Source organism: Colias philodice, chromosome 11 (assembly GCF_061535455.1).
Source record: "Colias philodice isolate Cphi_HAF_F1 chromosome 11, ilColPhil1 Martin Lab GWU primary, whole genome shotgun sequence".
Classification (NCBI taxonomy): Eukaryota; Metazoa; Arthropoda; class Insecta; order Lepidoptera; family Pieridae; genus Colias; species Colias philodice.
Genome location: NC_143096.1, coordinates 11,041,650 through 11,113,738, shown reverse-complemented (window position 1 = coordinate 11,113,738; position 72,089 = coordinate 11,041,650). Strand labels below are relative to the sequence as shown.

The window sequence follows — 72,089 nt, the reverse complement described above, 5'->3', positions numbered from 1 at the left end:
ATAATATTATAAGTAAGTATATATTGTGTGATATATTACAAATGGTTGTATCATATAAACGGCTCGACACATTTTCAAAAAATTTCTTGTAATTGTCTGATAATAACAGAAGAGAATCGATTAAAACAAAACGATTGGTAACACTAATATATTAGTATATATTATTTATTTAGTTTATAGTAGTTGTCCGAATTATAATACTTGTCATGTCAAGAAATTAATAATTCCAACTTAGAACGAACTTCATTTAGTTTAGACGTAAAATACCAAAACTGAAACTCATACAAAGTAAAGGTTCATTCAGGGGCACTTCTATACATATTAAACTGTAAAATTTAATAATCTGACCTTGTGTGGTTTGCCTCTGAGGTGTTTGTATGGGATGGCTTGAATCATAAACGTTGGAGAAATAGAATTTAATATTGTCGTCCATCTTAATGTTATAAGTACGAAATTCTGTCTGTTTGTCCGTTTCACTTAGAAATTGATTAAATTTATACTGTAAACAACATCTAAAGAATTGAAATGAGGATGAATGTTTTATTCAAAGTTATTTTAATAAAATTTTGTAGTAAACAATGATATTTTAAATTGCTACGAATAAATAAATACTTTTTATAGAATCTAAGAATCAAAACAAAAATAAAAGGAGTTTGACGAAATTGTAAAAGAATAGATTTAAAACATAAAAATATTTTCTAGGTAGCGATCAAACAATAATAGATGTATTATTTAAATTTAATCACCATGGAAACTTCTCTAGATGAATAATACATTATTTTCATTTTCACAGATAAGAAACTAACAATCTCATAATTCATTTTGTTTTCGTTCAGTAAACAAGAGCACTTAGAACAATATTATGATTTAATGATGGTTATAAATCTTCTTTTAAGAATTTAGCTTTTTCCATAAACTCCTGGTTACGTCGAAAAACCATCATGATAAAAAAAACTTTTTAAAACTCTTATTTCAGAGTATTTTCCCCGGATTAATTAGCTTTGGAGAACATTATTTCCAGTAAATACTAATTAAATAATTAATTAAAACTTTATTACAAAATGATTACGTTTCTCTATTGGACACTGCCTACATGTTTCATCCTAAATTTTAATAAAAAATCAAACTTTCAACATCAAAAGCTGTACGTATTTTTTATTTTTCATTTATAAAATACTGTTTCAATATTATCATAGCTGATATTTTCATCTATTCTAAAAATATTCCACATGATAGAAAGAATCGAAGCAAACCACCGAAAGAATTAAATAAAGTTTTTTTATATGGTTTTTTTTTTACAAACAAATGGGTTTTTCATATGTTTGAAAATTGTACCATGTAATATACAATGTATTTCTTCATTTATTATTTAAACGATCAATCAATATTTTTATGCCACCAAAATGAAATACATGTCATGTTATTCGTACCAATCAATCATTGGAATCCATATTGGGCTTTATCGAAACCGAGGTCTTGAACGAAGATATTAAAGTAGATACCTATACTAGTAGTACCTTATATTTTAGTGATATCTTTTAGATTAATAGCTGACCTTGCAAATTCTGCCAGGACACTCTTACGACTTAGGGGTTTAAACATTTGCTTACAACCAATTCTCAATCCTATTTAATACCTATATACGATTTATTCGTAAAAAATTGCTCAAGCTTTTTATATCTTTTACATGAGTAATAATGCCTCATTGAAAATGTGAAATAAAAATATATATTTCGGATGTCGCAACACCCGATAATTTTCTAAGTTAAACGAAATTAAGACCCAAACAAAACAAGAATTATTTATCGTTTTGTAAACCTTAGAAAAAAACCCTCCTTTCTTACTACAAAAAAGTAATCAATAAAAAAACTTAAGTATGAAGTCGAGTCAAAGCTACAAGCAATCATATCACCACAGCTTATGAGTTATGAAACAGTGAGAATCCTGTCGTGCCTCCTTTTTTCATTTCGCATGAATCTTTCATCTGGTATGGTTTAACAAGCTCTAGGTATCAGAGCGGTGTTAAAATGCTGCTGTTCTTATTTGAATACAAATTTTTGTATAGTAAAACATGTATATATGTAAAGTATTATATAAAAAGAGTATTATTTACACCTTACGTCTTGTATTTATCGGCTTTATTACCTATAGGAAAATTCGATGTAAGTAGAGCAGATGAAAATCGTTTAATAGAGTTGTTAATATTTTTAGGAACTTTATTCATTGTTTAGCTATATTTAGGTAGATGGCCAACTACGTATACAGACGAGGTAAGTTAATAAGTTTAATTTTCCTGATATCCGATCTTATTCTTAAACACTATTAAATAGTATACAAAATTTAATTTGGCTCAAAATTTAATTTGAGTATATTTATTGAATATAGCGCCTTATAAAACATAATGAAAACGTCTACCACTACTCATTCTCCACAATATTCAAGAATTCACTAACAAATTATTTACATTATTGCATAAATCTTGTTAAATTAAATAGTAATCTGCAGCTAAGACTCCTCGCATTTTTCCACAGTATTTACCATTTGATAAAAAGCGCCATTTTAGTTACCCCAACCAAACCAGGGCGGGGAAAACTAAAACGCCCTTATCTTGAGCGGTCGAAGTCTAAGCACTCCACCTTACATTTATTCGCACACCAATTTGCGTAATGGTTCTATGAATATTTACTTTTTTGTGAAATCGTGACTCGCAAGTTTAAAAAGAGACGTTTTTAAGATATTTCTTAAAAATACTGACGCGTAGAATTGGTATGAAATTATTAGAGATGAAGGTGGGCGGAAAAACGAGGAAAAAATATTTGGAATATTTGGCTCTTTGAGAGCGATAAAATTGTTAAATCAATTAAATATTTTTTGTGAGTGCGGGGGGGCCATATTTTTTTTTTAAATTTTGACTATTAAAATTAAAGTTTAACTATCTGTGTATATTTTGGAAAACTTTGAGAATGTTTTATATTTGAAAAGCTACAAAGAATCTAAAATGTGTATTCCCTATTTTTGTTTTCAATCAATTTAACAAATTGCAGTAGTATTCCGTAACAGAAAAAAGCAATAACATAATCTAGGATCAAAAACATAAACCACCATTTAGCGCATAAAAAACGCAAAGTGCTCATAAACATCCCATTCTAGCGCAGTTACGTTAAAAAATCCTGAAAATACCTCTACAATAAACTTCGCCCTGCACTAAACCATAGTATACAGAATACGGACAGTACGGAAACCACGAACAAAACGTTTGAAACAGCTCACTCACAACCACGCGCATCTACTGTCTGCAACTTTGGTCTGCAGTAAACAACAGTAAATATAATACGTACAGTACGGTAAACTACTAACAAAACGTTCAATCACGCATCAGTAAAAATTACAGCAAAAAGCTAAGTTAAAGATGTACATAGTAGCAATCTATCGCAAGATAGAATACGCAGTAAGGCAACGTTTTCAATAAATTGTATATCGAAAAAGTTGCCTTACTGTGTATTCTATTTACTATGCAGCAAGCTTTAAACGCTTTTCCCAAACCACAGATACTTGAAAACTGAACAATTTAACCTGAGCGGCCTGACCCCAGTGTTCGGGAAAAAGATAAATTCACACTCAAATTGAGCTGATGTTGTCACGTTCGGAACTTTGACTGCGGCTGACCTTTGGTACCGTTTGGTATTTTTTTGTTGTTTTGTAAGCTATTGAATTTTTTTGCGATAAAAATAGGTATCTGCGGAAGAATGAATTGTGGTTTAAATTAAAAGGAAACAATGTTTTAATAATTATAAAAAGCTTATACAATTTGCGATTATGTATATTTTTATAATTACGGTTATCACTATCTCAACTAAGATGAATATACAACTACATCTCTCTAACTTACGATTAAGAGCATTTTGTAGTAAACTTATCAAGTTAGAAAATTAATTGTTAATACCTACATTAATAATCATAAGGGATAAATAATAAAAAAAAATACTAAAAAAATTTCACAGTACATAAATTTTGCAAAAGCTTAATCTAAAACCAATCAAAAACCGCTACGACCATCAGGTCTATAAATTGTACAAATTTAACCTCTTTTTCCTTCGAATTTTCGCATTTCCATTCACTTCCTTTATTTCACAAGAACCAGTGATCCGATTTTCATCAAACATAACTGAGACTGACTCTGATTAAAGCTTCTGATAAAAAAGAAACAATTTCTCTTCAAAGCTAAGGTGCAACAAAAAGACTTTAACCTTTTCACAAAAGGAAATAAAATTGTGTGTTATTTCTTACATATTTGAGCATTTATATAATACTAGCTATGCCCCGCGGTTTTACCCGCATTGCTCCGCTCCAACTATCCGGGCTATCCAGGCTATCCAACACTGAAATATTTTTTTCAAATTGGACCAGTAGTTCCTGAGATTAGCGCGTACAAACAAACTCTTCAGCTTTATAATATTTATATAAGATAGAATGATAAGCAAATTTCGGTTAATAATAGCTCTCCTTATCGAATTTTGGGCAAGATGACTAATCTCGTTTGAGTTTAGCAAACTGCGTATAAGAGATACTACTACTTTTACTGAACAAGAATTTTATCTATACTTATAAGGGACAAACCATTGCTAGAAAAAACATAATGACATAATGGTTTGTATGAAAAAAATATATAAGTACCTATTGTATCTAAGTATAACATAATATTTTTGTGAAGGAATACAATTATTACTGGTCTCCAAACTCAAAAGTTTAATCAACGACGTTTAGTTTCTATATTATTTAAATAAATAAATATAATAAAAATCTAATATTACGCAAAGTAATACTACAAAATCCGGCCAAGTGCGAGTCGGACTCGCGCTCGAAGGGTTCCGTACTATGGGGACCCCTCTCCATATTTTACTTTTAATACATAATTTGTGAAAATTTCAGCTTTCTAGCTATCACGGTTTATGAGATACAACCTGGAGACAGACAGACAGACAACGAAGTCTCAGTAATAGGGTCCCGTTTTACCCTTCGGGTACGGAACCCTAAGCATCAGTTGAAAAAGACGTCATTATCATATTATTTAAAGACGTTTAACAAAAGACATTGATCCTCTTTACGAAAATGTTAATCAGTCATTAGTTTCTCAAAGAACATTATTCCAAATAATTCATTCCGTAATTACGATCTAATTAATTATTCTCTTTTCGTCTAAGATCAAGATGTCATTCGTTAATTTAAGACGGAAGCCTTGGAGATTAATATTCCAAGAATTTTCTTAGATTACCTTTGTTTTAGTTAAGTAATACTTATTTATCCAATGACATTGATTAAATAATTAATTAATACTGAACTGAGACAATACAACAACTCAGAAATATAGAAATGGGTGTTAATCTATACTTTTAATATTATAAAGCTGAACAGGAGCGCCGAGCGGAGCAATGCGGGTGAAACCGCGGGGCACAGCTAGTATTAGATATTTTATTTCATATAATATACGCTGCAACAAAGAGTTTGTTTGTTTGAACGCGCTAATCTCAGGAACTACTGGTCCGATTGGAAAAAGTATTTCGTTGTTAGATTGCCCATTTATCGAGTAAGGCTGTATATCACCACGCTAAGACCAACAGGAGCGGAGTAAAGAGGTATTAGATATTTTGATTCGTGATAAAAGAAACTATGATTAAATCATGCTAAGTCGTATTTGATAATCTTTAAACTTAGCTACAATATCAAGGATATATTCAATTGAACCCTAATGAATCAAATATTAAACAGAACACTTAATATCATCCCTATTTTAGGTACATACCCATACGAATTATTACAAGATGAAAATCGTAATTTACAACAAAGCCGGTTCACTGAGCCGCATTGAATATGACCCACATTCATGTGTACCGACCTCTATCGGCTTGTACATAACTTCTCAACCTTTAATCGTGTTTATTTGTGTCCTGCTACATGAATTCTGAATTGCTTTTAAAGTTAATTCATTAATAATAAAAATTACAACACCTAGAGCTCCTATTACAAGCCAAAGTAAGCAATTCTTCAGGGACCATTTTAGGCATATTTCTAGTATACTGATCTAACTAAATACTTATTTTTAAATTAAAATACTTAGATACTTTTCACAGAAAACAATTGTAGAAATCAATTTATAGTTTATATCATTTCCTTGGCCATGGCGCCATTAAGTTACATACTTAGTCTAATATCTAAATACCTACAGAAAGCCTAAACCAACATTAGCTGGAACAAACAGAGCCTGTAATTGGTTTGATAATTGGCTAAGTGTTGTGTCCTTGTGACAGCATAGTTGAGATAACGCAAACTTATAAGTTATAGTCATTTATAGCTGAACATGATTAAAATACATTGTAGTGGAAAGCGAAATAAAGTCTTTTATAACATTGGAATTTGGACTAAAGCAAGATTGCCCATGAATCCGACCATAACAAGCCTATATTCAGTGATATACAAGGTAACGTCTAAATTATATCAATTATCAAAACGTAGTTAAGCAATTTATGAAAAACATTATAAAATGAAGCGTTGAATCCGTTGACTCTAAATCTACTTGAATCCAACATTAAAATATACTCGATAAACATTTACACAGAAATTATTACTTAAAAAATACATAAGATAACAATTCCTTAAACATAGAAATCATAACAACACTTTACATATTTTCTCCTTCGCAAAGAACATGTTTCAACAGTCCATTACGCTCTCAACTGAAATCATTAATCGTCTTGCCCTCTTCACAATGGGCAGCGCTGGCCCAACAAATGCTCGTCGATGTTTGCCGCCATTACGGCGATTATGAATAAACATCTACAATGACGGCTGATCATGATTATCTTAATTGCCTCTATTCGCCCAACGCTGCCCATTGTGAAGAGGGCCCATCTTCCGATTCACAAATGATAAATGTATTTATAGATGATGGTTTAATTTCCTCTCATAACATCTTGAAGACAACAGGGCGATTGGATACATAGGACCTACACTCGACTTTATTGTTAGGGAAAACAATGAAATTCTGAGAAATTTTCCCTAATGTTAGATTAAATTGTAAGGATAGATTTCTCGATATGATGGTTTGCAAATCAAGGATAAAAGACATACTCAGGCATTCAAATCAATATTTTCTGTATTTAATGAAACATAAATCATATTATAACTAATTAGTAAATTATTAATGATACAAATGGACTTTAGAAAATCCTATAAAAATAATATTATGTTGATTATTTTTCCGACCCAAATATCGACCAATAGAATTGCACCATTCGACGTCACGTGGTACAACCTACATGGTATTATACTGATAATTTTTTGAAAATTTCTCTGGTCGTTGACGTCAAACTGACAGGTTCAATTCAATTGTGAAATTATTGGCCGACATTTGGGACGGAAAAATAATCTCCCGAATACCACACGAGCTACAAAATTATCTGGCATTTCCCTCAAGGTTCCCTGCAAACAAATAAAGTCGTCAAGTTTTTCAGGAAAAATCACTCGCGCTTCGCGCTCGTGATTTTTTAACCTTGACTAAAAACTTGACTCCTTCATTTGTTTGCAACGAACATATCGGAAAATACCCGATAATTTTGAAGCTCTTGTGGTATTATAAGTGAATAACAACCTGAAGTGAACGCAGCATGCTATAATATGATACTAAGTATTCATTAAAATTGTTGCTAACGAAAAAAAAAATCACATTTTCACAAATGAACCTAGTACCTACCTACCTATGTGTAAACACAGATTGCTTAAAACACATAAAACCTTTGATACACATAATACGTAAATTAATCACTTTGTTTTTAAAACATAAATGTCCAATGCAGATAACATATGAATATGTATCTTCACAAATATTATACTTGAACATTAAATTTATACGCAAATGCGGTCGGAGCTATTATTCTGTATTCAAATATTTGTATAATCCCTTTATTTTGTAACGTAAATACATAAATAATATAATACGTTATAATAATTTTGAGATTAAACAGAATGGGTTACATTAAAATTTGTTTAATCATTAACACGATAGAGTATATACTCGCTGCAAAGTGTGCGAAACGTCGTAATAATATAATGAATAAATCACGTTTAAAAATCCTTAAAAAAAACTTTAATTTCTAAACGATTTACGAAACGTTATGTTATGAAATATCCAATTAATTAAAAAATGTATTAATCGCATTCCATAGATCACATTATATTTAGAAGACATGGAAGACAGCGCTTTATTGACCAGCTAAATAATTAATACAGTATATTTTAATTGAAAATCTCGAAGCATTCATCTATCTTCATAAATAAAAACAAAATAATACGTATGAAGGTAATAAAACTTATAAAACCAAAACAACTTACATGCATCTTTCCTATCAAAACACCCACGTGATATCCGTACCAAAAATACTTTGATACACTTTTGTATAAGAAGGTTACAGGAGATGTTTCAAAATAGTTAGAGTTTAAATCTTTTCATCTCGAAACATCATTTTTCATACAAGATGTTGGCAGTTATAAATCCTTGAGCTTACTCAAGATTCGCTAAGTTTATTCTGTTTAAGGTTTAAGTTTGATATTCATATCTAAGTACTATCCTGACTAAAAATATAATTAATACTAGATTTCCGCCCGCGGCTTCGCCCGTGTTTTCAAGGGAAAACCCGCATAGTTCCCGTTCCCGTGGGATTTCCGGGATAAAACCTATCTTATGTGTTAATCCAAGTTACCCTCTATATGTGTGCTAAATTTCATTGTAATCGGTTCTGTAGTTTTTACGTGAAAGAGTAACAAACATCCATACATCCATACATCCATACTTACAAACTTTCGCCTTTATAATAGTATTAAGATTAAGATTGTAAATGCGAAATTAATTGACTGACCGGTTGGCTTGGTTGGTAGACCTGCCTTCCAGTTCCAAGCCAGAGGTCGTGGGTTTGATTCCCACCCGGGGCAAATATTTGTGTGATGAACCTAGATGTTTGCTCTGTATCTGGGTGTTGATTATCTATAGTCATATAAGTCATCATTTAAAATTATATATGTATATTTATCAGCCATCTGGTTTCCATAACACAAGCGAAAGCTTAGTATGGGATCAGAACATGCCGTGTGTGAAAATTGTCCTGAAATATTAATATTAAAAAAAAATAGATATGTTTGTTTGTCTTTCTTTCATGTAGCAACGAGAGTATAATATAGAAATACGTTGGAAAATCCAAAAGTGCACGCCTCATAATTTTTTTTAATAAATATTTATTAATTATTATTTTTGTTTATTTAATAACAATTAAACCACATCGAATCAGACCCTGAAAAATGAAAGGGTTCTATTCCTGAGCATACTCAAGCGTAAGAGAAAAAAAAAGACTCGATTAGTAAAGTATTTCGGTCGCTATCGTGTTAACAAGAAAAAGGATCCGCACATACAGACACACGGACGTCCAAGACAGAACTTTTTTAAACTGTTTTTTAACTAGTTTAAATAACAAAAATGACATCAGAAATATCATGAACGTTAAAAATAGTGTTTTTTCTTAATATGTGTGTGTATGTATTATCTTACAAGTGCAATGTATGATACATAAAGACATTTTAAGTTTGAAAAATCAGATGTTTTGCGCGAAGTGACAGTAGTACCCACCTCAACGCTTCGCTTATGAGGCGTGCAATATAGTAAGGTTTCTAATATAGTAATTCAGTGATTCTGTTTTGTACCTACCTTATATACTTAAACTGGATGGAATCCTGAAGTTAAATCGTTTGTTATTAATGTTTGAAGTGAAAATAGATAAAGATTATGCTTATTTTATAAGCTTAGTATAGGCCCATTAATGTCCCTGTTCATTTATTTTTATTTTCATTTATTAGGTTGTTTATAATTCAAATAAATAACTCATGTATAACAGGCCTAACAAACCAATTTTTCAATGCAACAGACGCTTGAAAATTCAATTTTGAAATGGGTTTTGTCTAGATTCTATTTACATTTAAACGTTGAAAATAATCCTCTTTAAAAGCTAAATTTTCCAAAGAAAATAACGCTTTCCCGAGACATAAACACGTATTTTTATTCGGATTTATTCAAATAGAATTTCAAACACTTTTAAATAAAACATTTTTTAAATCAGTCAAAAGATATAAAACTAAAATAAAACTACTAAGAGTACATTTTTATTCGCATGGAATTTTTCTTGGTTATGTAGAATTTTATTTCTGTTTCTAATGTTTCATTATCTACTTCATTTTTAATGAATTGAAGCCGATTCTATATTATTTCTCATATTATTTATTTACGCTTTGTTTTATTATAATATGGTTATTTAAGTTATTGGCACAATTGGCACAATTGACTGTTATTTCGCGGGTTCAATTCCTAGTGATAAACGACACACATTTTATTTTGAAGTTAATAAATTTACAATAACAATTAATATATCAGTCATCTAAAACTTGAATAAGCACAGAATATTTGAATTCGAATATGTTTCATCCTAGCAATATATTGCATTCGTATTTGACTTAGATATACTGGTTTGTACTTTGTAGTTTATCAATACATCGAGAAACTCAAAGTTTCATTCAACAATGAATGTAAAGTAACTATTAATAACAATAATATAAATCCATCCGCACATTTTAACTATACATAAGTTGTTTTCTACAAATGAAACGTAACAAAATGATAGAATGAATTACAATAATTAATTTATTTAATTGTGTATTGTGAATTGAAAACAAAGCATTTTCCAAAGTCCAAAACCATATAAGCTGCAGTAAACCATACGACACATAATATTATCATTCGGTCGGTCACATGAATCGAAAACAAGGAAGGGTCCAAAGTCCAACCAAATAAGCTGGTCTATTTACAACAGTTTAACATTTAACAGTAGGTAAATCATACAAAATATATCTTTTGGTAGGTAGGTTATGTAATTCAAAAGCAAACCAGGGTCCAAAGTCCAAACCCAATAAACTGGTCAGCAAATACCAATATAGAACATCAACAAGACCCTCTGTAAAAGGATCGACTTAGTTCAAGAGCTTGGAAACGCAATAATAATGTTATTGGTGTCTGGTGAACTTTATCTTAGGCTGAACGATTAGAAAGAATAGTGATTCCTGCTTCTTATAAAGCTGAAGAGTTTGTTTGTTTGAACGCACTAATCTCAGGAACTACTAATCCGATTTGAAAAATTCTTGCGGTGTTAGATAGCCCATTTATCGAGGAAGGTTATTAGGCATAAATCATCACGGTAAGACTAACAGGAGCGGAACAATGCGGGTGAAACCGCGCGGCATAGCTAGTAAACCATAAAACTGTATTATAAAAATGCATCGTAATTTCAAATCTACATAATATATCTTGACTTAACTTCTCTGCAAATAAACTGCTCTTATTGTGGCAATTGTTTATCTTTTTTTTGCCAAAATTTAGAAATTGCACACAAACTTTAAACTCAGGCGAAGCCTGTTTATTTAAAAAAAACATAAAATAAACGTAGATTATAAATTTAATATTGAACAGAAAATTCCTACAAATTCGTGAAACCTGTCTTTTAAAATAAAAAACTACGACTAGCAAATCCTCTTGCAATAGATATATGAATAACCACTTGATCTCAGGTAGGTATTACCTATTCAGCCAAACTATAGTTATTCGAGAATGGCTTGGAACCACAATGGATCGAGTTAGAAGCAATCAATGCCATATAGTTACGTATGCAAACCGTCTTGAGGCAAGGCTATCAATATTTATGGACGTTGGATGGGCGGTAAAATATTGCGTGGGGATTTTCCTTTGTAGGATTCGTGGTATTTTTCTTATTTAAAATAGGGAGCAGGTTTCTTTCTGTACTTGAAAACGACGGTCAAAGGTCTATATTAAACAAGTACAGATGTCATAATAGGTTCTTATAATACCTACTTTAAAACTACAGAAAAAAAAAGACGTGTGGCACTCGGGGACTGCCGCGGTAAAGCTATTGCATAGCATGCCTTCAAGCCACACCTCCGAGCCCGTCGGAGTGGGGAGCGTGAGGTTTTTTCGTTACTGAATTTCTCGATTCGGTCCCCGCGCTCAAGGCCCGCGATAGAAGCTATGCAATAGCTTAAAAACTGAACGTGATAAATTCATATGTAATGAATTTGATACAAAATAAAATACTTAAAAATTAAACACCTTATTAAATAATTCAAATCAAATATGTTCGATTCTTTAGACTCAGACTTCGTAAAGTTAACGGAAATTTAAGTCTGAACCTTTGAACTCCTCATAATGCTTATAATTGCTTCGATAGCTCTTTATAAATACTCTCAGAAAGTGCTAAACCCCAGCGGCGAAGCCTCTGCAAAACCGGCTAAGCCTTTCTGTATTAACAAACAACGAGTTTACAAAAGTTCGCTTTTAGCACTAGAACTAATTACTAGCTTCTAGAAGTTTCTTAATCGGCTAGACTAATTCCGGAATGCATTTTTAAATGTTAATTTGGTCATTTTGTTGGATAATTGTTTCATTATAATACACAAACACCTATTTGAATTGTAAGTTTCGTTTTGAAAACGTACATATTTTTTAAATGTTTATCAGGATTTAAAATTGTAATTATAATTACATCAAGTACCTACCTATAATTAATGACACAATACGGTGAACAAAAATACAGTACAACATGGAATAAAACTGTATATTTTTCATCTATACTAATATTATAAAGCTGAAGAGTTTGTTTGTTTGTTTGAACGCGCTAATCTCAGGAACCACTGGTCTGATTTGAAAAATTCTTTCAGTGTTAGATAGCCCATTTATCGATTATCATTACGATAAGCCAAACAGAAACCGCGAAGCGCAGTACTTGATACAGACATGAAATATAGCGAAAAAAATGTAAGTAACTATGATACGGGCATCGTAATGTTTTTCAATGTTATGTTTTACTATATTTCATAAGAAACGATATATAAGGACACTACAGTTATTTTCAAAATACAGTGACCCTCTCAAGTTAGTTTTAGTTTGTCCTTCGTTATCTCGTACGTATGGTCAAGTTATTTGAAAAGAAATATATCAAAACAGTATCCCTTTTGATACTAGAGAACGTTTGAAGGACTATAGTAAAGATTGGAAATTCAAGTATGATTATATTAACAAGATACAGTCCGGATAAGAATTCATAGTAAACGATACTAAATATAATATATATCTGTGCTAAGTTATATCCAAATTCTATAGGTAAGCTGTTTTTGTGTGAGATTTTTTAACATTTAACAGACATCCCTTTTTACGTTAGCTTTATTTTTTTGTATAATTTACGTATAATAATATATACTCGTCAATAGAATATAGAATTATACTTTCTTAAAAATATAATTACACCCAAAACACGTAACATTTTAACTATTCGTCATCTGTTGATATACCAACTAAAAGTTACCATACACTGTCAGTTAGATTGAACTTTCTCATTAACCTGAACATTTAGAGTTTAGATCCAAGGATTAATCCTATACAACTGATATGCGGAAAAGCTATCAGTACAAATAGGAGTACAGGATTAACAGAGAAAATTACAGGATTTTAGAGCGCTTGTAACTGATCCTATTCTGTAAGCGAAATAATTTATATCTAAATAGATAAATTTTTTCGTTACTATTTATTCCAATAATAATTCAGTTGATAGGAAATATACTTATAAAAGGGAAAAAATAGTTGAAGTTCTAATTTAAATTAACCAAATAGGTATCTATAAGTCATCAAAGTTATCATAAATAAAAAAAACAACTAAGAATGAACACTTAATTGATTTCAAAATGAACAGACAATCAGCTTAATAAGAACTAATTTATTAAGGGCTGATTTTTCAATCCTTGGTTAAATCTTATTCGTCGAATAATGTATAAAACTACCATTTTAAAAACGTATTCTAATTGTCCGTATTTGACAGTTTACGTGACATTTTAATACTATCGTGTAATATTTTATTGGACGGATAAGTTTTATCCAAGCATTGAAAAATCGGCCCTAATATAATCAATAACACGCAAATTAGAATAATAAATAATAATAACAGGAATGTATTTATGAAATTGGACTCATTTATTTTGTGACGTCATTCTAATTAGTCGCCAAATCCGTTGGGAGCGTAATTGCTGTTTTGTTCAAATACAAATTGTGTACAAATGTATGATTTTATTTTATCCTTAATTAAACAATAATTTATAGCACCGTTTGTGAATTATGTTTACCGCATTCACTGATAGCGATATAATTTAAGAATTGTTTACAAGTATTTGTTGAATATAAAAATTAAAAATGTTTTATATGTAGTTAACACTTACTTTTATTTAGGCCTATCGAATAAACATAAAAATCGGTCAAGCCGTTTCAGAGTAGTTTAATTAACAATTCTGTATTATGAAGATGAGTCCAAGATTACTTGATTAATTGATACTAAAAAGCAAAATCTTTTACAAAGAAAACTAGGAATAAATAACATGTCTCTAACTCACACTTCAGTTAACTTCATAAAAGGAAAAAGGAACAACGTAATGAATATTTTAATCACAGAATTTCACAAGTCTAGCTAACATAGTTGTAAAAATTGTACAAGAATTTTTAAAATAAATGGCTCATAATTCATCACGAAAATCTTATTATTTCTACCGAATATTTCATCCCGTACACGACGAAAACATTTTATGTAAGCGTATTTTATTTGTCTCCTTTATTAGACACGAAAAAATGCCTGAATCCATGTTATACGCTACCAAAAGGTTCAAAGAAACTACATATGGTGGCAATCTTTTTTATTTTCGTATATTGTATGTGCTGAATTCCGTAGGGATTTATGTAGAATAGAATTTAGGAATTTGTCGTCTATATAATTCTAATAATGAAATATGATATGAAAAATATAATATGATAGAAAAAATGCATATTTTAAAAGTAATAAGTACCTATATCATACTTTCATTCTTGTTCGTTACAATAAAGGTAATTTGTTACAATAATTGTTATTATAATTTTAATTGACATTATCCGTTTTTAGACAAGAGTAGATAATTTTTGAAACAAAAAAAATCGCAGTCGGATGAAACCCATTAGAAAAGGAGGGGAATATGATAAAAATGTAAGGAAAAATAAATTACGGTCAATCCGAGTTCGGGAAGCGGGAGGGGGGAGCTTTTAAGAGAAAAAAATGGTTTCTCTCGATTTCCGACAAAACTACAAGTCCTATAGAAAAAAGTTCAATGGCAAAGTTATAGGTAATTAAAAGTTCTACAACTTTTGTATTCACAATTTTTTCACATAACCTAAAAATTTAGGTGAAAAATTCAAAAAACCAAGTTTTTGGTCTTTTATTTCTATCTACTTCAAAATTTATTTTTTTTCTACGAAATTTGGTGGAAACTTACTTTATTATGTCCCAAATACACTGTAATTTATTTGATTGAAAATATTTATTTTTTCGCCGTATTTTGAATTAATACCAAAAAAACAACCTAATTTTCAATCGAAAAGTCACCCGTCAAAATATCAGCTTTTTTCAAAAACTTGGGGTGCCTTTTATTCATTGAAATCTCTACTTTCATATGGTGTAAAAAAAAAATAAACACCACCATAGTAAATGTTCTCAGGAAATGCATACAAACAGTGTGATAATGAGCTTTTACTAAATCAGGCACACTTCTTGAACTCTATAATATCTTCTCTTGTATCGGCTTTTCGGTAATATTTCAAAAGAAAAATAATTATCTGTTCTAAGTTTAATATTTTACAGCATATTCAAAAGCAAAATGATGTCGATAAAAACATTTCAGGTAGTTCGAGAAGTGTGCCTGATTTAGTAAAAGCTCATTATCACACTGTTTGTATGCATTTCCTGAGAACATTTACTATGGTGGTGTTTATTTTTTTTTTACACCATATGAAAGTAGAGATTTCAATGAATAAAAGGCACCCCAAGTTTTTGAAAAAAGCTGATATTTTGACGGGTGACTTTTCGATTGAAAATTAGGTTGTTTTTTTGGTATTAATTCAAAATACGGCGAAAAAATAAATATTTTCAATCAAATAAATTACAGTGTATTTGGGACATAATAAAGTAAGTTTCCACCAAATTTCGTAGAAAAAAAATAAATTTTGAAGTAGATAGAAATAAAAGACCAAAAACTTGGTTTTTTGAATTTTTCACCTAAATTTTTAGGTTATGTGAAAAAATTGTGAATACAAAAGTTGTAGAACTTTTAATTACCTACAACTTTGCCATTGATCTTTTTTCTATAGGACTTGTAGTTTTGTCGGAAATCGAGAGAAACCATTTTTTTCTCTTAAAAGCTCCCCCCTCCCGCTTCCCGAACTCGGATTGACCGTAATTTATTTTTGCTTACATTTTTATCATATTCCCCTCCTTTTCTAATGGGTTTCATCCGACTGCGATTTTTTTTATCTTTTCATTATTTTCAAAGGCTTCTACCCCAGTCTATTTACAAATAGATTCACGGCTAATTAAATATTATGTTTTATAAACATTAATTTATAGTCATAACATACATTGGTATTTGGTATTCTATAAGAGAAGATTTAATTGCGAGCATGGCCCAATACATAAAACATGCGAAACAAAAATAGCCTTTTCAAAGAGAAAGGCGAAAAGCAGTCTAAATCGATCCTCACAGTTTTAGCTGAAAACTTTAGTACGAACTAATTCGGTCGACGAGCGCTCTGCAACTTGTATTCAATTAAAGTTCAAGGATTAACAGGGCTTAGGGAAAAACCCAATGGCTGAGAATCCTATGGGATACAAGTGAAGTTAGCGAGTGTTGAAAACACGCTTGTAAAAACTTCAGTTTAAACTGTGTTTGAGCAATTTTTAGAACAAGGCCATTTAGTGATGCGATTAAAAGTTTCAGGTAGGGGTCAAATGCATTGTCACGGATAAATTTTACATAATTACTACCACTTACGGCATGACTGAACTCTATGGAGTGTAGTTGGTAGTCCACTGTGACACACAGTTTAAAAAAGTTAGTATCCATTTTGTGTATCGAGATTATATTATTGTTATCCAGGAAAAACTTACATCGCGATTTTTAAGACCAATTAGTAATAACCATCATTTACAAAAATCGGTTGGTACTGTTTTTTCTGAGTGACGAATTTTATACAATTCCAGGGTTTTATTAAGCATCAAAATATACAAAATCTATTTGTTTAAACTTTAAACTAGGCCATAATTTTATTTGTTAACCATTGTTGATTATTTTAAACCAAACGTGATTTGCATATATTTCAAATTTTATTAATAAACTAGCTTTCCGCCTACTTTGTCTAAAACATAATAAATTATATACTAAAACCTTCCTCTTGAATCACTGCGACTTTGTTTTATACTATGCAGTGATTATAACAAACTATAAAATTTATTATGAAGACAGAGCTTTCCATCGGTTGGTTTGTGATTGTGTCGGTTGGTTCTAAAAAAATTACTCTATTGCGATCTTCAAACGTTGTTTTCGTATTACATCGCATTTTTATATTTATTTACGTATATTTGTTAAATGCATTTAATTGTAGTTAGGGCCTGTTTCACAATCATTAAGTAAAGCTTTGAGTAGTTACTTAACGAGTTAACTACTTGGAAGTTAAATCCTTTCGTTAACTTTTTTGCGTTTCACAATCATCCAATCGGTAAATTAAAGTAAAGAGTAACTAATTAATACTTACTCAAGAGTTTGCTGGCAACATTAGGGTTTAACGTTTCGTTTCAAAGCATGCATAATTTAAGTGATTTTTTTTAAAGTGTAATAAACACAGAATAATCATTAGAAATATTTTTCGTTCAATAACCAAGTATGTAAAGGTACATTGATGTAAAAAATAGTACATTGTAATGTAATGTGACTTATTTTTTAAACGATGTTTTTAAAATCTATGTTTCTGTCAAAGAGTAAAGTAATACATACGGGTTTCTGTAATAACGGAACGCAAGTCGCAACGAATTGTCAGTGTCAGTTTTAAATGCTCAACGATTTTGTTTGTCTTTGTTGGTTTCGTGCCAAAAATCTGAAAAATATTCTGTTAAAATGTCTTTAAAACGGGAAAGAGGTAGTAATTTTACGCGTGAAGAAACTGACACGTTAATTCAACTTGTACTTAAATATAAAAACGTGCTGGAAAACAAAAAAAGTGATGCCGTTACATGGGCGGAAAAAGAACAATGTTGGCAAAAAATAGAAACAAATTTTAACAGTATAAGTAGTGTACGATTTCGTAGTGCAAAAGCACTAAAAATCAAATACGACGGAATCAAGAGGGATACGAGAAAGAAATCCGCGGCGATCCGGGCAGAAACGTATCGTACGGGAGGCGGTCCAAGTACCGCTCCAATATTGACACCGAGCGAAGAAAAAGTAAAGGACATGATTTTACTTTCAGTGGTTCGAATGGACAGTGTATTTGACACAAATTATTTTTTTTTTTAAACACCGAATGTTCTTTCTACCACATTCCTGGTTCTTATGTGGGATTGATTGTACAGTTGCTCTGCAGGTGTTCTTGGATTTGAGAGGGGTGTTAGAAGATATGAATTATTTTCGTATCCATTATCACCGAGCACTACACAAGAACCAAATTCTCTATTCATCAATTGTTGCTTTATAAATGAATTATTGAATATAGTTTGATCATGGGTTGCTCCGGGCCATCTAGCTACAATGTCAATTATTTTCAATTTTGCAGTTACCAGAGCTTGAACATTAAAAGAAAAAAATGACTTTCTGTTTCTAAAATTTTCTGCATTTTCTCCACCTAAAAATAAAAATATATATATATTAAATTACATCAATTTCAATCTGTACCTACTTATTTAATATGAATTTTGAGTGTTATAGGTATGACCCATACAGAACAGATTTTAATTTGGTAGGTAGGTACAGTAATTTGAACTATAACTAAATACAAAAATTGATTCTTACCTGGAGATTTAATAGGTATGTGTGTACAATCAATAGCGGCTATTACTTTGGGAAATCTTGCGATATCATAAAACTCTTGCTGCAGGTGATTCGTATTTGTAGGAAATTTTATAAATTGTAATCGTAGTCGCGCAATCGCATATGAAACTAACTTAACAATGCGACTAGCAGAAGCCTTGCTTACACCAGTGAAGTCACCTACTACGGTAAGGAAACTTCCTGTTGCATAATATCTCAATGTTAATAAAAGACGATCCATAGGCGTAATTGCATAATTCCTGGAACAAGGACACAATACATTAGACAAGGTAGGTGCATAACACAGGCAAAGCACTGAAGTTTAGATGTATAAATAAATATTGATAGATAAAAACTTACCTCGACGTAGGGGCAGTTATTTTGTCATGTATTAGAGAAAAAACATAATTCACAGCTACTTTAGAGAGTCGAAATCTTATCTTGAAATCAGTATCGTCATATTTTTCCATATTATTTGAACGATTTCGAAATAATGGTTCCCTACGCGGTCCCGTCACCCGATCAAAAAATTCATCGAATTCGTCTTCAATAATATCAAAAATATCCATTTTAAAACGAAAATAAATTGATAGGCACCACTTTAATTTCGAAACGCATTTGACATTTGTCGAATTTACTTGTCCAGTAAACGGCTACTTGTCAGTCCATCCGATGATTAATTTACTGATCACATAAAGTGATGATTAACCTTACTGTGGGATTGTGAAACGCAATTAAGTTGTTTACTGAGCAGTTATGTTCGAAGTAGCTTACTTAGAACTTTACTTAGCGATTGTGAAACAGGCCCTTAATGTCATATTAAGTAGAAGCAATGAATAGTCGATGAATAGTTATGGGCGAGTGTTGGCCACGGATAGAAAACACAAAAACAAAATATGTCATAAGAATGCTGTAAACCATGACATAAATAATCGTTTTTTTTTTAATTTTTTTAGCTTTTATAACCTGTAAACCTCAAGAGAATAACAAATACCTATCACTACAAATGAAATTCGTAGACTGACGAAAATAGAGGACTGACGAATTTCATCTCTTTAGCCGTAATTGTTATTCCCACCACGAAGTTGTTGACAAAAATTCCGTACGTTTCAGCAAAAGGCGATTGAGCCAGCAAATCCAAATTAATGTCACTCATAACAGCCTGTGGTTACGAGCTAAACGTTATTAACTTTTTGCACTCCATGTCACGGTTTACGAGATTTTTGATTAAGCTTGCCCATCGTTGTGGTCGTCTTGATGGCGGTTTATAATAAAGTGTAGATTAAATTGCGTAGACCGGACGAATTATGGTATGTGTTATTAGATTATGTTTCTTATTTTTCGACGAAAATGGAATGTCGCTTGAATCACAGGACAGTTCTTTGGTATGATGACTATGATATCTTATGAATTATTGAAATGTAGAGTAAAATTGTTTCTAATAGAGCAACTGCAAAGTTGCTTGACAGCTCTACTCTGTAGAAACTGCTTTTCGAACCCACTGTTCGATCGAATAGCACTTTGTAAAGAAGTGGTTGGTTTTTGTGGTTTTAAATCTTTTGGCAGTCACATTTACAGCTTTTGACTAATAATATTTAAAAACTCGTAAATTTAATTATTATTTGTATGTCCAAACCGATATCGTTTAACCTCGACTACTCTTGCGTTTTTGCGGTAATTACTTACGAATGCTTATTAATCCCACATTCATTCAGAAGCAGTTCATTACAGAAAAGATAATGGTTGTAAAAGAAACGTCTGGAAAATCCAAAAGTGGTTTTCATAATACTCAATTCGTTTGTTATAATTTTTCTTACTTCTTATACGTTATGCGAAAATGACAATCCTTTGGTTAATAGTTAATACCACGTTAATACTAATTATAGTATTTGCTAGACTTCCACGTGCGGCTTCGCTCACTTTATCTAAAACCTAATCTAATATGTATCTAATATCTAATATCTTCTAATATATATTATAAAGGCGAAAGTTTGTAAGGATGTATGGATGTATGGATGTATGATTTCATTGTAATCGGTTTAGTAGTCTTTCACGTAAAAACTACTAAACCGATTACAATGGAATTTAGCACACATATAGAGGGTAACTTGGATTAACACATAGGATAGTTTTTATCCCGTAAATCCCACGGGAACGGGAACTATGCGGGTTTTCCTTTGCAAACGCGGGCGAAGCCGCGGGCGGAAATCTAGTAAATTATATACTAAACCCTTCCTCACTCTATCTATTAAAAAAATCAGTTGCGTAGTTTTAAAGATTTAAGCATACATAGGGACATTCCTATGTATGCTGACAGAGAAAGCGACTTTGATTTATACTATGTAGTGATTGTATTCTTATACTAGCGGTCCGCCCCGGCTTCGCCCGTGGTACATGTTTACGTTTTCTCTACATAAGAACCATTCTCGTACTTCAAGGAATATAATAAAAAATGAATTATCGAAATCGGTTCAGCCGTTCTCGAGTTATGCGCTTACCAACACATTTTGCGATTCATTTTTATATATATTCTTATATTCGATTTATCTAATTCGTCTAGAATATAATGTTGTATGTAAATTGATCTGAGGACAAAGTACATATTTTTAGCATTTACTACATTGGATTAAAGAAATTCTTTCACAAATGAACCACAAGAAAAGATCGGCAATTCCCTTGTGTAACATAAATCAGGCATGTATCTTCGCTTTTTCCTAAAGTTAGCAGTGATCGATTGACTTTTTGCTCTTTCTTTTTTTACACTCCAAGCTCCACACATATATACATATTACATCAATAAAGAGGTATATAGATAGAAGGTAAAAAGGTAAATCTATACTATAACTAGCGGTCCGCCCCGGCTTCGCCCGTGGTACATATGAAAAATAGATGTTAGCCGATTCTCAGACTTACCCGATATGCACAGAAAATTTCATGAGAATCGGTCCACCCGTTTCGGAGGAGTATGCAGACTAACATTGTGACACGAGAATTTTATATATAAAGATACCTATTATAAAGCTGAAGAGTTTGTTTGTTTGTTTGAACGCGCTTATCTCAGGAACTACTGGTCCGATTTGAAAAATTCTTTCGGTTTTAGATAGCCCATTTATTGAGGAAGGCTATAGGCTATATCATCACGCTATGACTAACAGGAGCGGAGCACTACGGGTAAAACCGCGGGACACAGCTAGTACCAAATAGGTATTACATTTAAAGGTAACTAATTAAAATTTTCAAATATGTAATCCTTATCATTTAAATGTCAAAACATAATCCATACTAATATTATAAATGCGAAAGTAACTCTGTCTGTCTGTCTGTTACTCACGCTTAAACTACTGAACCAATTTGCATGGAATTTGGTATGGAGATATTTTGATACCCGAGAAAGGACATAGGCTACCTTTTATTGCGAAATATTATGTACCACGGGCGAAGCCGGGGCGGACCACTAGTATGAAATAAATTGAAATCCTGCCACCTCCATTACTTTATGAGTTAATCATTAATGTTTATAATTTCATAATTAAAATGCCTAACAATATTGTTCTCTAAAATTGTTGTTCATAAAAAGTAATTTTCCCAAGATATCGTTAAGTTTCCGTTCCTTAGAGACGTCTTTACATAATTAATTATTAATTAACTCCTTTACTGTGTTTACATCAAAAAGTTTCTCAGAAGATGTTTAAATTTCTCATATTTTCTTCAATCTTGTTATGAAGTTTTTTTTCTCTAAGATTTAAATGAATTAGGGCTGATTTTTCAATCCTTGGTTAATACTTATTCGGCGAATAACGTATTAAACTACCATTTCAAAAATGTATTCTTTGTCCGTCTTTGACAGATTGAGTTTGAGTTTGAGTTTGAACCATGGATTGAAAAATCGGCCCTTAGCTAATTAAGTAGATAGTTTTGTTGACTTTTAATTTAATGCTTTTGATGATAATTTTGCAACACTTTGTATTAAATAACGTTAGCTCATGAAAATCTCTGTACAGAAAAATCGGATGTAAAAAAAAGGATCCATACATAAAAAAATAAAAAAATCGGATATTTCCTTATATATGACTAGGCGATTAACACATCTCTTTTCTTTCACTCAAATTTTTTTTCAAATCATCTCCAACCTCTTTTGAGCTGTCAAATAAGCTTAAGGCGAAGCGTGTCGTTTTTATTTCATACAATTGTATTTTAGTTTCGATATTATATTATGCAATACAATAAAGTTAATAGAGATGATAGACAAACAAAACAGATGAAAAATACTTTACGATTAGATCTGTATGAAATTTGATACAAATGTAGAGTTGTTTGTTTGAGCGCGCTAATCTCAGGAACTACTGGTCCGATTTGAAAAATTATCTCTATGTTAGATTATAGATAGAGATAGACTCTCCATTTATCGAAGAAGGCTATATTATAAGCTATATAATATCATCACGCTGACCAACAGGAGCGGAGCGATGCGGGTTAAACTGCGGGGCACAGCTAGTATAAAATAAAACAACGTGCTTATGTATTAATTCGTTTATTTTTCTCATTTTAACGTATTTTTTATATAATTACTTATTTAAGAACACAATTTATAAATTTCTATTAGTCGCCTGTTTTAACATTTGTTTGTTTGTATAAATTAATTATATTTACATTATTATGCATAAGATATTTCGAGTAATAATCCAATTTGTGATATTTAAGTGTCTTTTTAATTATTACATTTAATTTATTTTTTAATACATACCTAGAATACTTAATATATAAGATAAAATAGAGTATAGTAAATAAAAAAACAACAATTACGTAATAAAACTAGACTGGACACAACATTACAACATTTTTTAATAAAAGTAGAGTAAAGACAAATATACGCAAATCAACAATTTTAAATACATAATAAAATAAATAATAATAGGACACATCAAAGAGAAATCACAGAAAATTTATAACCTTATTATCTATACAAAATATACAGTTCAATAACTTTATAAATAATTCAATTGAAGTTACACCACAAGTATAGACAAATGACAAAACGCTATACAACATAATATATCTTGCAGAAAATTAGTCAAATTATTTAAAACAGAATTGAATATAAAATATCCTTTTCTGAATATCATGAGAAAAAAATAATTATCATTGGTTTTTGTATCGTTAAAAAAACGTATAACTTATTTAATACATTAAATATTCTATTCTAAACGCGTTTTTAACATTTGTCTAGGCCAGCAGTTATACACATATAATACTAAAAACAATGAACAAAACATTTGTAACAAAAACAATTGAAGTCGGTTTGTCTCCGCAGGGGCCCTACAAACCACAACCCTCTTGAATATCCATTCACTTCCATTCTTTTAACTACTAAAGCCCTTAGGGCTTAGGAAATTAACGTACAATTGAGCTTAGAATAAAACTAAAAAGAATATAAAGAAGAAAACTTGTCCTATTTCATGATGTCATTGTTTCTTGTTATTTTATTTCTGATGCTATAGATTGGGCACTGTTTTGAAAATGTTGGTAGAAATTAATGAAAATATATCAGTTTTTGTCTCTGTTTGTATGTTAAGAATATTTAATATAGTAAAATTTGTGTATTATAATGTGAGTAAAAAGAAGGGTTTAAGAAAAAAATCTTACGTTAATCTTCTAAGACCTTACAAAAATATTTTAGTCTTATAAACACCATAATAATATAAATTAATAAACAAATAAATTACATTAACCTTAAGATCCGAGCCAAAATTAATAAAATCAGTCTTCACGGATAAAAAATGGATGGAAAATCTTAATATTAAAATAATGTGCACTGAATAGATCTATCTAAAGTGCATCACGCTAAATTTACAATTTTTTATAAAACATTTATATATTTTTATTAATTTATGGGTTCATGGTATACCCCTTCCATTTTATAAGTTTTCGTATTTTAATCGACGAAGATTGGAAATAGTTTTTACGTTCTTACAACAAAATGTAGTGGCTGGCTACTTCGACGTCAAGAAGCATTTTCAAATAAATAAGGATGCAGGAAAATAGATTCCTTTGCTTTGATTTTGATGCTAAACCTTATAGTTTTGAATAATTACATTAGGATTTGATTTAAAAAAACTATGATTTTTGGTTTTAGAGAATAGCAACAGTTGATTAATGAAATTGAGTTGATTTTAAGTTAATTATCCTGTAATTACTAAATTGCGATAATGTGAAGACCCATCGCTCGTGTGTTCCACCGGGAATTGAACCTAGACCCTTCGCTTCTATACTCATTTCTCAAGCATTAACCACTGTACCGTTGAGATTGCCATATTCATAGATGATTTTCCAGTTATTTCTATTTTTATAATTAATTTATAGGGCTTCTCATTCTTCCAGCCCTCTCGAAACTTAGAAATCTATAGGAAATTAATTCGAATTTTCCTCTTACACGACCATTTTCTCGATATAATGAATTTCTTATACATACTCAATTTGTTAATTGAATTAAAATAGATGAATTATTTACACTAAATGAAGTCTACTATGTAGAACAAATACATCATTTTTTATTTATATTTTAATGTGACATCTTATTATATTTTATTTAAAGTATCGTTGTTTTCACAGGAAATATTTCCCCTGAATTTCTGTGCAATACGGTTAAATATTAATATGTAATGACATTCAAATGTATTCTAAAATCGACATCTATTCCAAATTTGATGTCAATGGTTCGCGATTGCTTATAACAAAATATACTATACACTTTCTAATAAGATTTTTTCCTATCATATTGTGTTTAGAATTGAGCTTTTTCATAGTTTTATACACTTAAAGTTATAATAATTTACATAATTATTTTATTACCAAATTTTCATAATATTTTTGATTAGATATATTATTTCCTATGTTAATTAGTATTGAATTATATTTTTATGGGATGATACCTAATAATGTTTTATAACATAATTATTTTTATTTTATTCTAAATATTAAATGTAACGAGGAGCCTATGCTGACAGGATTTCTTAAATTTACACGAATAGAAAGCGAATATTTTTTTTTTAATATTGACACAATATATACTTTACGTAACTAATAATTGATTACAAAATATTTACATATTAATAAAATATTAAAAATTTACTAAAGTAATAAAATAATTATTATTCTATTTTCATAATAATTGTTATAAATGCTTATTAAATTGTTCGTAATTTTGCGAAAATATCAAGAAATATTTTGGCACATTATTTACATACAATTGGCAATTTTTGCTTGTGAAATAAAAATACAAATACACATGTATTATTTATGTAGAATACAATTAATCATAAGATTTATAATTGCGAAAATTGTCGAAATTAACTTTTTCTTTGGTATATCTTACCTACATTATAAATTACTCTTATTTACATACATATCGATTGCAAAATGATAATCTTATAATTCAATAAATATACATTTCAAATTATTGTAATCAAATACAGTACTGATAAACATTAATTTTAAACAATAAATAACATTACATTGATTATAGAAATCGTAAAATATCACTTAACAACCCAAAAAACAACCTTAACAAGATAATTAAATCTTTACACGACATCAATGAACCTACAAGTGCAACACTACAACGTCTAATCCGCGAGATAGAAAGTTTAATCCTCGGGATAGAAAGTCTCATCCTCGGGATAGAAAGTATCATCCTCGATTTAGAAAGTCTCATCCTCAGTATAGAAAGTATAATCTTCGTGATAGGTGAACGCACACTACTCACTACGCGATAACCGAGTAACCTAACGCACACTACAACTAACGTCCACTCGTAGCGGCGTGTGCGCTTAGATCGCGGGGAGGAGGGGGCTCGGAGACCGCGGACGGCGCACGTTGCCGTTCCACTCCATCATATCCTCGTCTCCCTGTACACGCGCACTCGAGATACTCTCAGCATCACACTCCTCAACTTCCCAACTCTGAGATCGAGATATCATTTACGATACGAGGATATTTCCACTAGGCTGGATTAAGGATCAATAAGGATGGTTCGGATTGGTAGGAAATGATTGGTTTTGTGAACAATTGACAACTATCCTGGTTCTCGGTAGTTAGAACTTTTTGAATGATACATTAATCAGATATCAAAAAATGAATTTTTTACAGTAAACATGGAAACCTTCGAAGACATTAATTTACCTATTTAATAAGTATATCCCTTCTTTGCATTATATTATGTGTAAAAGTAAATTAATAGGACCAAAAGGTCTGTTTCGAATGTCATTTAAAAAAGATTTCAAACAAGTAAAAGACTCAATAAAGCAAGGAAAGGACGTTTGTAAAGAAATATAAATACATGCAGCACAGAAGGCGTAAGCATTTCAGCATAGGACAAGGCGACACGAAGGAATACCTATCAGACATAATTTATAATATCTTATAAAATAGTTTACCAATAAGAGATTACAAGGAACACGTTACACAACACAGAAAAGTTTAAACCCTAAGCACTTGAGGAAGCTGAGGAGTGATGCCAACATTGAAAAAATCATAACTTCTTGCAACCTGAACAATAAATAGAAAACGAATACGTATATTGCACGAGGAAACATAAGTGGTTAAAAGTAGGACTATGAAAGGAGGGCCAAAGTCTACAGGGTGATAAGCAAACCCTGGTAATCTAATACTACAATGTTCAAAGGATGAAAAGACAGCAGAATTGATTTGTCCGTGAGGCCAGTAAGCACGATCTTGAAATACCATAGCCGATATACCTTGATTAATTTGGTAACCCACAATCCTGCCTCGCATATCAATCAATTTCAGCTGCCCTTTGTCAATGATCCCGCAAGGATTATACGCTTCATTTATCAAAAACTACCTAGGGTATCTTTGGACAACATGATACATTTTAAAATGGTTGATTATTTATCGATGAACGCTTGATACTACATCTGCTTTATTTTTACCACATCTTGACGGAATTCCTAAAAGTAACAAACCAGTCTTTAGAAATTTCGTTCAGATGAAATAAAAATATAAAGAACACAAACTCTACGATGGATTGATGGCGAACTCAATGATGAAAAATTTAAAGATATAACCCTTGGAATTATGGAAGCTTATCGAATTATTTATCTAAATTCTCTAGAATCTTTTATTTATACATATAAAGTCTTGTGGTATGCAAACGAAGACGACACTAGATAAGGTCTTTGTCAGATTATCTACATATTCTTCAATGTGGTCTGAAAATGTTTTCTTATTGCACGCCTCATAAGCGAAGCGTTGAGGTGGGTACTACTGTCACTTCGCGCAAAACATCTGATTTTTCAAACTTAAAATGTCTTTATGTATCATACATTGCACTTGTAAGATAATACATACACACACATATTAAGAAAAAACACTATTTTTAACGTTCATGATATTTTTGATGTCATTTTTGTTATTTAAACTAGTTAAAAAACAGTTTAAAAAAGTTCTGTCTTGGACGTCCGTGTGTCTGTATGTGCGGATCCTTTTTCTTGTTAACACGATAGCGACCGAAATACTTTACTAATCGAGTCTTTTTTTTTCTCTTACGCTTGAGTATGCTCAGGAATAGAACCCTTTCATTTTTCAGGGTCTGATTCGATGTGGTTTAATTGTTATTAAATAAACAAAAATAATAATTAATAAATATTTATTAAAAAAAAATTATGAGGCGTGCACTTTTGGATTTTCCAAATTATCTTAAAATTTATCTTGTTCCAGTACATTTGCTTTGAGAATCCATCATCTTATTGAAATCTACGTTACGTGGCTTTCACACGCACATCCAGTTTACAATCCCATCAAAACGCTTCACAAATTCCTCAAGTTATCTACAGGGTGGATGCAGGATGGTGCAAAAAACCACGTATGAGGTGAACACTTACATATAAGAGGTAATTACCATCATCGTGTGTGGGTGCGGTGCGGGGGGCGCGGGGGGCGCCAGCGGGGGCGGTGGCGCGGGGGGCGGCTCGGGGGACGCGGCCGCTGGTGAGAATGACGATGGAGCGAGCGGGGATTGTGCTGAAATAAGTGTTATGTTAACGTAATTGTATTACGCGCGAAATGAGGAAGCTTTGACTAGGAGAACTGTTTATATTTCCTTGGTTCGTCTTTTAGTCGTCATCTTACACCGAAACCGAAGAGCAGCGCTGTTACTTAGCTTATATTACCTACAACATTTGCAGGTTTTCATATTAAGTACGTTGATTTGGAAAATATAACATGGAACATGGACATTGATTTTCCATTGTAACAAATATGTTTAAAATGTATTTACACGAAAATGTAAGTAATAAAAATTAATAGAATAGTGTCAAAACATACATTGTTCCTAATTCCGTAAGATGGCTCAGATGAAGCCTATAATCATCCTATTTCTATGCTTTAATCCTGGTCAAACTCATTCAAGTTTGAGCCAGATTTATTATATCGCTTAGCATCAAGTCATATATCTATCTTCGGAATAAATCAAATAAAAGTGGATAAATGAAAACGTTATCGATAAAAAACACATCATATTACATTATATGTCATCAAATATACAAATACTTCATTAAATTATTATGAATCGGATACATTGAAGTGATGTAGTACTGACCGCACTCAAATTTATAAATCAAAAAGTACCTTTATGACCCTCGTAATTGTCCAAACGTTTAAATATCTGAAATTTTTATAAAGAGAAATATAGAACAAACCGTTCGTTGATTCCTGTAGAAAAAATATAAAAATAATATGAATTTTGTTGTGAATCGTGAAAATGTTTTACACTTGACACGGCTTAACCTTGATAATTGCGTGTGCCCTTAACCGTGCGAATGTTTGTAATTTGTATAACTCATTTAATTTTTAACCGACTTCAAAAAAAAGAGGAGGTTATCAATTCGGCCGGTATGTTTTTTTTTTATGTATGTACACCGATTACTCCGTGGTTTCTGAACCGATTTACGTGATTCTTTCTTTGTTCGATGCGGGATGGTGTCGAATTGGTCCCATAAAAATTTTATTCGGATAGGCCCAGTAGTTTTTATTTTATGAGCATTTTTGTCTGTATTTGTAAATGTTGCAAGTGCAAGTTTGAAGTCGGTTGTTTTTAACGCAGTTATTGACTTGTATGTTATACATTTAATTTAAAATATAATGAATATGGCTTTGTCTTAAAAATAAATGCTAAACGACTCTTTTAATCATGCCACGCTTGCGAAATTTCATAGCACATCATAAAAATAGAACATTATTTTAAAATACAAAATTTTCATTTCTAACGAAACTAATCTGAATGTTTTCGTTTTTTCTGTTAGTATTTTATTCAATAAAATCGGTCAGTATGAGATACAAAAATAAAATTTTGACACCATAATATACAGTTATAATATAGTCTATGATTTGAGTAATTATAAAGTTTGATTATTTGAGTATTAAATATAATAAAGTGAATTTATAGAAGTTTAAATACATCTTTTTCTATATCTTTGCAAAGTTAAATCGAGTCGCCTTTAATTCGACACTAATTGTTATAGGTACTATATAATATTATGTCTTCAAAACAACCACAGCATCACAGTTGACTTAACAATCGAATTTAGATTTGCCTCGCTGACTCTAGTTTGGTAACAAAATGACCTTTGGTAAACCGCAAACCGCAATTGATACAGTGCTATAAACTCTAATTGTGCTTTTATTATAACTTATATAACTAGGTATAATTTTCTGTTTAATAAATTCGGGAAAACACGACAGTCAATCCCTAAATTGTACACCTGCCGAACCTGGTATTGATCAGTATGTAGATTATAATGTTAAAATCTGAAAGGAAACCTTTGTAACTACAATAGTAATGAAAGGGTTAATAATAATAATGATGATGATGATGGTGATTATAATAATGTTGTTGTTGATTATAAAAATGTACTAGTTCAGAGAGCGTACTACAGTATTCAGGAATATATGGACGATAAAAACCCATGGAGGGTTGTCGCGAAAAAACCACAGGACAGTTCTTTGGCATGTTATTATAATATATGATGTTACATATGTATTTTGTAAAATTGTAAAACTGACATGATTTAAAAGAGCAACTATGGAGTTTCTTGCCGGATCTTCTGATACTGCTTTCCGAATCGGTGGTAAATTTTAAAATATGTAATGACGTTTCAAAAGTGCTTCTATAAGAAGTCTAATTGAATAAATAAATGTTTGAGTTTGAGTTTGAGTTGACGATGCTGTTAAAGATAATTACTATGACATTAAAGATACTGCTCGTGACTTTAATGTTATTAATAACTAGCGGTCCGCCCCGGCTTCGCCCGTGGTACATATATACGTTTTCTCTACATAAGAACCATCCTCGTACTTCAAGGAATATAATAAAAAAATAATTATCGAAATCGGTTCAGCCGTTCTAGAGTTATGCGCTTACCAACACATTTTGGGATTCATTTTTATATTATAGATGATGATGTTCATTATTATTCTACGATAAGTCTTTTAAACAACTGCAAGTGCAATTAATTTAGATAAAAAATAAAAATATGGTTTAGCTCTTGACAGCAGTAGTGAGCACAGGAACAAAAAACAACATACCTCAAATAATACAACACAGGCAGATAGTATTAACGATGACAATGTTCTATATAAAGTTTAGCATTAATTAACAATCTTAAACGCTATTTATTACGACAAAGAAGTTAATGATAATGTTCTAAGTCTCAGCAGCAGCAGTGAGCGCAAGAACAAACTTACTACAAATAACACAACACTAGCAGATGGTATTAGTGATTATTTCAGGACAATTTTCACACACGGCACGATCTGATCCCATACTAAGCTTTCGCTTGTGTTATGGAAACCAGATGGCTGATAAACATACATATATAATTTTAAATAAATACTTATATAGATAATTAACCCGTCCCAAGTCCCGGGTGAGAATCGAACCCACGACCTCTGACTTTGAAGGCAGGGCTACTACCAACCAAGCCAAACGGTCAGTCAAATTATGATGTTATACGTAAAGTTTTACCATTAACAATAAGCGTGATGAATTTCGATAAAACAGAAAATGATAATGTTCTAAGTCTTACCAGCAGCAGTGAGCGCAAGAACAAACTGGCTCCAATGAACACAGCATCCACAACACAGCTGTAGAGCGGCGCGGCGCAGCGCTCGGTGCAGAGCCATGAACAGGAGCGGGTTCACCGCCGCGTGCACGTACGAAATGTGAAGCGTGATTTGGAAGTAGAGCTAGAGAAGATAATTGATTTATATGTGGTGTAAAAGGTAGTGGTATCTCAGAGGTTATATCTTCCAAGGTTTATGCACTGCCAGAAATCGCATATGATATTCAAGATTTTTATACCTGTGCCTGTTGCAAATAAACTTTTTGCAACCCCTACTCAACGTATTAATTATTACTTATTGTACGATAAAGGTAAATATTATGTCGAGGAAACTGGTATGTCCAGTGACCATAACGTTGAAAGATCATTATAGCTCGCCGAAGCATCGTAGCAGTAATTTTTATAAACTGAAAAAAGGCTTTTACCACTCCAGCATTTTTAGAATTATGAATTCACAGGCTCGTGAGAGAACGAACGATTTATAGTTTATTAAAGGTCACGATAGCTAATATTAGCTTTTAGCCTTTCATACACTACGCTTATTATGCTACGAGCTATAAAAATGTTCTACAGGTGCTACGGTGCTACGCACGCACGTAGCGTAGCGTGATGTGAATTTTATCGATGTTTTTAAGTATTTCTATTTTTCTGTATATAAAACGCACAGAAATATTTCTTTAGATGGAATAATTATTACATTTAAAAATCAAAATAGTCGTTTTTAACAAAAAATCTAGTTATATATTATACTGCAGTTTAAAAAAAAACTGAAATAACACATGACAAAATATTATTAGAAAAGTATAAACGAAATTTTCTATACTCTACATATTGTATCTGACTCTTTGACTAATAAAACTAAGTCAACATTTAAAGTAAAAAAAAATACAATTCATATTTTGCTTCTCAGTGACCTACCTCATACGCCACATGTGACGTCAGAGCCGGGTGATGCAGCAGCGTGATAATAAACAGCGGTCCCCAGAACAGCACATACGCGGCCGTGATAACCAGGAACATTCGCACTCGGCGCACCCCCTCCCTCTCCACCCGGGCGAGGTACCCCCGCAGGCGTCGACCACCACCCAGAGGCAGGTTCGCACTCCGACACTGCCCGTCAGCTAGCGTACCATCTACTGTCTATAAATTGTGTGAAGTTAATGTGGATGTTTTGGTGGTTAAGGATTTTCGAGAGGTGGGGCTAAATTGAAGTCAAAGATAGTATAAAATTTGATTAATTTAGAAAAATCTATTTATTTTTGTATGGAAAAAGAAATATCCAATAATCATTTTAAAAATATTTAAAAATAGATTAAATTTTGTGACTAAGAAAAAGTTTAGAAAATTATAACTATAATACCAAATAGCGCTAGAAGTACAAACAAAAATTTTGCTTTAGATTCATTCATAACATTGATTTATTAATTTTCATCCAATTTATCACATTATTTATATAAATTATTTAGTAAAGAAGGTTATCAAAGGGCGTGGAATCCGTGTATCTGAAACGACTACATCCTACAGCGGTGCATCAAATAATACGCTACGAAATATCGGGGCATGCTGTGCATGCAATAGTCACCCTTGGTCCAACGCTGTTAGGTAGAGAATCCATCCGGCGGTTGTCTCCAGCCATGCTGACTAGCGTGGTCACTAGACCAGCTACGCGAACTGCCTCTACGTTAGCCTGCATGCGATAAGATTTAAATTTTATCCAACGCAACTCGCCCCAGCAGCACCCAATAAAGCATTCCCGGCTGGAGCTCATACCATATTCACAAAATTTAAATCTTATAGTACAACCAGTTTATGTGTTTTGTGGAGGTTGAATCGCGTAGCACTGTGTGTTCTACGATAATTTATTCATCGGCTACACTCGTCGCTACATTTTATCGGCAGCCATGTTGAAAGCAATGGGTGATGTGAATTTCAAACGATGTTCAATCAACTGTTTTTTTGTACATCGGAAATTTATATTGTTCCCAATTTCCAGATATAAAAATTTAATTCTGTATTCGTTACATAAATAACAAACAAATGACTTTACATTTATTTTATATTGCTGCTTTTATTAGTGTTGAACAAATTTAGTATTATTTTTACACACACTATTCTTTATTCAATATGTACAATACACACACGTATTTGTTTTAAATCTTCATCCCAATAAAATAAATTTTTAATATTGTTTTTCCAGTTGATTGAACAATATCCACTCAAACATACAAACAATCACAACATACGTACCTTAGTGAGATCACGGTGTAATTTCTTCAAGTGAAACAGGGTGAGACCTACGCACACAGCGTTAACACCTATCCATAGAGCGTTGAGTACATAATGCCTGAAGGGGCCCCTAACTAGCGGACACGAAGGCGAGGGCCCGTACGAACTGTACGAGCCGGCGCTAGCGGCCAGGGCCCCAGAGAGAAACGTGGGCCCTAAATTGATGGTTATTGATGCAAACCATATCATGAACGTTCCGAAAAGCACGCACTGCAACAAACGAATATTAGTTTTATAGGCAATACAAATTTAACATAAATTCACTTACATCATATTAATATCATAACTAATACGAGTATAATATCAAATTACAAAATTGTGCCGTTATATAATATAATCATAATATTATGTATTATAATAAACTAGCAGTCTGCCCCGGCTTCGCCCGTGGTACATATTTACGTTTTCTCTACTTAAGAACCATCCTCGTACTTCAAGGAATTTAATAAAAAAAGAATTATCGAAATCGGTCCACCCGTTCTCGAGTTATGCGCTTACCAACACATTTTGCGATTCATTTTTATATATAAGATATAATATAATCATAATATTATGTATTATAATAAACTAGCAGTCTGCCCCGGCTTCGCCCGTGGTACATATTTACGTTTTCTCTACTTAAGAACCATCCTCGTACTTCAAGGAATTTAATAAAAAAAGAATTATCGAAATCGGTCCACCCGTTCTCGAGTTATGCGCTTACCAACACATTTTGCGATTCATTTTTATATATAAGATTGAGAATGATGTTTATTACAATGGTTAACGAATACAATCAAAATCTCTCCAAATTAGATCTTACTAAGAATTTAAATCTAGATTCAAAACCTTTCATTACTTAAATAACGTAATTAAATATTAAACCTCGTTTAAAACTCAAATCACGTAATTAAATTTATGTTAGACTTAATTCCTAGAAAATCAACTACAACATAATTAACATCTTAATGAACTCTCTTAATAACGGTTCTTAGGTTTGCCGTAATTAAAAATCAGCATAAATCTTCGTCTATAACTATTATAAAGCTGAAGTGTTTGTTTGTTTGAGCGTGATAATCTCGGGAACTGCTGGTCCGATTTGAAAAATTCTTTCGGTTTGAGATAGCCCATTCATCGAGGAAGGCTATATATCATCTCGCTAAGACCAACAGGAGCGGAACACTGCGGGTAAAATCGCGGAGCACACTATATGGAACCAATGAATTTTATAATTATAATAATATTAAATTATTAAATTAATTAATATTGTGAAATACACTGTATTGTAATAAATGATTCGCTCTATTGCAAATTGACACTTAATTTTAATTGAATTAATAGCACATTATAATAATGTGCTATTAATTCAATTAAAATTTAGTATTATTGTATAAGTATAACCTGAGGGCTATCCATAAGCAATGGTGCGGATAAATCGGCCTGTTCCTCCTCATTCTCCGGGAAAATTGGACTGTCATTCAGCACTGTTGTCAGCATGTTTACAGTTGACACCGTTACCTGGGGATGAAGTTGATTTATATTAAGAAATTAATTAATAACAAATAGAAATATTCAGTAGAATAAGAAAATCTCTAACACTAAATGTATGGTGTAAAACGATTTTCTTTTTCGAACATACGTCATCATAATTAATTTAATTAATTAAATATGAGGTTGTTTTTAACTTACAGTCTAAACTTCAAAAAATACGTTTCATAAATATATTAAATTAAAATTTGTTTTTATTTCTAATCTTTATTATGGTGGTGATAGTGGTTTTCTTTTTTGGAAATGTTAGGTTTCTCATGCGTTCTCTATAATTTATGAATACTGTATGGTTCAGAAACTTCTTCCTTTGCCAAAAGCTAAAGCCAAGCAAAGCAGAAAAACAATTATTTATTAACCAATATTGCTTGACCTCAAAATTTAAACTCAGTCCATGAAATACGGACACATCTTAATTTCACTTCGCTAATTAGTCTCTCAATTAACGCTTTATAATGCCTCTGAGTGAAGACAGAATATTGCAAATTGACCCTTAATATTTCACATTAAATTTTTAATTGGCTTGACAATTATATTTGTTTACAAAACTAGTATAGAACAAAAATATAGTTACAGGGTCACGTACTTTAGAAATTCGTTTGAAAATCAAAAACTTAACCTATAATAACATATTGGAGATTATGTTGTAAAAGGATAACATTGATTTAAAAAAAATAGATTAATCCGTGCCAAATTTTCTTTAGAATACAACAATTATTGGTGTTTTGGCATAAAATAATATTTTGTAATTCCATTCCAAGATATATAAACATGTTTAATTTCAACTAGTGATTTTTGGTAAATTAAATCAAATATTATAAGTACCTATTTGACGTAATAAGTTTTCCCAAAAATAATTTATTCTTTTCATAATAATATTATAGTCTATTTTCCCACAAATTTTCGAGCAAATATTTAATAATTTTACTTCAAAGGACTCTAAACGTCGCGTGCAAACTTTGGAATTATAATATTGGTAGGATATTGGATAAACTAAATTACGATGTGATAACTTTTAAACGAGCTTTTAGTAGGTACCTACTACTACTATAGTATAATACTATCTGTAGTATTTATATGACAGTATAAAACTCATATCAATTATATGATTTTTAGATTGTGGTATTTTATTAACTGTGGTACTTACTAACTGTTACATCTCTACTATGTCTTTCTTTCTTTCGCAGCGCAGTGATTCTATGATTATGATCTATCTGGAAATAGTACCTAAGGAATGACAAAGTCTTCTTGCTACTGCGGTGGAATAATTATTTTCTACGTAAATTTACTTTAAAAGCGGGCAAAGCCGCAGGCTAAGGGTAGTGCTATATACCATGTGCCCTAGTATATGCCTTAATCTTGTCTTGAAGATCTAGACAGCGCTTAGTACATGTTAACATGGTGGACACCGGTCACAATACGTGAGAGCATGTTGATAAGGTTTATCGTTTTCTATATTATGCTATCTGAGAAATACCATAATACATAGGAAAGTAGGAATCTACGTTTCTCGATTTTTTTTTAATGAAAAAATGTTAGGCTACAGTTTAACACTAATAAAGCACTAAAATATATAATTGAAAACAGGATGACTAAATATTTTCAAAATTACTTATTTTTATTTGTAAAACTAATAAATAAGATCAATATTTAGTTAAAATCTTGATTATTTTGCTGACTTTACCGATTGATGATTATTTTGCGAAAACCAACAATTTAGATTATTATTCAGTTTTTCATCTTGACTGTTTTGCTGACAGTACCCAGATTTTCATTGTAAATGATAGGGTATGTGTCGTTGTGAAGCTCATCTCTCGTAGACAGCGCTCACTGCATGTTAACATGACCTCGATTGCATGATAGATTGCAAGGACTTGCTGTTATTACTGCTTTAAATAAATAAAAAAAAAATGATTTAAATTTATTTCTGAATTTGCACTAGCATTAAAAAGGTTTAAACACAGTATTACAATATTGTAATACTGTGGTTTAAAGAAATAATGTCAATCGTAACTACACTCTAATGAATAGATGAAAACTGTGTTTGTGTATTTTGTTATTATCCCTGTTGTTATTATGTAGTATATAGAGGTAACATACCACACTTAATATTTATTTTATTGTTAACAATACAGAATACAGTTAATAAATTAAGCGAGATAATTCAAAAAGTACCTTTGCAACACTTTTATTACGTAAATAGCAAAACTCGAAATTACGTCAGACTGAAATAGCTGCTCAAACTCAAAAGTTCCAAATTGTGATAAAAAGTTCTTTATAAAATATTCTAGAATGTTGCAGGGTCTTCAAAAAACTTTCTTACGCTATACTTAACGAAGATATTTCTATATTTTATATTCGTAGCTAACTCTTCCAGTTTTTATAATAAAAACCAGAATATAATGTAGAAAAGAGATCAATATTCTGAACAGGTAGTATTAATCAACAATATTAATAATATTATAACTAATATACTAGCTTTTCGCCTGCGGCTTCGCCCGCTTTGTCTAAAACGTAATAAATTATATACTTAAATATTCCTTATGAATCACCTCTATCTATTAAAAAAATCGCATCAAAATACGTTGTGTAATTTTAAAGATTTAAGCATACATACAGAGAATAAAATGCAAACGACTGACTGATCTATCAACGCACAGCCCAAACTATTGAACCGATCGGATTAAAATTTGGCATGCAGTAGCCACTACGATTAAGGCATTTTTGTACCTTCTATCCCCAAAGGCATGAAAATTTAATTTGATAACGCACGGGAAGCGCGTAACAGCTATAGTCCATTGAATGAGTCCCTCCAAGGGGGGTCTAGAGTGCGTGAGTTAGTAACGTAGGATGTTTCTTCGGAAACATGTCAAGAGTCCCTAGGTAATAAACATACTAAAACCCCGGGACACTAGGAGGAGCCCCGGAGTGGGGGGAGGGGGGAAAAGGTCCATTTTTTTTCATTTTTCGCTTAAATCTCAAAAGCGGTACATGTTAGAGAAAAACTTTCAAGGAAAAGTTGAAAGGCCATAAAATTATCTACAAGTTGTACTAAAATCATTTTTTTCTATTCGCAGCCGTTTTCGAGCTACATCCCATGATATGTGAAAAATTCGAAAGCTTTTTATTTTACCTAAAAAATTACTCTAATAAATTCAATACCTCCTAAACGCCTCCATGGTGGAATCTGTTTTTTTTATCAATGATAGACCTAATTATGAGCAATCTATCTGAACCGGTCACAAGTTGCACTTTTGAGTTTTTTGGAAGAAAAAAATAAAAAGATCAAGTTCAGTAACTCAAACTACCCTAATATAATATTTTGACAATCGATTCCTCCTAAACGCTTCTATGGAGGAATGTGTTTATTTTACCAATTATAGACCAAATTAAGAGCAATCTATCAGTACCGGTCACAAGTTGCACATTTGAGTTTTTTGGAAGAAAAAAAATAAAAAGTTCAAGTATCGTAACTACCCTAATAAAATTCAATTCCCCGTAAAGGCCTCCGTGGTGGAATCTGGTATTTTTATCAATGATAGACCTAATTATGAGCAATCTATCTGTACCGGTCACAAGTTGCACTTTTGAGTTTTTTGGAAGAAAAAAATAAAAAGATCAAGTTCAGTAACTCAAACTACCCTAATAATACAATATTTTGACAATCGATTCCTCCTAAAGGCTTCCATGGAGGAATGTGTTTATTTTACCAATCATAGACCTAATTAAGAGCAATCTATCAGTACCGGTCACAAGTTGCACATTTGAGTTTTTTGGAAGAAAAAAAATAAAAAGTTCAAGTATCGTAACTACCCTAATAAAATTCAATTCCCCGTAAAGGCCTCCGTGGTGGAATCTGGTATTTTTATAAATGATAGACCTAATTATGAGCAATCTATCTGTACCGGTCACAAGTTGCACTTTTGAGTTTTATGGAAGAAAAAAATTAAAAAGATCAAGTTCAGTAACTCAAACTACCCTAATATAATATTTTGACAATCGATTCCTCCTAAAGGCTTCCATGGAGGAATGTGTTTATTTTACCAATTATAGACCTAATTAAGAGCAATCTATCAGTACCGGTCACAAGTTGCACATTTGAGTTTTTTGGAAGAAAAAAAATAAAAACATCAACTTCATTAACTCAAACTACCCTAATATAATATTTTGACAATCGATTCCTCCTAAAGGCTTCTATGGAGGAATGTGTTTATTTTACCAATTATAGACCTAATTAAGAGCAATCTATCAGTACCGGTCACAAGTTGCACATTTGAGTTTTTTGGAAGAAAAAAAATAAAAACATCAACTTCATTAACTCAAACTACCCTAATATAATATTTTGACAATCGATTCCTCCTAAAGGCTTCTATGGAGGAATGTGTTTATTTTACCAATTATAGACCTAATTAAGAGCAATCTATCAGTACCGGTCACAAGTTGCACATTTGAGTTTTTTGGAAGAAAAAAAATAAAAAGTTCTACTATCGTAACTACCCTAATAAAATTCAATTCCCCGTAAAGGCCTCCGTGGTGGAATCTGGTATTTTTATCAATGATAGACCTAATTATGAGCAATCTATCTGTACCGGTCACAAGTTGCACTTTTGAGTTTTTTGGAAGAAAAAAATAAAAAGATCAAGTTCAGTAACTCAAACTACCCTGATATAATATTTTGACAATCGATTCCTCCTAAAGGCTTCCATGGAGGAATGTGTTTATTTTACCAATTATAGACCTAATTAAGAGCAATCTATCAGTACCGGTCACAAGTTGCACATTTGAGTTTTTTTGGAAGAAAGAAATATTTTTTGATCGTATGGGGAAATTGTTTGAGCCAAAATTATTTTTTACTGCGTGTAACTCAGAAACGGTAGGATATAGGAAAAAATGATTTAGGTAAAACTTGTAGATAATTTTATGGCCTTTCAACTTTTCCTTGAAAGTTTTTCTCTAACATGTACCGTTTTTGAGATTTAAGCGAAAAATGAAAAAAATGGACCTTTTCCCCCCTCCCCCCACTCCGGGGCTCCTCCTAGTGTCCCGGGGTTTTAGTACGTTTATTACCTAGGGACTCTTGACATGTTTCCGAAGAAACATCTTACGTTACTAACTCACGCATTCTAGAACTTTTTATTCAATGGACTACTAGTTTTAAATTATATTTTTTTTTCAACAATTATTTAAACAGATAAGCACTTACAACATAAATAAACAACGTCCAGGTACGTTTAGTTAATTCTAGCTTCAAGTTAATTAAAAACAGTAAATTAACTTTATACTTGGACTCAAGTATTTCCTCTCACGTCCTAATTAAGGGCTTGGTCTAGTAGTGCAAACAAATGCATCCTGTCATCCTATATGTAAATAATACAAATGTACTATGGGAAAGTTGCTCCACTTAATTTTTAAAAATTAAATCATTCGTATGCATAATTTAATATTCGTAATAAGTACCAGACATGACAATTTGAAACAATTTTCGTGAAAATTACACCAGGTGATTTTTTTTATCAGTACACAAAATTTGCGAATACGTTCTATTGATATCTTCAAAATTCAAATGCATAACTCTATACATTTTTTTCGACCTAGTTTCTTAGTGAAAGTTGTTCAGTTTAACTAATAAAACGGATAAACAAATTTTGTATATAATAAAAAAAAATGTAATGTTAACACGTCCGCTCGCATCAAAATTCATAAATTACATATATGCATCGCGCGGAACGCCGTCCTTATATAGGAGTCGAGGAGGCGTGGTGTCGTGCGGCCCGCGTGTGCTGCAAACGGTTCAAGCCAAATCCGACTTTTGGCGCTACAGGTTACATCGCTGAATCCACTGCGGGTAACGCAACGTGTGTTCGCGGTTCTACAGAACAACGTCTATGGATAAAACTGAAAAATTAAGATTTATTTTTTTTCTTCGTATTTTTCCAGGATAAAAAGTATTCCATTTTATGCCCAGGATAATAAGGTATAATTATACCAAGTTTCATTGAAATCGAACCATTAGTTTTCACGTGATGCCTTCACATACAGACAGACAGACAGACAAAAATTTTTTTAATCACATATTTGTGTTTGGTATCGATCCAGTAACACTGCTATTTATTTTTTAAATACATATTTTCAAAGTACAGAATTGACCCTTCTACGGATTTATTATATTATGTATAATATATATATATATATACTAGCGGTCCGCCCCGGCTTCGCCCGTGGTACATATGAAAAATAGATGTTGGCCGATGCTCAGACTTACCCGATATGCACAGAAAATTTCATGAGAATCGGTCCACCCGTTTCGGAGGAGTATGCAGACTAACATTGTGACACGAGAATTTTATATATAAGATTTATATGGATAAACCTAATAAATATTTTGCTAGCATTCTGATGCTTTATCGGTTGCACTGGATTTTTCTTTTCTTTTTTCAATCGCTTGAATGACATAGGATGGGTCCTTGATGGGCATGGAATGCTGAAGTCTCGAATCAATCAATTCTGACAGTAGGCAATTTATGTAAAATCTTGATAATGGTCCATCATTTTATTTTTTTTTGCCTAAACTTATATATTCTATTTTTAACGAATGATTCACTCCAGTCCAAACAGTAAGCAGACTTCTGCTTCTGCAACGTTTAGTTGTCCCTGAATTTGGAAAAAATAGTCATGATTCTTATCTATGACAAAAGTGTTATTTTTTTGCATTGTATTTCAAATATTAAATTTTTTATTTTTAACCGCATCTTCCGCATTCATCTCTTTTGCCGGAATTAGACATTTAACTTCTACTAGTCCCATTTTCCCTTCTTGATATGGGAGTGTATAAAGTATTTTTTTCTCGTTATACTTTTAAAAAGTTATTATTGTCATTTTGCTCATTAGGTAAAGTAATTTTGATATCAGTTTTAAGTTTTTTGATACCTGCAATAATAACATCATAATCGCCTGCACATACTTATCGATTACACCCTGTATACAATCCACCATCCACATTCATAATGTTTTCCTGTCCTCCTCTCCTTTACGCTGTTCACCGATACATTTTAAATGAGTAAATCTGCTACCACTGAAGGATGTTTCATTGTGATCAGCAAATTTTCACCACTGTTGTCGATTATTTGTTTTTCATTTTTAATCAGCAATTGGGAATCATCAGTTTTGTTTTTTGCAGATTGGTGATGTACCCTAACAATACGTCGAAAAGGGAAAGCATCAACGAATTATCTTTTTCGTCCTCTTTTTTTATTCTTCGCGTCTCTGTTAAACTCAAAACTCAAACTCAAACATTTATTTATTCAATTAGACTTCTTCTAGAAGCACTTTTGAAACGTCATTAGGTACATATTTTTAACATTTACCACCGATTCGGAAAGCAGTATCTACGGAGAAGAATCGGCAAGAAACTCCATAGTTGCTCTTTTTACTTGTTACTTGTGTTTGTTTAGTTCTCAACACCCATTGAATTTTCTATGTTATTGCGATCTTCCATTACATCTGAGTTTTTATGATGTGATGATAATCCATTCGTTTTAATATTGGTACTTAGAGTTGGTGGACTAAACTAGAAATGGTGGACTAAATTTGTCAGCGCGTCTGTAAGATCAAAATATAAAACCAACATCCTGTATTTAAGTTACAAAATTAATAATCAAACAACATGCCGCTACGTTTAAAATGACTAGAAGAAAAAAAAAACACCTCGACATATTTGGAATTTTGGAGTAAACAAATCATTTTCCCCGTATGTCCCAAGTTCAAGTTCTCAATATAATTAAATATATTTCGTATTTCTCAAACGAAAAATAAACATTTTTGGAACTTCAAAAAAAATATATATTATAAGAAAATTTATGAGCTTACTTTAGTTTAAAAGAAACATTCATCCCTTTACTGAAACCCCGTAAAATAAAGAAATTGTTGCCAATCACCTTTGTAATGTATTTGGTTTCATTAACTTTATGTTCGAAGATAATTTTTTTTCTAGTAAGTACATAGTTACACGCATATTTTTTTCGTTTATTTTCCATATCGAAATCAAATGTTTAAAAATACGAATATTTGCACAAAACTAAGATAAAAATAATCAATTAACAAAAATATTAAATTTAATGAAGTAGAGCAACTTTCACTTCGGTATGAAGGAAAATCGAGCGTAGAGCACACGTCAGAACGCTCCGGCCCAAGGAGCGCGACTAAAGAAATTCGCTATGATTTTTCCTAATTATTTTAAATATTTTTTTAATATTTAAAGAATTATCAAAATTCAAAAAAAAAAATTTTTAAAGGATTAATACTCATTGGTCTTCAACCAACTCGAATAAATTAATGGAAACAATAACTTTTAGCAGTATTTATCAATAGATTTTGTAAGGCAAAAAATGGGAAATTTAATGAATTTATAACGTTCTAATTAGGAAAATCATAAGTTTTTCGGCAATTGTATTCAGCAGTTTTTAATAACGACTATATAAGGATAATAATGTGCTGATCAGATTGTGTAAATTGTAATCGGTTGCAACGTAGTGAGTGCACAAACTTAGCTCGAAATGTCTTTGGGGGAAAAAGACTTATCTTGAAGGCCTGATTAAGGTAACATAAAGTAACTTTACAAATGTGAAAAAATTCACGCGCATTGCGTATATAACACTAATTGATAAACAAGAAAAAAAAAATCAGTTTATCAATTCATTAGCCGGGAAAAAATTGTCAAATAACTTGTTGAAAACGCAATTTTGCTAGACTGCAGCCTTAAAGCAAGTTTCAGAATTAACGAATCTTAAGTTTCTAAAAACTTTTAATAACTCAACGTCGGCGGTTTACAAAATAAATAATTTCAACTTTACTCGAGTTTTCTGCTGAGATTTCATTGACACTAAAATGAGCTAACTTCAGTGTGCAAATTTTTACTTGAGAATTTTCAAGCGCGTTATGAACTTTTTATTACTTGGAAATGCGATGTAAATCTTAGTAAGATTTTTGACCTTTACAACGAGTTTGTTATGTAGTAGGTCAATCTTACAGCGCATTATAAATTTCACTTCCTACAAATAATAACGATAATCATATTCTTAGACTAGATTTCCGCCCGCGGCTTCGCCCGCGTTTTCAAAATTATATTACTCATGTAAAAACAAAATTTAGAGTTCAATAGGCGGGTCCACACAGAGCGGGAAGCCCCACGAAGCACTTTCTGCATGTGAACCCACCTAATAGCATTTATCTTGACTAATAATTGAATTAAAACCTTATCTTCACACAACATAAAGTTCAATATTAAAAAACATATACTTTAAGTCCGGTGAACAACAATTCGTTACTCCTTATTTCGTATTATGTCATATATTTTCACAAACAGGAATAGTCACGTATTGTATGACCAAAATGATAACAGGGCAAGTTGCCAATATCAGCCGCATTGTGAAGCTTAAACAGCATCTTATAGCAGATAAGTGCACTCGAAATAAAAGGGTTTAATCTTACAAAACTTTGTGTGAAACTGTCGAAATTTTTGGGATATAATACTTCGTAAAATGTAGCTTTTATACGAAATTGGTATCACTTGGAGTTATGTGAAATGTTACTTTAATATGAAGCAATTTTAAGCTGTCGTTTATTTCGGTATATTTTGTATAAGTCTTTTAGTATATCGGTTCATACTTTTATAAAATCAAATGAAAAATTTAAAAGGTTTTCTATAAATAAATTTATCTAACAAAGAAAGGTTATAGGGTGAAATGTTCAACATTTACCAAAATTCTCGTTTATTCGTAACTCAATTTTGCATAGGAAAAATAATAGCTATAAATCTTAATAAATATGAAATAAAACGACATTAGAAAACGGTGTAAAAACTATCACATAAAAATTATCCTTAATATTTATACACAACCTTGGAAAATATTTCCTCTCAAGAATCATCTTACCTTTCATAATTTCAAAGGAAAATCAGCTCTACCGATTTACCATTATGCTAGGCGGGGAACTAAAACAGTAATTCCATAATAGTCCAAAGTTGAATGCACGATACATTGCTTTAATGTTATTCAAGAGGTTTTGTTTTGTTGGCGCGGTTCCAACTGACGTAATTGGAATCACCCTTCGTTTGTAAACAGAAAATATGGTTAACTAGAGAGAAAAATGTTACAATGTAAGAGTGTTTGTAGACCAAGTTGTATAGAGATATGTTCAGGTTTGGAGAAGAAACATACAAATATATTTGTAAATTTTATCGTTATATTTAATATTATGTTGAAAATAATTTATTTTATTACTGTATAGACACTATGTCTCCTGGACCACCTATGCATTTTTGATAAATAGATCTATTTTTAAGCTATTGCATAGCTTCTATCGCGGGCCTTGAGCGCGGGGACCGAATCCAGAAATTCCGTAACGAAAAAAACCTCACGCTCCCCACTCCGACGGGCGCGGAAGTGTGGCTTGAAGGCGCGCTATGCAATAGCTTTACCGCGGCAGTCCCCGAGTGCCACACGTCTTTTTTTATTTTTACATTACATTTCTGTATAATAAAGCATTTTGATTTGATAAAATAACATTTAAGTAAAAAATAGTGTTTAATTTACACTAACTTTTAGTCATTGCTATCTAAAAGAAAAATACGAAACACAAGAAACAAAAATACAGTATAAAGCCTCGACTGAGTTAATTAAAACTCTTCAGGCTGATAATAATCGCGTCTGTGAGGAACTTCCGAGAATAGCCCCGCTTTGTTTGTTTTGCAGAAGGCAATAGCCAATCAAGAACAGTAGGCTTATAATAGTACCTCTATAGCAATAATTTTAATTGATAATGCGCATAGAAATCTCCGTCACAGTTCGGTAACTGTCATATTCCCGGAGCGTCCGAAGACGATATGTATGTATGTGTAGTGGTTAAATGCATTTTCTTCATGCATAATTTAGTAAAATTTGTTTAGTCAAATGAAATACGACAATTAGCGAAGATTTGCATGCGCATTATTATTTTTGGAGTGGGTACTGTAACTTCGATTATTTATTTACAAGCTTTCCATCCGTGGCTTCGCTCGATTTTTCTAAAACCTGACGAATTATACTATACAAAAATCTTCCTCGAAAAATACTCTATAATGAAAAAAAACCGCATCAAAATCTGATGTGTAGTTTTAAATAATTTGGAAAATCCAAAAGTGCACGCCTCATAATTTTTTTTTAATAAATATTTATTAATTATTATTTTTGTTTATTTAATAACAATTAAACCACATCGAATCAGACCCTGAAAAATGAAAGGGTTCTATTCCTGAGCATACTCAAGCGTAAGAGAAAAAAAAAGACTCGATTAGTAAAGTATTTCGGTCGCTATCGTGTTAACAAGAAAAAGGATCCGCACATACAGACACACGGACGTCCAAGACAGAACTTTTTTAAACTGTTTTTTAACTAGTTTAAATAACAAAAATGACATCAAAAATATCATGAACGTTAAAAATAGTGTTTTTTCTTAATATGTGTGTGTATGTATTATCTTACAAGTGCAATGTATGATACATAAAGACATTTTAAGTTTGAAAAATCAGATGTTTTGCGCGAAGTGACAGTAGTACCCACCTCAACGCTTCGCTTATGAGGCGTGCAATATCTAAGCATAGCTAGGTACATAGGCTATGTAATTAAAGTGAATATAATATAATATAATTATGGTCTATAATATTTGCTTGTTAGTTACGAATAAAAAAATACCCATTGGGGTATAACAATTTTAAATATTATAAAACATCGTTCTGCAAACAAGACTTGTTTAATCCGTTACCAAATTAAGATCAGCTGTTTTGTATGCTTAAAATGTTAAAATAAAATGATAAAACCATTCATTTTTACTAGCTCATTTTTTGGCAAGACTTCCAAAAAATAGTAGCATAAAATTCAGAGCGGTTAAAACGGGGAAAATATGTCAACTGTGGACACAAAATTAGATTTTCAGCTTCCGCCACTCTGCGAACGATATTTTTCATACAAGTTCACTATACAACAGTCTATTAGGGTCGTTTATTTTAACTGAATAAAGTTTGGAGTTAATTAAAGAGCTAATTTTATAGCCGCTATAACTAAAGGCTAATTAAAATATTGATGTTAATTTAAAACATGTTTGAATTTAAGTATGTTTTTAAAACACACTTTTACAACTTAGAGGCCTTGAAGTTAAATAAATTCGTGAAGGAATTTGAAGAGACATTTGTTAAAAAGATATTACAGACTAGATTTCCGCCCGCGGCTTCGCCCGCGTTTTCAAAGGAAAACCCGCATAGTTCCTGTTCCCGTGGGATTTCCGGAATAAAACCTATCCTATGTGTTAATCCAAGTTACCCTCTATATGTGTGCTAAATTTCATTGTAATCGGTTCAGTAGTTTTTACGTGAAAGAGTAACAAACATCCATACATCCATACATCCATACAAACTTTCGCCTTTATAATAGTATTAATTAAGATAAGATTAAGATAGAAGAGACTTATTGTTGAGTATAATTATTCAAATAAATCAATGTCTTGTAACTTTGATAATTATAGCATTTTAACTTCGCTTTGAAGCAATGGAAAACAGAAAAGAATAATATATAAACGTGAAAAGTTTTCAGAACATTGTGAAGCTACCAATTTCAATGGATTAGGAGGCTTGAATCAAACTCAGAGCGATGTGTGTTTAAGCTAATTGATTGGTCGAAGATTAATTGATTGGTCGATTGTCTTAGAGTGGAGTGAAATGCAATTTGTAGAGCATATTTTTAGAAGTATACTTATGCTGTGTCTGTTAAATCATTAAAGATTTTATCATAAACCGTATCTTTCCCTCACCAAAAAGAACAAACAACGGTCGTTGTCGAATGTCGACAAATGTTACTATGTAGCCTATGTTTTAAAAGCCTATGTGTTTAAAACTCAGATAAAGCCGAAACACGTTCCAAAACATAGCAATCGGTTGAGCAATTTAATTAATATGTGACAAAACTCTTGGATAGGTACATCATACATTTTTAATACAGTTTATGTAAAAAACTATGGAATTATTATATTACTAGCTTCCGCCCGCGACTCCGTCCGCGCGGATGTCGGTCTTGGCGTGGGTGGTTTATTTCTCCATTTTGAGTAACTCTGACAATGACATCTTATAAATATCTATTGGACCCAAATACGGCTAGGCCTATAATAATACGCAACGTGTGTTCGCGGTTCTACAGAACAACGTCTATGGATAAAACTGAAAAATTAAGATTAATTTTTTTTTACGTATTTTTCCAGGATAAAAAGTATCCTATTTTACGCCCAGGATAATAAGGTATAATTATACCAAGTTTCATCGAAATCGAACCGTTAGTTTTTACGTGATGCCTGAACATACAGACAGACAGACAGACAGACAGACAGACAGACAGACAGACAGACAGACAGACAGACAAAAATTTTTTTAATCACATATTTGGGTTTGGTATCGATCCAGTAACACCCCCTGCTATTTATTTTTTCAATATTTTCAATGTACAGAATTGACCCTTCTACAGATTTATTATATGTATAGATAAATAAACTTACCAATAACAGAAATGCGGTTTCCACTAGCGAGCACTTATAAACAGGCTGACATCGAAACACAGCTATGCCGAGTGGTAGCAGGATGGCTGCGCGGGCGCAGTCCACAACCGCTTGATGGAAGAGTAGACCATGAGACCACCTGGAACAAAACATTATTAAGTGAAGTACTATTACACTGGGGTAGATCCCTTTAAAAATAATAAAAAGTGCAAAAAAATCGCAGTCGGATGAAACCCATTAGAAAAGGAGGGGAATATGATGAAAATTAAAGGAAAAATAAATTACGGTCAATCCGAGTTCGGGAAAAGGGAGGGGGGAGCTTTTAAGAGAAAAAAATGGTTTCTCTTGATTTCCGACAAAACTACAAGTCCTACGGAAAAAAGTTCAATGGCAAAGTTGTAGATAATAAAAAGATCTACAACTTTTGTACTGACAATTTTTTCACATAACCTCAAAATTTAGGTGAAAAATTCAAAAAACCAAGTTTTTGGTTTTTTATTTTTATCTACTTCAAAATTTATTTTTTTTCTACGAATTTTGGTGGAAACTTGCTTTATTATGTCCCAAATACACTGTAATTTATTTGACTGAAAATATTTATTTTTTCGCCTTATTTTGAATTAATACCAAAAAAATAACCTAATTTTCAATCGAAAAGTCACCCGTCAAAATATCAGCTTTTTTCAAAAACTTTGGGAGCCTTTTATTCATCAAAATCTCTACTTTTATATAGTGTAAAAAAAATAAACCTTACCATAGTAAATGTTCTCAGGAAATGCTTACAAACAGTGTCATAATTAGCTTTTACTAAATCAGGCACACTTCTCGAACTCTATATCTTCTCTTGTATCGGCTTTTCGGTAATATTTCAAAAGAAAAAAAATTATCTGTTCTAAGTATAATATTTTACAGCATATTCAAAAGCAAAATGATGTCGATAAAAACATTTCAGGTAGTTTGAGAAGTGTGCCTGATTTAGTAAAAGCTCATTTTCACACTGTTTGTATGCATTTTCTGAGAACATTTACTATGGTAATGTTTATTTTTTTTTACACCATATGAAAGTAGAGATTTCAATGAATAAAAGGCTCCCCAAGTTTTTGAAAAAAGCTGATATTTTGACGGGTGACTTTTCGATTGAAAATTAGGTTGTTTTTTTGGTATTAATTCAAAATAAGGCGAAAAAATAAATATTTTCAGTCAAATAAATTACAGTGTATTTGGGACATAATAAAGCAAGTTTCCACCAAATTTCGTAGAAAAAAAATAAATTTTGAAGTAGATAAAAATAAAAAACCAAAAACTTGGTTTTTTGAATTTTTCACCTAAATTTTGAGGTTATGTGAAAAAATTGTCAATACAAAAGTTGTAGATCTTTTTATTATCTACAACTTTGCCATTGAACTTTTTTCCGTAGGACTTGTAGTTTTGTCGGAAATCAAGAGAAACCATTTTTTTCTCTTAAAAGCTCCCCCCTCCCTTTTCCCGAACTCGGATTGACCGTAATTTATTTTTCCTTTAATTTTCATCATATTCCCCTCCTTTTCTAATGGGTTTCATCCGACTGCGATTTTTTTTTGTTTCAAAAATTATCTACTCTAGTCTATATTATGTTAGACAAGAACTAACCTTTGACGTGACAACGTCTTATAAATTGGTTTGCCGGGTGACACTTCAAGAAACTACGCTCCGCTCACGTATTTATTTCAAACCGTATAGAACATACATTTGGTAAGAAGGCGCTACTAGTTTAGTATCTATGATATTGTCGATACAAAACAAGTACTAACACTATTATTATTATTTAAGGTATTAAAAAAAAAATTATACCGGCCGAATTGATAACCTCCTCGTTTTTTTGGAAGTCGGTTAAAAAAGGATATACACTTAAATACATACATTTTGGGCATCATTATTATTTTAGATGGAAAAGTTCGAACAAATGAGTAGCCACGGGATGGCGAAAGACGCAAGTTCGAATCCCGCCTCGTGATCGATTTTTTCTATTCTTTAAAATGAAGCATTTGAAAGGTTATAATATCAAATTCAAGTGATATAATTTGAAAATCATTATCTAAAAACTTTCTTGCCGGCTTTGTATTTAGAAATTGCTATCAAATCGGTGGAAAATAATTAATTTTAATGTATTTTTAAGATTCAAAACTGCTTCTAAAAAATTCTATATTATATACTATTCAGTATTTTATAGTTTGATTTTTATCAGAATTAGATTTCATTATTAACGTACAAAAGTAAAGTTTGCTCTGTTGGACCGCACATTTAATTGAAAAACTATGAGCTGAATATTACAACAACATTTTAAACATATCATATAAGTTCACTATTTCATAACAATCTAATCCGAGGCTCAAATCCTCAGGGGCTAAGCTATATCCAACACCTGTGCCACGCTTTACAATTCTGTGCCTCCAGTGAATAAGGGAGTAAGACGAGTTATTCCCTTTGGTTTTTATTGCACCATTGGATTCAGCTCGTCAAAATACACAACATATCAAAAGGTCATATCTCTAGCTGCGTCCTAACCCATTTTTTCGAATGACCCAAACGGTATAAGTAGGGTGTGATTAACGGTATAAGTTATCTTATCCATCATTTTAGGCAATCGCAAAGGAACTATTCGTCTCGAGTCAAAAGTACCCACGAACACAAAGACGTATGTGTAGTTATACTTTTTGAATAAAGACTTAATTCATTTTGTTCCATCAGTCCTAACACTATTTTATAGTCCTTTCCACCTAAGATGATTTCTGTGACACATCGATTTTTGACACGTGTAGAGATGTCGGTTACTGAAATCGTATCAATTGTTTCCGATAATCGATAATATTCTATATGGAAATGAAATCGATTTGAATAAAGTACCAAAATTAGTTTTTTCGGCATTTCGCCAACAATTAACTAAGGAAGCTTAGCAAACAACAGCAACAAAAAGTCAACAATAACAATTAGTAAAAATAACAGAATACCACGTAAAGTATCAATATAAAAATGCAACTTGTATACAAGGCTGACGTACTCGTACAGACGATTGACTCGATTGACAAACGATCACAAGATGGGCGCCGATTATATGATTTTCCAACTCTATGATTTTTCAACGATCCATTTCATGTACACGAATTGCGTAGGTATTATATTTTTGTGTTATTTTATTTTATTTTTCATTATATTAAACTAAACAATACTGTTTTTGATTTATAAGCTTAAGATGTTTCATTTTTATATTTTTGGTAATAATGCCGCCATAAAATAAAAATATTATGCACTAAAATTATTTTGGCTTTTTAAACATAAAATACGTAATTCGGAACACGATGAAGTGTCACAGGAATCATCCTAAATGAAAAGGACTATAGTATAAACGCATTTGTGTCATTTTTCTAACATGAGCATAAAGGAACAACTCTTTTAGTGTCATTGGTTCAAGTGACGACATGAGACAGTTTGGCATTAATGCCGTGTTGCTATTGGTCTATTAATTGAATACTGCACGGAAACAACACACACTACATATTCCTTATTATTTTTAAATCGTTTTTTTCAATAAATCTGCAACAACAAATCTTTATATGTTTTAAAAAAGGTATTTATCAGTTAACTTGGGATACTAATATATTTCTATGGAAATTAACTATTTTTTGCAATAGATATTAAAAATACAGTTAACACATTAAGTGCATTTAATGATATTATACTCTTTGTTTATATAAATACAGAACGATAATTGAACCATCTAAAAAAACCCAACAAAAATGTTAAACTTATATTTTCTTCTTATAATTGGGTAAGTTTTTAAAAAATAACTCGTTTTTAATCTTTTTTCAAAAAAATTATCTAACTACGATAATCAAGACAATAATACTATAGTCTATAATAGTCGCATAAAAAAAAGTATTTATAACCAGTCTGGACAATTATGAATATTGTTTTCTCCGCATATACGTTTTAGCCACTGTGCTTTGGTAATTTGTCTTTTTTATAGGAAAAAAATCCGCAATATCGATACTTCTTTGGTCCTGCATTTTCGTAAACATTTTATGGATACTCTGGTACCACATATTTTGAAAAAATTGGGCTATTGTCACGTAGAGTCTCTTCAAAGTGCGTGCCACAAGTCGTATTTGCATCCAAGGCACCTTCAAATCTGTGCTTATTTTTTTCATAAAATCTTTGTGGCTCATTGTATTTTCTTTATTTATCTACATTATTTTGATATTATATGATATAGAAATTGTTAAAATTCTATATCATGCCGTAAAATATCGCCACTGACCACCTATAACTTTTCCTGTATTAACTGAACATACAGGAATATGGTTTTCGGGCTTCTCTTATCTCTTTATAGTGCTTATATCCTCAATGTATACCACCATGACATTGTGGCGTTGCCACTTTTATTATCTATATTTTATTATCTGTGGCGTTCCGAAACGGAACGCACTTGATCGAATTTTAAATTGATTCGACGATTCATTTTCACTAGGACAATAGTTAATACGCAAAACGCAATACGCAGTTGATACGTATTTAATACTAATACTCAATGATTGTCTCCTGCTAACCTGTACAGACTAGACTCATTGTGGTGACTGGTGAAACATTGTATAGCATTAACAACATAGTACTGTATTATTGAAAGATCGATTAAAGGTTTATTTTACAATCTAGGACTTTCATTATACATGGGTAACAAAACCCCATAACATATTCGGTTTTACTCCGGACAACATCTTCAGCCAGCCAATCCCTTTGCTTGAAATCCAAATCCAGCGGAGGACAATAATCGTCATTTACTAAAATTGAAGGTTTTTCGTCCTAGTATAAAGTTGTCTGGATCCCATTTTATACTCAATCTATAGTATAATACTATAGATATCATGTGAAACGTGACTTGGAAAAAAATTATTCAAATAAATCACAAAATAAAAATTTGAAACAATTTTAAAAGTTACGAAAAGCCCAATTATACGTCAATATGACGCACAACATCCTCTTTACAATCAAATGGCGGAATTTACCTGGATGAGCCAACTATGTACTGCTAGGTCTCGACGGCTAATAAGTTGGTTCTGGATTTTGCAGCGATTCGATGGTAAATATAGAAGAGTTCATACGTCAAATTTACGTAGATTGGACTTCTAGGGTTAAATGCATAAATACCTAAATGTTGTTTTGTTTTTATTATCTAATAACGATAAAAAAACCCGTTGATTTCATTCGTTTTTCAAGCTACGTGCATAGTTTTTCCACTAAAATGCCTCAATTGAGTCATAAAGTACACAAATTTCAAGCATAATAAGTCACATCATTTCTATAAAACCAAAACTGGCAATAATATAAGTCGTGTTGTGCGATTATGAACATAGTGCATAAGGGCATAAGTCGTAATATTGCAAAGAGTAAAAAAAAAATTATGTGAATACATTGAGTTATTCCATGAAGTACTCGTTCATAAGGCCACAACTACAAAAAAACACGAAAAAAGTATATTTATGAGGTTGTTACAATATGTGTTCATATGTAAAAATATAGTCTAACATCATATCTTACACATACAAGCTTAAAATTTTGAATTAATAAAGATTTAGTATTGATATATATAGTTTTTTGTCTCTCCTGAAAAGTGCTGTTTTTGAGTTATTCCCTTATTCACTGGAGGCACAGAATTTTCCTGTCTTTAATTTGTCTCGTCTTCAGTCAACAACTAAATCTTTGTACCTACAGATTACTTGTATTATTTTTGGGATTATGATGAATGTTCTTCGATTAAAACTGGAAGATTTACTTTTTATTTCATTTTACATTATACTGTGCCGCACGGTTTCACCAGCGGACGAATCCATGAACAAAAGCAAGTATTTCCATATGTTATTCTGATGCTTAAGCTATATTATTGCCAAGTATTATCAAAATCCGTGCAGTGGTTATCCCGTGAAAGAGTAACAAACATTTTAATTCATTTCATTCAAAATTAAACGATTTCCCATCCGTATCTTAACCTTTTTTTCACAGCAATTACTATTGAGATAAATAACTTTTTTTTTTAAACTATTTATATTTTTATCAAAACATGTATGTAATGTTTTAAATGTATTCTGCCTAAAACGGCAAAAGACAATATGCAAATAACTATTTACAAACGCTGCGAGCAATCAGAAACAAAATTGCATTTGAAAACGTGAATTTAAAGAGAATTTACACGAAATACATTTAAATTTTTTCAACTATCATCGACAGGATATTGCGAATTTTCGGATTAGCGGGATCCAATTTGCAACGAACGGGTTTTTCATTTTATAAGAGTTTTAGTAAGCGTTGCGTGATAATTGTATCGGTTTGGTTTAAAGCGTTTGTTTTTTTGCGTGTATCAGGTATCAAAGAGCCACTTATAGTTTTATTCCATAATCTGTGACTCTTGAATAAATTATAAAAGGGTATGATTGGATAAGTCGCTTTGGTACAGCTTGTGATTTAAAATGAAAGGTCGAGAGATCAAGACTAGACGAGCATTTTTCTGCTCCTTATATATTATATTTTGCTCAAAAACAGCATGTTTTTAAACCAATAAGTCCAATTGCATCCGTCAACTCGCACTTGGCCAGTGTAAAAAGAAGCCACATAGAAAGCTTGTTTTCGAGAACACTAAAAACAGCTCAACAAACATATTTAAAAGTAAGTTTTAAAAATAACATTGAATATCTGTATCGATGACAACATAATCGTGTTGCAGTTCACGAAATCCCCGTTGTAGTATATTATGATCGTATTAATTAGCAAATTAATCATTCACCTGCAGCTATTGAATCATAATGCGCTTTATTGTGTATAATCTCTATGATATTGAACAAACTATTTTGACTAATTCAGTAACAAATTGAATAATTAAAATAATATATTAAGATATTAAAATAATTGACTGACCGGTTGGCTTGGTTGGTAGTGGCCCTGCCTTCCAAGCCAGAGGTCGTGGGTTCGATTCCCACCCGGGGCAAATATTTGTGTGATGAACATAGATGTACCTATGCTCTGTTAATTATTTATATAAGTATTTGTTTAAAATTATATATGTATGTTTATCAGCCATCTGGTTTTCATAACACAAGCGAAAGCTTAGTATGGGATCTGATCGTGCCGTGTGTGAAATTTTTCTTGAAATTTATCCATACTAATATTATAAATGCGAAAGTAACTCTGTCTGTCTGTCTGTCTGTTACTCAATCACGCCTAAACTACTGAACCAATTTGCATGAAATTTGGTATGGAGATATTTTGATACCCGAGAAAGGACATAGGCTACCTTTTATTGCGAAATATGTACCACGGGCGAAGCCGGGGCGTAGTACTAGTATAATATATATTTTATAATAGCTAATAAACAACGTCTGAAACAACAGGAGGACCTTTTTATTATGCTCCTGGTTTAGTCCAAGATATTGTTCCACATTTACTATGTATCTTGAAAAGCATCTTGGACCAAGCCAGTCGTTTAATTACAATAATAATTAAATAGTTGCGGAACCAAGGCAAAGAAAAATTTTCGATCGTAAAGCACTCTCCAATACTTCGCATTATGAGTCGTGCAAAACTGGTAAGTTTGTTTAATTGTACAGTTATAATGACAAAACTTTCGTCTTCAAATTGTTAATCGAAAATCCTAAATCTATTTATCATCGCCTGAAATTTCTTCAAATCTTAGTTATAGGAATACTAGCTGTTCTCCGCGGTTTCACCCGCATTGCTCCGCTCATGCTGGTCTTAGCGTGATGATATATAGCTTATAGCCTTCCTCGATAAATGGGCTATCTAACACCGAAAGAATTTTTCAAATCGGAACAGTAGTTCCTGAGATTAGTGCGTTCAAACAAAGAAACAACGTGATTAAAGTAAGGCACCAAACTTTATATAATATGTACATAATAAGTTAAGTATGCGTTCTTTGCATAAATAAAGCACTTATAAATATGTAAATGCTTACCAATTTTAGGGCAAAACTTCAAAATTCACGCAACTTTTCATGTCATAAAATATGATGGAACTTTCAACAAACAGCTTCGAAGTTGAATAAAGTTACAAAATATATTTTCAGAGAGTAAATTAGTGCTCAACTTTTTTGACTTCCAAATCCTCAAAAAATGCAAAAAAAATATCTTTAGACAACAATAAAAAGAATTCACCATGGTATTTAGTATGTGTAATTTCGAAGATCATCTATATATATAACTAGCTTACCGCCTGCGGCTTCGCCCGCTTTGTCTAAAACCTAATAAATTATATACTAAAACCTTCCTCTTGAATCACTCGTTCTATTAAAAAAACCGCATCAAAATCCGTTGCGTAGTTTTAAAGATTTAAGCATACATAGGGACATAGGGACAGAGAAAGCGACTTTGTTTTATACTATGTAGTGATATATACGATTTCGATAATTCTTTTTTTATAATATTCCTTGACGTACGAGGATGGTTCTTATGGAGAGAAAACGTAAACATGTACCACGGGCGAAGCCGGGGCGGACCGCTAGTTTTATATATTTAATTTAACTTGTAAATTCATTGAAGATAGAAATTTCTTCAATAGTAAACAATAAACATTGACAAAATGGCTTAGGTCAATGAACCTAATGTTCAAATCCTTCATAATAATTAGTTCCGTAAATATACTTAGTAAACTTTGACTAAGCTGTCCTTTGACTTGGACCTTTGGCTAACGAAGGGAGGCTAATAAGATACTTGTATAAGCTGATAAACCAACTGAAAACACAAACTTTGTTATATAAAGAGAAATAAACAGAAATAATGTTAGAGATCTCCTTATAAGTCATTTTGTACTATCCTCCTTATATAATCAATATTGAGAAAGTTTGTGAGGATGGATGTTTGTTACTCAAAAACCATCTGATCGGATGTACTTACATATAAAATTTAGAACAGAGGATCCTCTTATAAGTCATTTTGTACTTTCCTAAACTGATATAATTAATATTGAGAAAGTTTGTTAGGATGGTTGTTTGTTGCTCAAAAACCACCTTTTCGTATGAATTATCACATAGGTTAATTTTACCCCGTACTACTTAAATGAAGCCGCGGGCTGCAACGAGTTGGACATAATTATTTGTTACTTAATATTTATGGAATGCTGTAGAAAGCCATATTATTTTCGGAATATTTTCTTCAGTCTGAAACAAAATGAGGCGATTTTCTTACGTCTCTCTTTTGTGTCGGAAATAACCTGAGATTTATGATAGAGGAACTCAATAATGTCTTCTCCAGAATTCCGGAAGATGTATATAAATTTATTCGAACTTCTAAGTAAAATGAACGGAGTCAATCCGAAAAAATATCACGTAAAAGTTGATAAAAACATGTTTACTTCAGAATTAAAATAATAGAAGTTATTTTCGTCAGGTCATCGTTTCAATTTAAACCCTGTCCAAATAATATATCATGTCAATCACTTTCATACAACATAATATAAGTGGTAGACCGTACTTTATCTATCTTGTTTGTTACGATTTAACTCAAATACTGCCGATCAAAAACTGATCTTTACCGAGAAACAGAGACTATATTACTATCACAGGTCAACCAGGTCAAAACCGGGACAATCATAGTAATACAATACTATGCAAATATCTACACTAATATTATAAAGAGGAAACCTTTGTTTGTTTGTTTGATTGTAATGAATAGCCTCATAAACTACTGGACCGATTTTAAAAATTCTTTCACCATTCGAAAGCTACATTATCCACGAGTAATATAGGCTATTTATCATCATGCTAAGACCAACAGGAGCGGAGTAATGCTGGTGAAACCGCACGGCACAGCTAGTATTTGATAAGATTCTTATTACGGGACAACGATTTCCTCTTATTACAAGAAGAACTCCCAATGGCATTGCGAAACTTGTGAATGATAAATTATAGAGAGAAGTCTTCATCTTGACAATGATTAATTTACTTGAAACGCCATGGGAATGTTTATTGACTGAAGTGATTCATTCTTACGTTATTATATTTTATGTACAGCTTAGTAAGTACTTCATTTTAATTGACATGTTTTTAGGAAGATTAATTTAATTTAAATTTAACTGATACATTCATAAAGTAAATTACACAAATGAACCCAGCGGATGTCTGTTAATCTTTCACGTTGAAACTACTATTACGGATTTGCATGAAACTTTACAAGAATAAAGGTTAGAATAACACATGATCTATAGAACTATAGAATTAGTTGATTTTGCAAGCGAGTAAATCTGCAGGTAAAACCGCGCGCCACAGCTAGTACTTATATGTAAGGATACTCCTCAAATCTGGGTTAAGTTATGTAACCTTATGTAAAACCGCCATAAAAAGCTTCTGGCACTCAAAGGAAACCCTACAGCTAAAGTGAAGAGGTGCCAAATTATTTTCCTTTATAAATTACAGACGGGAAACATCCTGGATACTTATGATATGCACTTCCTACTACGCCATTGTTACGCCACTAATTTAAAGCAATAGACTGCACTAAGAGCACTCTAGCAGATGCCTTATTTAAGAATTAAATGCCTACTTATAGCATAAACTCGAAAGCACTTACTATGTATGCTTGTATATATGTCGTGGTCATATCGTAGATTTGCTCATTTCATGAAATGGCCAATTTAGTTTGGCCAGATCGTTAAATCGTCAACGTTTCACGATTTGGTCATCCACATTTGGCCAGATCGTCGATCTGGCCAAACGTGGATGGCCATTTCACGAAATGCGACCATTTTTGTTTCTTTTTTAAAAAGCGATTCGCTTCTGGCACTCGCCGGCCGCTGCCGCGGCACGCTCGCTTTGCTCGCTCGGCTCGTGCGTTGTTTATTAAAGTCTAACCTAACCTAACCTAACCTATATTTTATACGATCTAGCCAAATGTCGATGACCAAATCGTGAAACGTTGACGATTTAACGATCTGATCAAACTATGTTGGCCATTTCATGAAATGAGCAAATCTACGATATGGCCACGACATATACATATTTATGTTCCGTTTTACCGCACAAGATAAAATAGAAGATATAAGACCAAGTGCATTTACTACTTGGAGTAAGGAAAAGGGTAATGAATATTCCTGGGTATATTTCCCAGAAGTTTACGATTGATTTGATTTGAATACAAAATGAAGATAACATGAACAAAGAAGACGTGGACGAAATGTAGTTCTAAGAAGTGAATTTTCCTTCTTTACATTTCTATAAAATTGTTACACATTTTTAGGGTTCCGTACCCAAAGGTAAAACGGGACCCTATTACTAAGCCTCCGCTATGTCTCCAGACTGTATTTTCGCTATAACAACAGATATTAAAGATTAAAGATTTATTAAGGTCCCCATACAATAAATGGTTTTCTATTATAGAGTGCGGAACCCATCGTGTGCGAGTCCGCCTCGCACTTGGCCGGTTTTTACTTTTTACAGAAAATATCTCGACGACCACATGGTTTAACATCATAATGTACAATTCACATTGTTAAGCGTTATTTGAATATAAAATTTATCCGTTTGAAACCCAAAGGTCGCGTCTGAATCGTTTAATATGCATTAAAACTCAATTCATATGTATTCCGAAATACGTAAAACCAATTAACATTGCCCATTTAAATGTCAGGTGCAAATATTTTCACGTATACTTGGTAATTTTTATTGTGGTTTTTGCTTTTGCGTTGAAATAACCTCAGATATGAAATGGCGTAAGATTTTTGTACAATAATTAGCGAGATATTTGTTAATATTTAAACGAGATCAATTTATTTATTTACATAAATATCTGAATTACTTACTTGTTTCTTAAGAACTAACGACGGAAATCTATTCTGTATGGATATTGTTCAAAAATTATTAATTGATCGCACCACACGGACTTAAACATCTGTATCAAAAATAGGTACATATATACATACAAAGAAACATAAGCATATCATCTTAAAATAAAATACCAGAGTATTCAAACATTTCACAGCAAACGGTAATTGTAATAAAAATCTAATTGTTTATCTGTTCCAAGTTCTTAAAAATTCATGATTACATCTTTCTATAATATAGGCCGAAATATTCCTCAAATGGCTGAGTGAAAAGAAGAATTCTGCCATCTCACCTTAGTATTGTTTAGAAAGGACATAAATGTCAAGAGACACTTCACACGTAACAAAAGGCTACGTGTGCTGAGTTTGGGATACTCAACACTCATATTATATTGATCTGCCACAGTAAATATGAGATCGGTATTGGCACCATCTGTAGCTAACTCTCGATTCTATTTAGTATGTTGTCATATTACAATGATACGCTTTAGATTCCTTTCTTCTTCTAGATTTGTCCATTTTAATACTGAAGCCGTTAATTCATGAATGACCAATGTACAGTATTAAAACTCAAACTCAAACTAAAAAAAATGTACATAGTTAAATTGTTGCTTCTGTATGGTCATTTTTTTTGGTTTTATTGTTATATATAGTTTGTGGTAGCATAAAATAAATGATTACAGTTCCGTTTATTCTGAAATATTAACATGAACTGACCTCTATCCTTATTAGGTTAGAAACGTTTCAATTTCTTGATGTTACGTCACATTTAACCTAAGAGATCCTGAGAGCAAAATCGTTAAACCACCTGATTGACTGATCTTTACTGCTGACGAGTGTGTTCAGTGCAATCGACTTGTCTTACGTGGCAAGATCAGATTGATTTATTAGCAAAAGCGTTTCACTTCTGGTTCACCCACACATACAGTTAAAATGCTCATCTTTGCCAATACAAAAACGTTTTTGTACAATCGAGAAGTAATCCAGAAGTGATACTTCTTACTTGAGGGAATATTCTTCATTACACAAAATTAATCGCTTCGTATGTTGTTCATGTGCAAGTAAGACAAATTATCAAACGTAATCTGAAAGTATATGAATGCTAATCAAGTATTAGTTTAGATTTTAAATACTGTTAAACTTCAGGCATACCGATTTTCTACCGATACTTCTTACCATCAATATTATTTATTTTCTATTTATTATCTATACGAATAATGAATCTCATCTACGAGCTATGTATCAAACAACAATCAAACCTTTTATACTCCAAAGGTCGCTTCCAGTACTGTAGATATAACCAAATGAATACCCACATTTCCATTCGAGCCTGACGTTTCTGACAATAATTTAATAACGGATTCAAATAGAATCAAGGAATGCCCTTAGAGATGCGAGCAGGGTCGAAATTCGATATTGACATGTGTTACGTGCGGTCTACAGGGCTCTGGCTAGATTGGGTAGACTTGAATTATAGTCTTAGTACTACATTTTCATAATGAATATAGTTATCGTCTGGAATCCCAAATAAGGTAGACCTTCTCCTATCTGTTTTTAGAATGATATTTATCAAATAAAATATGATTCTAAACTTATTTTAATAGGTTTGCTATAAAAATATAGTCAGGACTATAACTACTATCTTAATAATATGTATAAATCTCGTGTCACAATGTTTGTCCTCAATGGACTCCTAAACCACTTAACCGATTATAATAAAATTCGCACACCATGTGCAGTTCGATCCCACTTGAGAGATAGGATAGTTTAAACATGTAGGTACCACGGGCGAAGCCAGGGCGGACCGCTAGTTTTTGTATAGAATTTTCTAAATAAGAAACAACAAATACACAATTAAAACAACTTACTACCTCTTCTAGGTCCCACTCTCCAGTATATACGCAGTAGTTAAGAAAATTGTTTGCTCTGAAGTAAAATTTAATCCAAATTAATACGATTGAGAAATTTAGAGGCAATCACTTAAACTAAACGTCTCCAATTCCATTTAAGGCGGCACACATTCGCAACTAATCGACATAAATTCTTGATGAGAGTATAGTGTAGTGACATCAGCTATTTGTTGTTATCTGATCCTAGCTGCTGGTCAAACCCAGTATGAAAACACGAACAAAAATAACTAGGACACTCAAATATAGCTTATATCTAGTGCTGGTGGAAAGACTTTTCAAAATTATTAAAGTAATTTGAGACCTTATTTGGTACCAACAAACTAACATACAAAATTTCCTCTTTATACTATTACTGTAGTTGTAGAAGTCGATCAGCTTCAATTATCACTGCTACCTGAACGATCTTATGTCATAGACAATATCTTCATTTAGCCTTTGAAGTCTACGACATTAATTGCCTATAGGAGTTGCTTCTGATTTAGACATTCTGACATAATGATATAACTATCTACGTACGAACTTGGAGTGTTTAATCCATACTAATATTATAAATACGAAAGTAACTCTGTCTGTCTGTCTGTTACTCAATCACGCCTAAACTACTGAACCAATTTGCATGAAATTTGGTATGGAGATATTTTGATACCCGAGAAAGGACATAGGCTACCTTTTATTGCGAAATGCCCACGGGCGAAGCCGGGGTGGACCTCTAGTCTTAATATATATAAATCTCGTGTCACAATGTTTGTCATCAATGGACTCCTAAACCACTTAACCGATTATAATAAAATTCGTACACCATAATATGCAGTTCGATCCAACTTGAGAGATAGGATAGTTTAAACATTATTTATTTATTTATTTATAACTCTTTATTGCACAAACTAAAATATGACAAAAATACCATTAATACATAAGAAAGACATAGTTTGTACAAGAGGCGGCCTTATTGCTAAGCAGCAATCTCTACCAGGCAACCTGATGGAAAGGAAATGTATGAAGTTAATGGGATAGTGCAAAAAGAAGAAAAAAAAAAAAAAAACAATAATAATAAATAAATAAAATGTAGGTACCACGGGCGAAGCCGAGGCGGACCGCTAGTTTTCTATATATTTACTTTGGAAAACAGGGTGAGAATTTTTTTTTCTGTTCATAGGGATAAACAGGAAAAATAAATGGTAAGGAACAACACCCCCGCTAACATAATACATATTTTGAAAAGGCAGATAAGGAAAGATCGCGGAATCATTCATCACCCCTTCTATACATAATCCGATAAATTTACTCCTTTGAATGAAAAAATAATATTTGCACAAAACATAGAACGTTTGAGAAGTACAACTATTCATCATAAGAAATCTTCTCTGAAACTCACATTTATCTTGATATAAAACCTTAAGAGATGGTCATAAATCATGACCAGAATTTTTTCTACAAATCCAGGTTGAAAAACCACAAAAACATGTAATGAATGCAAACAAAACAGTAAACGAGTTCATTATAAACTAAACAATCGCAGAAATGGCAAAACCACAGCCAATTAAAATACATCGAAGTCTGATACCATTATCATATTAGCGTGGATAAAATTGCTGACACAGAACAAGATAAGGCACGTTCAACTGTCGATGTATTTGTGGCATGTTCATACGGAATTAATATTGTAATGGAGCCTCTGCGGTTGTTTATTCCTACTTCATGTTCCCTTTGAATGGTGCGATGAATTAAGTATTGTAATAGTTCAGTTGTTATATTGCACTTTAAGTGATAGATTAAATTATTATTTCCACAATTTTAGTTGTTTCTCTTGCATGGGTCTACTCCATGTCTAATATATGCCTACAATAAACTGTAATCATACATAGATGACCGAGTATAGTAAAACACAAGAAATTTTATCAATCAGCCTTATTGTTCCTTTAAACATTATGACACAAGTTTAAAGGTAAAGTGAACAACTGCTGTACCTAATAGTTTCTTGTCCAAAATGACCGCAGTGCTCTAAAACTCACCCAGTGGACATAAATGTGTGTCGTTTACATTCGATGTTAATTCTTCCTTAAAAGTTAAATAATAGCAACAAATAAAGAAAAATAAAGCCAACCTACCGCCGCAATTGTTTCTTGCTCAAAATAACCGCCATCAGCGCGATATTCGCTGACATGCCAAGGCTTGACAGCGCTAGAAGTGCTGGTGCTGCAGCGCCACCCGGTGGGCATAACCGCGTGTTGTTAACTATGGATGCGATTTCTTCGTGACACTTAATAGCACAAACTAAAAAATAAGAACAACCTACCGTCGCAATTGCTTCTTGCTCAAAATAACCGCCATCAACGCTATATTCGCTGAAATGCCAAAGCTTGACAGCGCTAGAAGTGCTGCAGCGCCCCCCGGTGGGCATAGCCCCGTGTTGTTAACTATTGATGCGATTTCTTCGTAACACTTAATATCAAAAACTTAAAAATAAAACAACCTACCGTCGCAATTGCTTCTTGCTCAAAATAACCGCCATCAGCGCGATATTCGCTGACATGCCAAGGCTTGACAGCGCTAGAAGCGCTGCAGCGCTCGCAGCTCCCCCCGGTGGGCATAACCGCGTATTGTTAACTATGGATGCGTTGGTGGCGCCCGCGGAGCCAAAACGAAGGTTGGCTCCTATCATCGCCACCGCTGAACCTGCTGAAAAGATACAAATATTACGTATATGGAATGGAGCAAGTGATAGATGGAATGTATTGATTTATCATTTTCAAAATGTGATGAACTTATTTTAACGAATATTCAAAGTATTGAAAAGGAAAGTGATTGATTTAGTATTCATAAATATTCAGTTCCGTGAATTCTTATATTTAACACGATTATACGAACGTCAGGAATCAAATATGAAAGAACTAAACAATGGTTGTTTGGCTTATCAGTTGCAATTTTAAAGAAAGTTTAATTTTGTTTGTAAGTCTTGGAGAGAATATTCTGAAACTCATTGTTTCAAACAAATAACATAAAGTAGCGTTTATTAACGTTACGTTTAAACTTGAAAGATCTCACAAGATATTCAGGAACTTTATATTCGTTTGTTCAAATTAACGAAATCTGTAATGATGCGGGTGGCTCTGAAGACCCGCAGTTTCGAGTATCTCAAATAAATTAAATTAAGATATTACAAAAAGTTATAAATTATCCTGCCAATAATTTTAAGATTTTAAAAAATACTTATGTACCTAATATCAAACTACAATCTATTAATTCATCATATCAATTTATGTATTGATTAAGTAATGTTGTTCTACTTGTACCATAGCTCAATGTATTATTAAGTAAACTAAATGAACGATAGTTTTATCAACAATTTTTTACCTGCCGACATCTTATCCATGGTTGCGGCTTTTTGACAACTACTCTAACGTCATAATCATGCAGCCAATCAGATCGTCGTATTCTCCCCCCCTCCTTCCCACTGCATCTTCAAACACACGTTGTATTTCACTTGCATTACAGATTATAATTTTTTTACCACTTCTGTTTATTTAATCTATGACACTTCACTTCACAAATGTCAACGTACATTATCTTTATTAAATTACACCATCGTTTTATTCACTTATTTTAATTAAAAACTGTCAGATATGTTCAAAGTACACAGTTGCTTTAAAATAGAAATAATCTGAAACTTAAATAGAAATACCTCATTATTACAAAATAATTAAATACAACAATTTTTGCTTATATGGCAATGGCAATGGTATTGCCCCAAATATATTAAAAGTGTTATTCTTCATCATCAGGCTTTTAAATATTAATTACTGAGAAACAGGTTTCCCGTCTACCATCTACCACATTGACGGTTAGGAGATGCTTTTTACACTCATACTAAATAACTAACAATATTATTAAAGTAACAATTATTAGTAATAGTTCCTAACGTTAGTGTGTAACCATAGATAATAATAACAGTCAAATATTATTTTCGCGTCATTACTGATGAATGAAATCCTTTTTTTTTTTTTTTTTTTTATAGTGGAGAATGCATTTAGGCATACCCAGGGCACTCGGAGGAAGAGCCCTGGGTTATGTCGGACTCACCCTGCTGAGTGCAGGGTCCTACCGACTAAACTCCACTCTGTTCCGCCGTGCCGCTTTATTGACGGGGCCGCGGGTATTCGGTAGAACCGCGTCCGCAGACCCGTCAGCGGCAGCCTATCTCCAGGCCCAACGCGAATGTGGCGGGAGGCCGCCAGGTCTACCTTCCTGGGGGGGCGGCGTGAGTGGAACACTTCTCACGCCGCCTCTCCGCACCGGATGATGGATTATATCCCCGTTCCATCATCCGGTGATGAATGAAATCCTGAGTCATATAAGATCAATACAGTTTCTCAATACTCCTAACAGAAACAAATATTATTTGTTCAGGACAGTAATTATGTAACTATCTGTAAACAACATTCTTGTAACCCATTTCACCCATTCAATTCTTTGAGCAATAGAATAACTAAAGTTTCTTTAGCTTTATTCAAATAATTCCTACTAATATTATAAATGCGAAAGTAACTCTGTCTGTCTGTTACGCTTTCCCGCTTAAACCTCTCAACCGATTTTGATGAAATTTGGCACAGACAATCTTTAGACCCTGAGAAAGAACATAGGCTACCTTTTATCAAAACACCACGCGGGCGAAGCTGCTGGTGGAAGCTAGTTGCGAATAAAGCTGTTGAACAGATAATCTTCATTCAAGAAATAACGAGATAAGTTCTTTGGTTGTACATTGTTAGAGATTTCTATGCGACTGCTTCACTTTAAATGGTGTGAATAACTGAATTTTATCGGAATTTTTAAGAGGATTTTCAATCGTTAGATGTAAATTGAAGAATTTTTTTATTATAGTGTTTACAAGTTAAGTTTATTGGGATTTTATTATTTCATAGTAATTACACAAAATTACATACTGTAAAGTTGGATATACTTTACAATAAAGTATTATTGAGGATACGTACGATAAAATTAGTGTTTTGTACTACATATTACGACGAACATATCTAGTATCTGATTGTTTAGATAATATTTCTAATTATTGGTATTAAATGAATTTTATTTCACTACAACAATTCATTAACATTACAAGGAACATGAGAGCCAACAGTTCCAGAATCACTGTTAGCTATTACCCAAAACCATACTGCATTTGCGCAGTCGGTTGATTGCGTCCAGCGACAAATACTTCAAAAGGCGGTTCCACACAGAGCAAGCAGCCTCGCGAGGCAATTGCTGCGCGAAGCAAACTTTGTACACTTACCAAGGCGGTGACAGTAAAATAATTTCAAGAGTACTACTTCGCGTAGCGATTGCCTCGCGTTCAACGCATATGCTGTTGTCAACAGCTGTGCAAATGTGGGTTTTAGGGTAATTTCAATCACGGTGATTCTAGAACTGTTAGTAGAGAAAAAAGAGAAGGTGATGCTTCTTGTAATGTCATTTAATTGTTGGGTAGGAATAACATTCATATTACATCATTTAGAATTATTGGCGGTTATTCGCAAGACTGCTCGCTCTGTGTGGTGGCCTGATGGCAACTTCAAGCGTAGCAACAATGAACACCAAACGAGCCCCATAACGATATTGAAACAAAGGGTTCCGGAGAAACTTTTTAATGAATCATTCAATTTGACCCAGGGTGTAACATGCTAAATCAATTTGCGTAATAAATTTGTTTTTTTTATGTTTGATTTGCGTGTATACTTCATTTTTTTGATACGTAACAATAAACCTAATTGTAAAATAGATTCATTTATTTTCTTTTCTTGCCCAATTTGCTGTGTGTTCATAGTAATGTGTTATTATATCGTAGTATTTAATAAATAGCATTTAACTATATTCTCTACATTTTATACTGCATATTTTACCCCAATTTGTATAAATTCTTATTTAATATTAAAATTTCGCACTATTCACAGTATTCTCAACTTACATCTCCATTTTGCATTATTTCTAACTTCTAGAAAAACTATACGAGAAATAACAAGATTGTCTTCCATTGAGAAAGATATATCTCTTATTCCTAGAAGAAATAATTCATTCTGAATGCAATTTATACTGGTCCCATTCTGCAAGGAAACTTATTGTTAGTGCCCGCTCTATTTAGAAGTAGAGTTACAATTGTGGTTGAAAAACATTTAATATGTTGCTATCGTTTATTTTTCTATTGCAATGAGTATAGAAATGTTGTGAAAGATAGTGTTTTCATATCTAATTAGAATGTATTGTAATGTATTGCTTAGTTAAGTTATTTCTTTACATTTTCCTGTAAGTTATTAACATAATATGGTGAAAGATACAATGTATCTTCATTTTTTAATTAGAAGCAATTCTAAAGTATGACTTAGTTATTTTTTTTATTTAATATGTTATTAGTAGATAAATTCATATTCCTTTGTATGTTAGTTAAATTCTTTGATGATTTTGGTAAAGAGAATTCACTTCATCCGCAACACTTTTATTATCACTATCACTACATGATGTCCCTATGTCCCTTTGTATGCATAAATCTTTAAAACTACGCAACGGATTTTGATGCGGTTTTTTTTAATAGATAGAGTGATTCAAGAGGAAGGTTTTAGTATATAATTTATTAGGTTTTAGACAAAGCGGGCGAAGCCGCGGGCGGTAAGCTAGTAATTAGTAAAGAAAACATATCCTATTTGAGATACGGTACTAACAAAACATTTATGCTTATTAAAGAGACACCAAAAACCTCAATTAAAATCCGCTTTTGTACAAAATTCACAACTAATTATTCATACAAATTCACTTCATTATTTCAGTGCAAACTAATTGAATTCTTTACCTTGGAGACCTGACCTGCCGAACACGGAAAATGCGGGTAGAATTTAAAGAGCATTTTACTTCCTGCTGTCTCGGCGTAACCTAGAAAGCCGCTCCATATATTTCGATAGAAGTTTTAAAAATAATACCGATAAAAATGTTTTTTGACATATTTCATTTTAATTGCTTTGGATTTAGAGAATAAACAGCAATGCGGTCGTAATGCAATCTTAGAATGTGACTTTTCCGTCTCTATATTAGGACTGATATTATCTTCTATACTAATATTATAAAGAGGAAAGGTTTGTAATTATGTAGGTATGTATGTATGTATGGTTTTCACGCATAAACTACTGGACCGATTTCAAAAATTCTTTCACCATTAGAAAGCTGCATCTTCACTGAGCAACATAGGCTATATTGCATTTTCAAAAAAATTAGAGATCCTTACCAAAAATGCAATAATGTAACCCAAGGTGTATAAAATTCCTTAATAAAAATTCTGTCATCGCGTGCGCTGCGGAATCTATTCCTTGAAGTACGAAGATGGTTCTTATGAAATAAAACGTAAACATGTAGGTACCACGGGCGAAGCCGAGGCGGACCGCTAGTTGTTACATATTTTTTTAAACTATTTAAAATTTATATCTTTTCAATAGCGTTTAGGTACTTTATTACACAAAAATATTATTTAAGGTGATTCTTTCACTGTTTTTTACAGCTATCAAAATATTTCAAATTATATAACCATTATGCATTATAGAATGGACGTAATTGTAAAATTGATAAAATCAATGATTTTTACGACCCAAAACTATTGTATATTCTCTTAACCACCAGACAACTAACGAAGCATGTTGACAGTATAATAATTACAACAAAAAAGCGTACAAAAATAGTGACCTAAAAAGTTGTTTGTAATTGTCTAGAGGGTTCTTTCAATTCTGTGAAACCTAGATTCTATTGAAGTCTCTAAAAGACAAACATTGGAGCGTAGCTTCAGAATAGATAGCCTCGGAAGGTGCATTGCATTATAATTGGACTAGCTGTTGCCCGCGACTTCGTCCGCGATTCGGTCGTTTTTCGTCATTCGTCGTTTAAAAAAAATACGTGACACTTTATTTTTGAATGTTCTTAATTGTCTCTTATAAAATTTAACTACATTAAAATTGAATTCTCTGATAAGAAAATCTTAAAATCATCGAAAATCATAGACATCGAATATCTGAGGAAAACATGAATGAATGTGATTTAAATTCTACATTTCTTAGTAATTAAAATAATAATCTAAATTAAATGTAGATTAACAGTTTGAGCGCACCATTATAGAATATGTACCTAAGTAATAAATTACGTTAGTTTACATAGTAACTTTACTAAAAACACGATGACTTTCTTTCGCGCTCGGTACCACAAACTAAACATGTTTGTGGTACGTGGCCCGCGTCACTTTACCCCCCACGAGTTCCCCTCCGTTGCTATGCGAAAATACATTCGTCGCCCTACTGTAGGAAAAATTGTAATACTGCGGCCTGGGCGTTATAACACGCTCAGGGAATTCCTGAGTGCTGATAGACTTCCGTCTATCGGCATTTATACCAATTTTATATTAATATCACCATCTTGAGGAAAAGCTTCTAATGTCGATTTAAAACGCATATATACGGATTAACCTGATGAATTAACATGTTCTAAAATTGTGAAATGAGTTCAGTTTTAAATTCGAGAAATATTGATTTCTTGTATTCGATTATTCGTCGTAGTCGAATACAAAATATATTTAAAGAAACTTAGGTTGGCCTTCAGGCAAAAGGGATCCTATCAAATGATAAACTTGACCTTGTATCTTAAAAGTAAGAATGAAAGGAGCATCTAATAATTGTTGAGCACCAAATGATCATTTAAAACGCAATACTATAAGAGCTAATATTGTCTAAGAACTGTTTAGATTGCACATGTTCCTCTAAAACTT

General features: G+C 32.1%; 1 protein-coding gene across 3 annotated transcripts; it reads right to left on the bottom strand.

The window, feature by feature from the left end:
* Positions 1 to 26,849: 26,849 nt before the first annotated feature.
* On the bottom strand, positions 26,850 to 66,677 carry LOC149484885 (uncharacterized). Of its 3 annotated transcripts, none has more exons than XM_089701195.1 (10): positions 66,659 to 66,677; positions 65,782 to 65,983; positions 49,542 to 49,680; positions 35,826 to 35,942; positions 34,407 to 34,655; positions 33,742 to 33,846; positions 33,078 to 33,299; positions 32,124 to 32,283; positions 28,940 to 29,061; positions 26,850 to 26,981 (listed from the first exon to the last, which is right to left on the bottom strand). In XM_089701195.1, exons 1-10 carry the CDS (start codon positions 66,675 to 66,677, stop codon positions 26,850 to 26,852), a joined length of 1,467 nt encoding a protein of 488 aa, XP_089557321.1. The 3 variants fall into 3 exon arrangements, with proteins under 3 accessions (XP_089557321.1, XP_089557322.1, XP_089557323.1); XM_089701196.1 differs by having other exon boundaries at positions 26,850 to 26,927; XM_089701197.1 differs by lacking the exon at positions 33,742 to 33,846.
* Positions 66,678 to 72,089: the final 5,412 nt, after the last annotated feature.

Coding starts and splice junctions, on each gene's coding strand:
- LOC149484885 (XM_089701195.1), bottom strand. Junction 34,656..35,825: donor TGCTTATGGATAGCCCTCAG/GTTATACTTATA, acceptor CGTTTGTTGCAG/TGCGTGCTTTTCGGAACGTT. Junction 33,847..34,406: donor TACACCGTGATCTCACTAAG/GTACGTATGTTG, acceptor TATCGCATGCAG/GCTAACGTAGAGGCAGTTCG.